Source organism: Lepidochelys kempii, chromosome 2, assembly GCF_965140285.1.
Source record: "Lepidochelys kempii isolate rLepKem1 chromosome 2, rLepKem1.hap1, whole genome shotgun sequence".
NCBI classification, from domain to species: Eukaryota; Metazoa; Chordata; order Testudines; family Cheloniidae; genus Lepidochelys; species Lepidochelys kempii.
The window spans coordinates 142343069-142404016 of record NC_136381.1 but is presented as its reverse complement, the minus strand read 5'-3'; the positions used below and the strand labels follow the sequence as shown (position 1 = coordinate 142404016).

Here is a 60948-nt window from a genome sequence, read left to right as displayed (position 1 = left end):
CAGAGCCAGATCCCTTGAGATACAATCCTCCATTAACTCAACCCCCTCAGGGGATTCCTTTTATGCCACTTAGCAATGGATCCATGTAACACACACAAACCCAGGATCCTCAGCCTCTTGCAGCTGAACACTGTCAGCTGGAAATAAGGAGTAGTCTCTGGCCCTGTATCCAGGACACAGCCACTGCAGGGGGAGACACAGCTCGGCACCTGAGCTGCTGCAATGCACCAGCTGAGAGTCCTTACCTCCCCCACCCTGGCCATATTCCTGTAGCCAAGGCGCTTGGTGATCTCGAGCCCCTCCCGGCACCACAGCTCCTTGGCATCTCTGATGTTCAGCCCTTGGGGAGAAAGACACGCAGGTTTGTGAGGTTTGCCATTCTGCTTTCAGTGCCTGTCTCCTGTTCCCACTGCTGGGTGCTCACTGGCTGGGGCCTTCGCAGTATCCGTGCCCCAATGGAATCGCAGGGTCCCCACCAGGTGGTTTAGTAGGGGGGTTTGTTCCATTCATCACAGTGACCCTTACTGTCTGTGTGTTCTGGGAACCCCCACTTCCACTGAAGTCAGGATCTGGCCCTAGGTACCCAACTGGTGACATCCTACAGGCTTTGTGTCCTTCCCCTGTGGTCCCTGCTCCTGCCCCTGACTTCACTTCTCTCCATGTGTCTCAGTAGCTCCATTCCTGTCCCCTCACCAGCTGGCAGCCCCATGGATGGGCTGATTTCCCTGGGGTGGGGGACAGAGCTGGGCTCGGAGATAAAACAGCCAATTTCCCTGGCACTTTCACGCTCATCCCCCTGATTCAGGGAGCAGGGAAGAGAAATAATCAGCATCTACGCTGGGGTCCATCTCAGAGGAGGGGGCTTCTTTCTCTAGGTTCCCATTACCCAGCAGAGAGAGTCTCAAAGGAGGGGCCTTGTTTCTATTGGGGTCCCTCTGCCCAGCTCCAGTTGGTCTAAAACAAGAAGCCTTAGTTCTATAGGAGTCCCAATGTCCAGCTGGAGTTAGTCTCCGAGGGGCTTGTTTCTGTAGGGTCCCATTGCCCAGCTGTGTTTCTTACCCCTCTTCTGCAGCAGTAGCTGGCAGAGTAAGTAAATTCCCCCCTGGCTTGCCGGCTGATGTCATCTGGTGGGTCAGTGATATACAGACCCAGCTGTGCCACAAGGTAGCCCACCTTGGGGAAGTCAGATGAGCTCTGATGGAAGGAGGAGGAGAGGGGAATCCATCACCATTCTACCTTCAGCTCTCCATCTGCCCTGGGCCAGGAGTCTCTCTCCTCCCACTCCATCTGTAGGAGGGGCTGGGGGAGAGGAGCTACAGCTAGAGATCTCATTCTCTTTGCCCCCAGGGGAGCTTGGAGCAAAGGGACCAGGGCAACCACCCTCTACGAGGACTTGCTCCCCAGCTGCTCCAGAATAACAAGAGGCCAGACACGAATCTGCCAGCCAGTGGGCTCTGGAGCACAGTCCCCTATGGACCCAGGGGGAACCACTTAGCCAGGAGAAGAGGAACTTGACTCAAGCCTAGTTGATTCCCAGTTTTGACTCTGACTCTGCCTCCCCACAGGGGCCCTCTCAATCTAGAACCCCTGCAGCTGCTCATCCAACAGCCTGTCAGGGCCAGCCCTGGCTGTGCGGGATGCTGGGGTCAAAGGTCACTTACATCAAATCCCAGGAGGCAGGTAGCGAATCGGAGCAGGGCAGTGCTGCTCTGTATGGCCCTGGCTTTCTTCTGCTTCTCTCTGGAGTGCATCCGGAAATTGACGTTCTGTGGGAGAAGGAGGCAGGTGAGGGTCAGGAGGCAGGTGCACACGCTCTACAAACGAGCCTCTCCCCCTCCCAATGGGGCTGAGACATTGTGCTCAGGGTGGAATAGCTGACTGGCTGATCACAGAACTTTGAAAGGGGTTCTTGCACCCAGGGCACTGCCCAGGTCCTGCTGGGCAAAAGCTGTCATTGTCTCTCCAGACTAGGACGATGTTCGGTTTTGGGGCTGGTCCATCCTTTCTGAACCCCTGCTCCATGAACAGCACATCAGGATCAAGGCACATGTCCTGGCCCCTCCCCAGATGCAAAGGCTTTGGTGGGATGGAGGGAGTGGCTGTGAGGACAATCCCTCTGGGCATTGCAGTGTCCGTAGGACAGAAGAGCGGATTCCCTGAGGATCCTCCTGTACTCGGGGTCCCCCTAGAAAGGAGCCAGTGACTTTTCTCAGAGGCCCATGTCCTGGATCTCACAGGACTTTCAGTCTCTCAGTCCCCAGCCAGGCCTGGTGCCCACTGTTAGTGCTTAACAGAACTATGCAGAGCTCTGGCTTTCAGTCCCAGCTCTTTCCCTCTTTCCCCCCAAAGGCAGAAGGGCCCCAACATTGCACTTCACTGACAGCTCTGGCAAAGTCTGGCCCGCTGGGTCCCAGCTGGGAGGATGCAATGGAAATGTGACTCTTCCAGTCTCTCCTTTGCAGCCCTCCTATGGGGTTAAGGAGAAACTCCCCCCGGACCCCGCCATTGTGCTCACCTCCAAGAGGTGCTCCAGCTTGTCCGTGGTGGGCATTTCCGTCAGCAGGCTCCTCAGCATGATGTCCAGGCTATCTGCATAGGCCTTGGGCAGAGCCTGCAAGAGGAGGGAGCACCCATCAGTCATGGGATCTGTGGTTACACCGGACAGGGGATGATTAGGAGGATTCTTTGGGGAGCCCTGACAAGACCCTAAAGACACATCCTGGCCTCTCCCATTCACATCTCCCCAGGGACACTTAGCAAGAGTTCAGGGCCAGATGTCAGCTGGCTCTTCAATCCTTGCCCTTAGCAGTTCTCTGTACAGGGCCTGGTACCCAGCAGGGAATTGAACATCCAAACTGCAATGGATGGGAGTGAGGCACCCGGACAGAGTCCAGGCAGCAAAGCACAGAATGAGGAGGGAAGGAGAGGATCTGCCAAAGACGGGTAACACTATCTCTTCTGGGGGGAAGGGGTCTTCCCTGCCATTTTGTTAACCTCTGGGCCTGTTCCCAGCTCTGCTCACTCCTCCCCTATTCTCAGCAGCTCCATCAAACCAAGGGAGCAGGGACCACAGGCTGCTCCTGCTGCTGGGACAGAGAAGGAGGATGGTGACCTACCCGGAAGTGAGCGGTGTCCTTCCCTGGACACATGGTAAAAACGCTGTACAGGGCAGCTTGCAGGAGGCCTGATTCCAGCTCCAGCTCCAGAGGCTGCTTCAGTTTGCTGGCAGGAGAGAGGAGCTTGTATGAGACTCTGAAGCACCAGAGTGACGCTGGTACCACCATGGACATGAAACATGAGGGAAATAGGCACAGGCCAGCAAATATGGAAACGAAGGTGCCAAGGAGCACAGTGACCTGGCTGAAGTCACAGAGCCAGTCAGTGGCAGTGCTGGAATAGGGCTCGTTCCCCTGATCTCACCACTGGACCCTGCTGCTCCTGTTATACGCCCCCAAATGATCCTCTCCCTAAGGCCACTGTAACATCACTGGAGTAAAATCAACCATCCAGCCAGGAAAGAGGGACCGTTCCGCCCCCTTGGCCGGAGGATGAGAACAGTCACTATTGGGGGTGACCTAAGAGGGGGAGGATCTGTGAGTCTGGGGTCTAGGCCTGAAGAGCACCTGGATTAGGGCAGCTGGACGGGAGGGTCCTGGTACCTGAGGTGGCAAATCGTGGCCATAGAGCTGGAGAGGATGGAGCTTGGCTCAGACTCCAGGGGAAGGTCTTCAATCAGCTCCTGGGAGACCCAAAGGAGACAAAACAGCGGGTGAGATTCAGGCCCCGCTGACCCACAGGGGCTTCCCAGGGAGGAGGCCAAAGTGCACTGCAGACACAGCCAGCGTAATCCCCCTCCCGCCGATCCAGCTGCCCCCCCCCCCCATTCCTCCCACCCATTGAACTTACTCCCCTCCCTCCCTCTCTCCAGCTGGGATGCCCCAATTCCTCCCTCCCCTCAGGCTCAGCTGCCCCTCCGGCCCTACAATTCCCCCACTGCCAGCTCTGGCTCAGTACCAGAATTTCCCACTTCTCTGCTCCCCAATCCTCAGCCCCAGGAATCCCTGTCCTCTGCTGCCCCCTCCAGCCCCACCATCTCCCCACCCCCTCCCAAGCCCAGGGGAGGTCTCTCTTCGTCCCATGTCTGCTCCCTCCCTGCAGGGGCTGGACACGGGGTCTCACTCACCGCAATGCTCCCCATGAGGGCCGCTTTGGAGCAGTGCGGCCGCAGGGTGTCCTGTCCCTGCTTTTGTGCGGAGAAGCACAGAGTGGGGATAGCGTGCAGGAAGCGGAGCTGCTTGGCCCTGTCCTGCACCCACTAGGAGTGTGATTGGGGGAAGAGAGAGCCTGTTAGATAGGGACCTGCCTGCCTCACCCAAACTGGTTCCAGGGCCCAGGTCCTCCATGGGGCTGGACAGGAAAAGCTCCCCCTTCCCGAATCCACAAGTGTCTTCCTGCAAAGGCAGTGTTTGTAACTGGGACAATGTCTGTGGGGGGGAGGAGGCCCTGGCCTGTGTGAGACAAACACCCCCTCTTGGGGGGTCCCAGATAACATGGGAGAAGTGCCCCCCTTTAGGGGGTTATGGCTTCTCTGGGACAAGACCCCCCCTGCTGGGGGTGGGGATGGAACAAGGGGCAGGACAGACTTGTCGCCAGCTCAGCTGGGGGATTTTTGTACCTCAGCTCTGCACTGGAGATGCTGCTGGATGACCCTGATGGCAGCTTCCTCTGGGGACACATCCTCCTCCTCGTCCTCCAGCTGGACACTGCGGGTCCCTGCACCAGGCAGAGAAGGAGAGAGGGTGACTCCCGCTGCTGCCAAGGGGAAGGACGGGGTGAAATGGAGAGAGAAGGGATAATGTGCCCCCCTCCTCTGTAAGGAACCCCAGGGCAGAGCAGGCCCCACCCTGCCGCTCCCAGAAACGCCCACAGCCCCATCAGCTCAGGGTCCCATGGGAGTCAGCCCCCTCCATCAACATTAGGGGTCCGGGAGGCTGGAGCTCCCCCGACTCCACCCAGAATGCCCTGCGCAGGGTGTGGCTGTGCCTCTCCCACTGGTGTCAGCGGGGCTCGCGTGGCTGAGACCAGACACCTTGGCGAACCAATGGGCACAAGGTGTTACTAGCCCCCCACCCCTACCCCCGGCCCCAGTCACTCTCCCTTTCCCTTGGGTCTCCCCTCACCAGTACTGTGGGAGCCTCCAGCCTCAAGGCTCTCACACTCCTCGGAGGTGCTGCTGGCCCCCTGGGAGTAGGTGGAGCTGCTGGTGCTAGAGCAGGGGTTGTCCATCTCCTGTCCTAGGCAGGGTGGGGACTCTTTAGGGGCCAGGCAGGGGCATGGCTCCTGCTGGGCCCTGGCACTGGGCTCCTGGCTCCTCTGCTTCCTGGAGAGGAAGCCCCAGAGCTGCCTTGCCCGGCTCCCACCCTGTCCTGGCTCCCTCCTGCAGAGCTGCACCCTGGGCCACCTCCATTTTGGCCCCGAAGGTGCCTCAGGGCCTGCTCTGGGAGCTGGTGTCTTCCTCCTCCAGAACGCCAGGCACGTCCACCACTTGGCCTGGCCACAAGCTGCTTCCCCACCAGCGGGGACAGAGGGGCCGCTCTCCTCTTGGGGAAGCCAGTAGCTGCTTCCCACTGGCTCTGGAGCCTTCTTCCCAGCATCTGCTTCATCCTGGAACCGAGTGGGGAGCAGCCGTGAGTTTGGGGTCAAGGCAGCCTCTCACTAACAGGCCTGTCTTCTCCGCCCCCACCTCTCCTCCCCCTCACTGCACGCCCCACCATGGGGCACAGGGATGGCAATCTACACACACTGGCAGCAGCTCACAGCACAGGCTGCTCCCAAAGCTCCCCCTCCTCACTGAGCACTGTGACACAGGGGGAGTCTCATCCTTTGAGAGCCGTGGGGTTTTCAGTCTGTTTGGACAAGCAGCTCCCTCCTCCACCCAAGGCCACACACACTCCCTGGCTAGAGAAAGACCAGAACCCGGGAAGGAGTCTGAGCTTGCCCTGGGAACTCGTCCCCAGCTAAACTTCACAAGGACCAAATCATATGAGGCATGAGCCCCCTCAGTTCCCACTGATTGGAGTTGTGGGTGTTCAGCAGCTGGCAGGGTCTGACCCCCAAGAGACTCAGCCTGGGGAACAGTCTCCTATAAGGGAAGGGCTGGGAGCCCTAGTGCTGGGCTATTTTCACCATGCTGGAGATGGCTCTGAAGAACACCCTGCAAGAAACATGCTGCCCAGGCCCAGAGTGAAGGGCTGCAGGGGGCTGTGTTAGTAAATCTAGTCTCACGGGGGGAGATTCCCCCCCATTACTGCTCCTCCCCAAGAAGAACAGGGAAGCCTCTGAGGAAATGCTACCTGCCACTCACTTGCTCTAGATGGCGTAGTGCTGGGTGGCAGATGCTCAGCGTTGGTCTGTTCCTGGCCCTATTCATTGCTCTCCCGCACCAAGGAGGGCTGGAAAAGGAGCTGCACAATTCCCTGCCAGTAGGGCAGGGTGTAGAAACCGGGAGACTGACAGTGGCTGTGAAAACAAGACTATGATTTATTGCCCAGGGATGGATAAACTCAGGCAAGCAGCTGAGGTCCAGAACACTGACATACAGCGGGCAAGTCACCTCCCGTCTCAGGGTCTCCTAGTACGTTGTGCACATTCCTGAAGCCTGACAAGCCAAGGGCTGTAGGGGAGGAACTCCAACCGCACTGATAGAAAACTGTGGTCTGGGCAGGGGTAGCCACTGCCTCAGGGTTGCACTGGGAGTCAGTGACAGAGCTAGGGATTGAGTCCAGGAGCCCTGTGTCCAGGCCCCTATACTAACCCCTAAAGGAAAGATCCTTTCCAGAGCTGGCAGTTGCAAGCAGGACCCTATTCCCAGCGTCCCTAGCTCTGAGAGTGAGTGTGACCTGCTGGAGTGACTGAGGCAGGGGATTGGGAGTCAGGACTCCTGGATTTCATTGGTGGTTTTCCTATTGACTTATGCAACCTTGGGGAAGCCAAGCTTCAGAGGGGTAGCCGTGTTAGTCTGGATCTGTAAAAGCGGCAAAGAGCCCTGTGGCACCTTAATAGACTAACAGACGTATTGGAGCATGAGCTTTCGTGGGTGAACAGCCACTTCGTCGGATGCATGTCGGAAGCCATTCCCCCTCTCTATGTTTCATTCCCCAGCAGTAAAATGGGGATCTAATACTTACCCACTATTGTAAAGCACAGTGAGATTTACCCAGGAAAAGCTGCTCTGTAAGTGCTATGGAGCAGTGCTCCATCAAAGGTCTGTAGCCGTGGAGAATGCAGCTTTGGGGGAAGGGGCAGTCGAAAGCAGTTCCTGTAGCCCTGGGGCTCAAGGCAAGTCCCTGCAGGAGGGGCTGGACAAAGCCAGCTCCTGTCCTGAAATCATCTCCTGGGGGAGGGAGATGTTCCACCTTGTAAGAGGGAAACCTTCCCAGCTGCTGACTGCCAGGAAGTTGCAGGTCAGCAGGGGACAGGTCCTTCCCTGGGGTACACAGAGACATGTATCCCAGAGATGGAAGTTGGGGTCCTGGTGACTGCTACGGTGGGAACAGCCCCAAAGACTCTGTAGCTGGAAGCAAGCCAACCTGAGGGAAAGGGCAAGGGGGATTTTGCTGGCCAGTGAAGGGTCTGTTATAGCTAGTAGCTGTGAGCCCACAGCGGGATCAGGGTCACCTTCCCTTTTGGGAGACCTAGAGGGGAGCCCAGAGACGGAAGTCCCGACAGAAGGTGAGGGGGGACAGTAGGGTCTGCTCACCTTTTGTAGGGAGGCTTTTCCCCAGGAGAAGGGTGAAAAATCTGCATCTGAAATGCCAGACCCCTCAACTGTGGATCAGGTTTTAAGGAAAGACTGGGGGGTCAGATCTCCTGGAGGGGTGAGTCCTCCTAGCTGACCTGTTGGGAACAGAGAGTGGGGTGACCAAGGGGATTTTACCAATCTAAAACACTCCATTAAAGAATGTTATTCCTGCTATCCTTGTGAAAGATAACACTGTCTCTTCAAGGCTGGGAGCAGAAAAAACTTTGCATTTGGGAAGCTTCACAAGGGGGTGGGGTCCAACCCAAAGAAATTCCAGAGGGAGGGGGCCGAGGGCAGGCATGGTTGCAGTGCACCCTTTCCTTGACAGGACCTGAATCACGTGCCTGATTTGAGAGCCTTCTCCAAAGAGACAGGAGACTCTGTGTCTAAACCCCTACCATGGTACACAAAGGAACTGGGAAATGCAATAGACACTGAACAAGCTACATTGTGTGAACAGAGACTGTCCGCCGTAGATTTGCAGTTAATCTTGTGTCTTTTGCTACTTCATCTAGGGGCCAAGACAAAGGAATTAATACTAATGGTAAACCCTTTAAAGATGCGTGACATACCTGATTTGTGGAAAAAACATATATACATGCTAGGATGGTGACAAAACATTCCCACAAGCATGTTGCTTTTCAGCTTATACCTGTAAACAAGCTGGAAGCTTGGCACAGTAGCAAAAGCATAACAGGCCTATGCTGCTGTGTGGAAGGGGAAACTGAGGCACACTGCCTCATGGCATTAGTGGCTAAATGCCAAGACACCTACAGTTTAACAGATATTGCTATCTGCATTCTGTTAGCAATACTACACCCTAACATGTTTCAGGCACCCAGGGACCAGGAACCCCAAACCTTGCTAGAACACCTGTGAATGACATCATAGGGTTTAAAAGGCACTGGGAGGATGTGTAACCAGAGACAAACAGGGATTTTACAAGTACTGCCTCTGCCATGGACAGTGTCCAAGTCTCTGGCAGTATGTTCAGGAGGAGGGTGTGACATTATTGACATGAACTGTGACATGACATGGGGGGACGGATAGCTCAGTGGTTTGAGCATTGACCTGCTAAACCCAGGGTTGTGAGTTCAATCGTTGAGGGGGGCCATTTAGGGATCTGGGGCAAAAATTGGGGATTGGTCCTGCTTTGAGCAGGGGGTTGGACTAGATGACCTCCTAAGGTCCCTTCCAACCTTGAGATTCTATGATTCTATGACCGAATAGATCATTGTTGCAACCAAGGTTTTATAGTTGCACCAAATCTTGTACAAAGGAGGTCAAGTAAGGTAAGGTTGTAATTTGCTGGTTATGATTATGCTATCCGTATGTGTGTATCATTTTTGTATTTGAAGTTATGAATATTTGTTATGTACTTGTATCTCAATGTATTTGATTCTAAGTAGCCTCAGTGAAGCATTTGGTCAGCTTCTTGAGAAAGGACTATTCTGAGTAAGTGCCCAATCAAGAAACACTTAACTGACAATGGACTTTGGGAGACATCAGTCCACATCTGAGCTTTCCTGGGAACGTTCAAACTAACATGTAAACAATGGCGTTAGCCTGCAAAAAGCTGAATCCTTCATGGACGTGATTTGCCCAGGTGGCTACAAACTCCATCTTGTTGCTGTGATTTTGCACAGAAGAACAAAGGGGTTTGCGCCCACAAGAGAGAGAATATAAAAGGCCCTGGGCAACCCCTCCATTTTGTCTTCAGCTGGCTCAAGAGATGGCCTCTCCACCCCAAAGAGATACAGATCTTTGTTCCAGTTTCTTTCAGGTAACTATGGGGGTGTGAGTGATTGCTGTACCCAAGCTATAAACCACAATGCTGGTCTGAAAAGGATTGGGCCCAGACTAGGAAGGAGTCTAGTCTGTGAAAGAAGCTTATTGGGACATCTCTGTGGGTGAGATTTACCTGTATTCAGTTTCATACTGTATTAGGCTTAGACTTGCGTGTTTTGTTTTATTTTGCTTGGTAACTTACTTTGTTCTGTCTGTTATTGGAACCACTTAAATCCTACTTTTTATACTTAATAAAATCACTTTTTGCTTATTAATTAACCCAGAGTAAGTAGGTAATACCTGGGGGAGCAAACAAACAGCTGTGCATATCTCTCTATCAGTGTTATAGAGGGTGGACAATTTATGAGTTTACCCAATATAAGCTTTCTATAGAGTAAAATAGATTTATGTGGAGTTTGGATCCCATTGAGAGCTGGGTGCTAGAGACAGGAGCACCTGCTAAGCCATTTTCAGTTAAGTCTGCAGCTTTGGGGGTGTGGATCAGACTCTTGGTCTGTGTTGCAGCAGATTAGCAGAGAAAACAGGCTCAGAGGTAGTCTAAGCACACTAGCTAACAGTCCCAAGGGGGTCTTTGTGACTGAACCCATCACAACTCTTAAAATAATTTAAAAAGAAGAGAAAAATAACATTAAATGGAATATGGTCACTGCCAAGTTTTTAAGACAGTCAAACCACTGAAATCAAGGCTAAGCCTGGCACCAAAGTTAGCTGAAATGCTAACACAGCTTTGGACAACAGTAGCTTCCTTGGAAGGTGCAGAGAATATTTTCTTTCTTTCAACTTATTCAAAAAGTTCAGTTCAATGAGTAGTCCATTGAAATTTATGAAAGCCATTGGGTGTTGACAAAGCAGCCAAACTGGTTTTCCTCCTTCAATCTATGGATAAAAACTAGGTGTGAGGGGATGAGATCTACTAGTTCATAAATCTAGAAGGACGTGGTGACCAGAATGCATCAAGTCAGTTCACTAACTACAGATAATATTTCCTTTTGTTGAAGAAATCAGTTAGTTTTAAATACAAAACATTTTTGATAACACTTTTTTCATATGCTTCTCTTTCTGGCTCTGCTACAACCTTGCTGTGTGACCATGGATAGGTCACTTGCTTTCTCTTTACCTCAGTTTCTCCATCTGTATAATGGGGTTGGAGACATTTCTCTAACTCCAAGCAGGAGAGAAATTTGAGCAGGTCGGGGCGTTAGAGCCCTTTGAGCTCAATAGGACAATGGGTGATTGTTGTTTGGAACAAGAATCCCTACTGATTTCCTACTTGTCCCCCATCCAATGCCAATAACACATCTCCGTGTTTGCAATCATGGGTTAGAAATTGTCAGAGCCCCTCTGTCTCCCACTGCCTTCAATTGTTCCTTGGAGTTAGAGGCATGGATGCTAACAGGACTGGAATTTGTTATGGGTCCCTGTCTGTTTCTAGCCTTGTAGGCCCAGACAATAGAGATCAGGGTGGATTGATTTCATCCAGAATGTTTTGCATTTGTACTTTTTAGTTATTTTCCTAACGAAAGATTGATTCTCATGAATAGGTACCCATTAAAACATGTTGATGTGTGGGATACATAAAAACAAAAAAGTTGATTGAAACATATTTTTCGTTTAAAACGAACTAAGGTAAGGAAGTATCTCTAGTAAGTGAATTGAACTGTTTGTTCCTGGTCATAATGTTCTTCAAGATTTTAGAATTAGTAAGTCATATCCCCTCTGGTCTAGTGTTTATTCATAGATTAGAAGAGGAAAAGAAACGTTCCTGCTTTTTCCAACTCCCAGTCAGTTTCTTAAATTTGAATGATCTAGTCATTGAACTGAATGAGCTGTATCAACTGAAATGAAGAAAATATTCTTTCCACACCCGCAGAAGAGGTTATTGCTGCCAAAATCTGTTTTAGCATTTCAATAAACTCTGGACCCAGGTGCTTAGCCAATGACTTCCAACAGTTCAGTGGCTTGACTTCCTCTGAAACTTGGCAACAAATATTTTTATTTTATTTGAATTAGTTTAAAGCAACTTTAGGCCTTAAAGTTAGGTTGTCATGCTTTCAAATTTAATCCCGAATAGGTTTGTTTTTCAAAAAATAAACCTGCTTTTAATCTACATTTAAAAAATCCCCTTTTGGGTTTTCAGTTTTGAAACATCCATTGATTTTTATTCACCTTGATTTTAGAAGAACTACTTTATTCACAAAAATCATAAACTGCTCATATTCCATTAAGGAGAAAAGGCAGCAAAATTCACCATATCAATCATTTGTTGTGTATTATTTGCTCAGTCTTAAAAGAGACTAACTAGCAGGTCGGACACTTGTTTGTTTATGCAGGCCCATTTAACAGGGAGCAGGAATGCTGTGGCTGTCCCTGAACCAGTAACAAATGCAGAGGATACTGCCACAAAACCTACATTTTATTGTCAAATCATCTAAGCCATTCCTTATCTGCTCTTCTTGTTTTACAAGTTTCAGATCAACAAAACCTTCCCCGACAGTCACTGCCCATGTGGCGCTGCAGGCAGAGGAGCCTGAGCAGTAACATTGTAACATCAGGGGTAACTCAGCCACCCATCACTCACTCCAATAACCCTGAGCATAAACCCTAAGCCTGCTGCCTGACTTGGTCATCTCTCCCATTGAAACCTGCAGTTTCATTTGCTGACTTCTTTTCACCAATGGGGTTGAATTATGCAAATCACCTGCAGAGAGTTAGCACTGACTGCCTGAGTTGACTCCAAAGTCACAATGCCCTTCCGCTTACAGCAGAGTGTGGAAACCAGGCTTTTGTGGTGGTTTTGTTTTCCAATTGTCACCAAAATCAACAAGATTCTTCCCATTGATGCCTAGAAATTCCCTGAAATTTTGGAATCAATTGAACGTAGTCTTCAAAAATTACCCCGTTACAGACAAAGAAATGCCATGTCTCACTGCACTCAGCGAACAATGACCTCAGTCTCCCACCCATTAACTCAGCGATAACTTCAAACTGGGCCAATCAGTGTGGAGACTCTCAGGGACTGGAGGCTGAGCATTCTCAACAGATGGCCAAAAGATAGCACTAGTCATGAGAGGAGATCACTCTGGTGGAGATCTCTGTCAGTGCACAATTCCAGCCCAACCTCTTGTGAGGGCCTCCTACAATGATAGCTGGAGAACAGCCCCACCCGCCTCAGGAAGAAGAGCAGCAGAGAGAAATGGAACAAGAAAAAAGAGAAGGAGAGACAAGAGGGAAGGAGGAAAAGGGAAGCAAAAAAGGACAAAGTCCAAATGCCCCCCGTGAGTCACAGATTCATAAATTCCAAGCCCAAATGGAACCACTCTGATCATCTAGTCTGGCCTTCTCTATGGGCCATAGAACTTCCCTCAAAATAATTCCTATAGGAATTAGAGCAGTTTTTTTAGAAAAACACCCAATCTTGATTTTAAAAATGCCAGTTGTAGAGGATCCATCACAACCCTAGGTAAATTGTTCCAAACCTGTTAAAAATGTTCACCTTATTTCCAGTCTGAATTTGTCTAGCTTCAACTTGTAGCCATTGGATCTTGTTATACCTTTGTCTGCTCAAGTGAAGAGCCCATTAGCAAATATTTGTTCCCTTATTCTAATCCCTTAACTTTCACTTTGTTAAACTAAAGAGATTGAGCTCCTGGAGTCTGTCATTATAAGCCTTGTTTTCTAAGCCTTTAATCATTCTTGTGGATCTTCTCTGAACCCTCTCAAATGTATCAGCTTCTGTCTCAAATTGTGGACACCAGAACTGGACACAATATTCCAGTAGTGATCACTCTAGTGCCCAGTACAGAGATATAGAACCTGTCTACTTCTACCTGAGATTCTGCTGTGTATGGGTCCAAGGATCGTATTTTCCCTTTTGGCCACAGTGTCCCAGTGGGAGCTCATGGTCAGCTGATTATCCACCATGACCCCAAGTCTTTTTCAGTGCTACTGCTTCCCAGGATAAAGTCCCCCATCTTGTCCATATAACCTATATTTTTTGTTCCTAAAGGTATAACTTTACTTTTGGACATACTAAATGCATATTATTTGTTTGTGCTCAGGTAACTAAGCAATCCAGATGGCTCTGTATCAGTGACATGTCCTCCTAGTTATTTACCACTCCCCCAATCTTTCTGTCATCTGCAGATTTTACTGTTATGATTGTATATTTGCTTCTAAGACAGTGATCAACATGTTAAATAGCATAGCACCAAGAACCAATCCCTGCAGGACCTTACTAGAAAGACACTCGCCCGATGATTCCTCCTTTACAATTACATTTTCAGACTGATTAGGTAGCCAGTTGCTAAGGGAGGAGTCCTAGGTGGGACATTTTTTTGCCAACTTACCTTGTGTTTTCCGAGCCTGGAGCTTGGCTGGCAACATATATCTTAGACTGAACAGGTTCCAACCCTCACTGAGAATCTTACCTTCTACACATGGGATGTCTGCTTTCTACAATATCAACACAGAAAGGCAAAAACTCCCAAAGAAGCTCCTTCTCAACACTCAGGTGCGTGAACACAAATCCTCTCTTGGTCCTCAAGGAGAGACCGCGAGAAGGAGGCTTGCTGCAGCAAGGCTACAGGGGTCTCCAATGTTCCCCCGGCCTTGCATCCCTGGCTGATGTCAACGGAGCTCTGTGAGGTCACAGCTTCCTCACCACCTTTGCCCAATAGGCTGAGCTCCTGCCAAAGGCCCTTGTGAAGTCACTGCCACACCCACCTCTCCCTTGCAGGGCTGATAGTCTGCCCCAGGCCAGCCGGTTGGATGTTTGAGCTGCTCCCCGGATCACCCCACTTGCTCATTACCGATTCTGGGAAGCAAGCAGGCTACCCATTAAAACAGCAGAGTCTGTTCCTCACCCCACACTGAGTTTTTCATAGATTATGAGGCCATTAAATCTGCTAATCTGGCCTCTGTTTCACAGGCCATGACATTTCATACAGATACACACCCATATTAAGCCCAATAGCTTGTGTTTCACCAAAAAACACCTTCCAGAAAGACAATCAGTTGTGATGTGAGGCCATCAGGAAATAGAGAATCCACCTCTTCCCTTAGTAACTTGTTCCATTGGTTAATCACCCTTGCTGTCAAAAATTTGTGCCTTACTTCTCATTTGAATTTCCCTGGCTTCAGCCGTTGGTTCTTGTTGTGCCTTTCTTGGCTAGATTAAAGAGCATTTTGGTACTCATTACTCTCTCCATGAAGATACTTCTACACAGTAATTAAGTCACTTCTCAATCTTCTTCTATAAGCATGGCCCTACCAATTTCATGGTAGTGAAAAACATGTCATGGACTGTGAAATTAGTCCTGCCCTGTGAAATCCCATGTCCCCGGGGCTCAGGGGGCTCCTAGCTGCTAGTCCGCCGAGCTCTCCCCAATCCTGGCCTCCCGTACCAATCTAACTTCCCAGGCTCCTCATCCAATCGCAATACCCATGAATCTCCAGCCCCAGCTCCTTCTTTCAATCTCTTTGCTCAGCCAGTCCCAGTTCGCCTGAACCCCAGCTCTTCATCAGATCTGTCTGCCATTCCCCCCCACCTCCTTCCACCCACCCCACTGGTTCTCACTCCCCGTCTCCTCTCTGGCTGCAGGGCTCCTTTCTCACTCAGACCTACTCTCCATCCTCACCTCAACTCCAAATGCCAGTTTCTTTCACCTCCTACCAGTTTCCAGGATCCCTTAGGCTCTTTTTCCATATCTACTCACCCTGTCCCCTAGTCTCTGCATTTAAATCTAGCGCTTCCTCCTGTGGGCCCAGAAGGATGGCGGGGAGGGGCATTGAAAGCACAGGAGAGACAGTTCAGGTACCTGGACTCAGCACAGACCACAGCAGCTCAGAGCTGCAATTGTAGGGAAAGTCCTGCTCAGCCCCAGGCTGGAGCTGCTAACATCAAATAAGTCTCTATTGGGTGTGTGTGAACTCTGACTTTTCAAAGACTTCTCATTTGGTCCATTTAGGTAGATTTTCTGAGACAGCAAAAGCCGCATCCCTGGCACAAAAGCCACCTCCTTGGGAAATTTCAAGTCCCTGTTCCAAAGCCTGTGGGCACTAGAGCTTTTAAAAGAAAACTACACCAGAAATGTTTAGCATGGGCTAAGCACTGTCTTAATGGAATCATAGACTTTAAGGCCAGAAAGTACCATTGTGATCATCTAGTCTCCTTCCTGTAACAGACCCACAACATCTCACCTAGCCTCGTTCTCACCAACAGCTGAATTATTTTGACTGAATGTTTCAGGAAATATTCAGCCACAGGGCAAACACCCAGTATGGCAAATTTCAGCCCAAACGCTTACAGTTTGACAATGTTATAAACAACTGAAAACAAAGGCTTATCATGGGAAGCCCTGGGCAACCTTAATAACAGGCAGTGCTGGCAGAGCTCCCTATAATGTGAGGCACTTACAGCTGGGCTGGAGCAATGGGACGTTAGTCAGGGCCAGCAAAGGTCAGGATGTCAGAAATCGTCCGGATTTGAATTCACACTCCAGAAATCTTCTTTGCAGCGCCCTACAACTCCTCCTCCACTTCAAAAACAACTTTTGACATCTAGCTCTAGGGTCCCCACCAGGCGCTTGGCTCACTGAACAAACCAATCCCCATGGGGTGCAATGGAAGTCGGAGCGCTGAACACCTGCCATGATTCGGCCTTTGGTATGTCATACAGCCAGGTGATGGAAACCATACCACACTCTGCCAGTTCATCCCAGCCACAAGCAGGGGTGGCCCCTGTTGACTACTAGTGGATTGGCCACTGCTAACACCTGGGTTGAAGTTGATCATTTATGTTAGCTCTGTTTTCTTTGTACCAACTTGTGCCATCAGATTTTTTGCTGCCTGTCCGACGTAAACAAACACTTTGTTATATCTTTGACACAGCTTGCCTGCAATACAGCACCATGGAGAGTATCACACGAAACAACATAAATTCAAAACAGGAATGTCTAAAAAAGCACCTGATCCTCCCTTGTCCCCTGGTCTCTGCCTCTTCCCCGCTCCAGTAAAAAAATTCATGTTCCCAGCTCAACAGTTAAAGCCACCAGGACATTTTTCCTCGTCTATGTCTAATCAGCACCACTAACGTGGATTTTGTGACCACAACTCTGACCTCACTTGCACCAGCATTCTACTGCAGTGACTTCAGAGGAGTTACTTTCCATTGTGAGAGTGCAGAATCGTGGCCAGAGTGCAAAAAACAGCAATTAATCCAGAAACACAAAATTAATCATAAAATGCTGTGAATACCCAGAGTGACCCCACCGAGAAGCCGGAGAGCCCTGAAGACAAAGCACAGAGCAGGTACTTGAAGAATGATTCTTTAGGGCTTGGCTACAGTTGTAAGTTAGAGTGCATTAAATCAGCCCCAGCGCCCTAACTCCTGAGGTGTCCACACTGGCAAGACACGTAGAGCACCTGGACTCTGCAGCTGGAACGCTCCTGGTAATCCACCTCCAAGTGAAGCATAGAGCTTGCTGCGCCCTGGCTGAAACGCCCGGGTGTCAGAGTGGATGACGTGTTACATTACTGTGCTGTGACTGGCCTCCGAAAATGTCCCATAATCCCCTGAAGTCAAGTGGCCACTCTGGTCATTGTTTTGAACTCGGCTGCAGGCATGCAGATATCCCCTTTCAAAGCTCTGTTTCTCACAGCCGGCATGCTCATCTGCTCCGGGACACAAAGCAAACCATTAATGTGGAATGCTGCTGCTGCCGAGGCAAGCATGTGAGAGAGGGGTGGCGGGGGGAGAGAAGAGGGGGTTGATGTTTGGGTTTCCCCCTTCCGCTGTCTGAACTTACAAGACAGCATGCTGACACACTCTCTGCCCCCACATACACACAACCCACTCCCTGTCACACTCCATCCCCCCCATTTGAAAAGCATGCTGCAGCCACTTGCTCACTGGGATAGCTACCACAATGCACTGCTCTGTGTGGCATTGCAAGAGCTGCTAATGTGGCTATGCCACTGTGCTTGCAGCTGACAGTGTAAACACACGGCAGCGCTTTCCCTGTTGCCGTCTCCAAAGACTGGTTTAATTCCCAGCGCTCTATGTCTGCAAGTGTAGCCAAGCCCTTAGTGTTAGTAGTTTAAAGGCTGGAGCCAGTGTCAGGAAGGGCGACTTCTCTCCCTGACCGGCCCAAACACCCATAACCCCTTTGGGGTTTAGAAAGCACGGCCCCTTTAAATCTTTTTCCTGAAGGTGGGGTGCTGATTGTTCCAGGAAGAGGAAGTCCTGTTTGGGGGGCAAGGGAGCAGAGAGAGACAAATTGGATGTTAACTAGTTAAGTGGGGAGATTGTCCCACATGGCTCTGTGTGGCTTTGCAGGGAGTGGCAAAAGGGGGCACTGGAGGGGTTTGTTGGGGAAACTTTACTGGTGCCAAAGACGACCAGGAGCACCCAAGACTCACCCCTGGACTGGAACTTTGCCCAGGACTCCTGAACTCTGTGTGAAGACACATTGCTCGGTGTCAGCCCTTTCAGACTGTGCTACCACTGGGCCTGTGGGCCGTGTTGAATGTAACCCTGTTTTACTGCTTCCCCCAGCTTTCCCCTGTTGTTTTTCTCCTTTCAGTCTCCTGGTAAATAAATATTTCCCTTTCCTGTATTCATTGTACTCTTTCAGCATGTGTGTGTTCACGCTGGAGGAGTTTGGAACAGGTGCCCCTGGGATGGAAGCAGTGGTGCTGGAACATTTTTAACAGTGCTGAAAGCCATCCCGCTTACCCCTGTCCACTCCCCAGCCCGAGCTGAGGCTGGGAGCCCTGGGCGTGCAGGGCTGACAGCTGGGAGCGCTGCAGCACCCTCTGCACTCCTAGTTCCCGCGCCTATGCGTGGAAGGGACTTTCCCTGCGTGTGCCTTCTCTTGGCCAGAGCTGCCTGCAGAGCAGACTCCATCTTGGCCACGAGGGCGCTAAAGTTACACAACAACAAAAACAGGAGAGAAATTTCTCTCTAAAGATCAAAAAATAACAAAAAAGGAAGAACCCAGAACCCCTGGAACTACAACCAAAAGCCTAGAAACCCCCTTGAAAAGGAACTAAAAGATAAGTTTTATATAAAACAGGACGGGCAGGGTAACTGAAGGCCAGAGGGCACTATCTGTTCCTTATTGCTACGATGCTCCCAGCTGGGAACTGTTCTGAAACATTTACAAATATTCTTTTTCTCTCTTTGTGCTCCTGAGTGAACGCCAGAGGCATTTCAACTCAGGCATCGGCATCTGGCTGAAACACCTTTTGAGTAGCTGCCATTAGATCATTAAATCAGGTCTTGTTCTTCAATGGGGGTGAAGGGATCTTCTTATTGAGCATGAGAGACTATTACTGGTATTGAAAAGGCTGCACATTTGTTTCATTTACTTCAAGGTGCAACATGCCCTGTATCTGGCCACTACACTATATTTAGCTATATGCAGGACTAAGCTCTAATGATGACAAGCATGGTGTGACTGACCCCTTTAAAAGGAAACTCTGCCCAGTGCCACTGTGACTGAACCTGCTGCCCAATTGGGCTTAAAGGAAGACACCTGAGGAAGTAGTAGCAGAGGGTTAGAGGCTCCTACAGATGAGTTTGATACACCAGGGGAACAAAACTCCAGCCACGTAGGAAGAACTACAGCTGCTAAAAAGAACAAGGGGCTAGAAAGAAGAGAAACTGAGGCAGGATGTCCACAGAATGATCTCAGGTCACAAAGGGATGCGTGGAAGATGAATGACCCTGTTACACACGGTATCAACCTTCATAAGCTCATGTATGACTCTGGAGAAACTTTGGCTTTCTTCCTTGATGGCTTTTATTCTATGTAGGTTTTTATAACATGTTAATCACCATAGTATCTGAGCACCTTACAGTAGTGCATTAAGCAATGTGACCACACATCTGTCGTGTTCTGGAAGTGTCTTTTTTAAAAATAAAAAATACTTGTTGCTATCAGTTCATAAGGTTAGTTTCTTCAGTGTTGATTGGACTACTGCAGTTTGAAGGGGGAAGGGAAGACTCGGCTCTCCAAGCTAGTAGGGTTGAACACTAAGCAGACAGCACAACCAACAATCCAGAATCTTTCTGAAGTTCTAAGTTCTGCGTTTTGATAATACACACGCACGCAGAGAAGCAACATTAAAAACATTCAGGTTGCCAAGTCAAGCACTCAACAGTTGGGAAATGCCAGACAAAGCGGTAGCAGGTGATTTTAACACTTCCCAGGGAGTGGCTGACCTTTCCCAGCAGCAGCCTGTGGAGTTCATAGGCTTACCTAGCCACCTTAACCCCTTCCAGTCCTGTGGGGGGTGGATACCCCATCACACTCCCCCACAACCCTCAAGCCTTCCCTCCCAACTCTGCAGCACTGGAATAGCAGAACCTAAGCAGGATCAGGGGATTAACCTCCCCTCAGGTCCTCAGCATGTCCTCTCAGAAATCCATGTGGGAATTAATGTTGCTCCAACCACAGAGCTGCCCAGGGCGGGGCAGTGCAGCGCAGCTTCTTGCAACACTATACAAATGTATCAGTTTGTAAATATTCATAAAACCCCACACTGATTGCTCTGCAAGGATTCTCCTGAGCAGTTGTGGGGCAGAACAGTTTGTCACCTGAACTAACCAGACCATATATTTGACTTTAGCAATGAGACCTGCAGATTACTCTTCTCGAGGCAGATTTCTATTAGCTGGATTATTTTGCTAGTGTATGCTGCAAGAAGAAAAGTTTTTAATAATATTTACCCTGTGATTAACTTCAGAGTGTTAACCCTTGTGCACTCTGAATTACTATCTTGTAAAATACTAACAGCATGTTTTATAAAAAGTCTCTGCAGTTTTTTCTTAGAAAATGGAATTTGTATTTATTTCAAATAATAGGACAAATCTGAAAACAGTGTCATCATATAACCTCCCTGATTTTGCACACAGTGCCTGTGTTTACTGTCTGCTGTATATTCTGCTGTTTGTGTACAATTTTAAAATAAAATTGTTACATGAAACAGCTGTTCATTAAGCAGGAATTAGCATTTACCAAAGTCAGTAATTCTGAGTTGAATGTCCCTCGTGAAGGTCTCCGCTGGGTTACACTGCACCCATCAGTTACTGAGCGGCAATTTCAGCCAACTTTTATTAGGGTGTTCAAATATCCCTTAGCTTCCTACTGATTATCTGGGAACCAAGCTGTAAAAGGCTCTGGTGCTAATTGAGACTGAAGGGATGTCTCCCCAGTGCCCGCTCCCAGCATCTAGGCAGCAAACCCTTGGGCGGGATTTGAAGGCTGTTCTCTGAGCAGGCGTAGGACACAAGCGGGGACAAGCTAGTCAGGGAAAGGGAATCAGGAGGCTACTCAGTCACTGACAATTTAGCTGTTGGGTCAGGTTCTCTGGGAAACCTCCACACACAAAAATCCCCATTGACCAGGGCTGCAGCTCTGCAGGCACCAAGGGACTGTGCTGGGAGGGTGAGCTGGGGCTGCAAAGTGGGGTCTAGACATACAGCTCTGGTTGTCCTGGGTAGGGAGTGGCAGCTGCACACTCACAACAACACTGTGTCTCTCAGGAGTTACAATACATACATTTTTACAGGCAAGTTCCCAGAAAGTTCCTACACCTGGGAGCTGGTCAATCCCACGATCCTCTCTGCCCCAGCATTCCCGAGTGAATCAACTGAAATTCAAGCCTGCTCCAAATCCCCAAGGCCTGCCTGTGGTCCTGGGAAGGGGAGCAGAGCGAGAGCGTGAGGAATTTAGGGCTGTCCACAGCACCCTCCTGGACAGCCGCAACATGAAATGGGCTGCGTTTTAACCAATGTTTTTTCAAACTCACTTTCACTGGTGTGCCAACGTCCCAAGCCGGTTTTCCCACAGGCCTCAACCTGGTCATCTAATGACTGCCGGGAAAGACATTGAAAAGACATGAGGAAAAGCAATCCCAGATTGCAATGGGATTAAAGCCCACACTGAGCAGCACTCACTGGGGAGTTTGTTCCATTGACAGATGAGTCAGACACAGATTTTCCAAACCTTTGGCAGCACATTTGGAGTGGGGAGGCAAAGACCTGTCCTCTGGCTCTGACCACCGGGAAGTATGGGAAGACACTATGGGAAGGATTACAGATAAGCAATTGCAGCATTTACACATAAACAGCCACATTATAAACTCAAGAAACTGATGGGGAATTAGCTCACACTAAAGAACTGATACAAAGCAACATGAAGGGGTCTTGTTCGGTGCAATGAAAACCAGGCCAAGACCCAATCCTTAACCTGAGCTGCTGTGCCTGCATGTTTCATGGCTCTCTCAACAGACAGATTATACACACTGGAGCAAAACATGATCTCCACTCATTAGGAAACAGGAGTCCTAAAATCACGCATGCACCAAGGCCCGTGGCCAACTGCACAATACGTTGCTAGTACAGTAGTATGTCAGCTACTATTGATCCCAGTGCACTATGGGAACTGATTTATTCGTTTCTGGGTGGAAGGGCTCTCATGATTGCTGATGGGACAAAACCTTTAACCGCAGCATCATCAGTTCAATTGCAGCCCATAGCGGTTGAGAGTGAAAATCATCCCCATGTGCCAACTGCTGTTCACCACCTGAATTACTGGATGGTCTCAGTCCAATGCCAAGTGTCCATATCAGCCCAACCACCCTCATAGTAGGCAGCCTTGTTAGATTTTTAGCAGAGGCAGAGAAGAAAAGCAGACTTGGTTCTTATACAATGCTCTTGACATGAATGCCTCAAAGTGCTTTACAAAGGGGGCCAAACATCATCATCCCCATTTTACAGTCAGAACCCGAGCCACAGACTATGGATGGCTCAGCTATTTAGGTTTTATTTTTAAATTTCTCCAGGGAAGCTCAGCTTACCTGCTTTTCAGTGAGGTCTCCCTCCTGTTTAACATTGCTTTGCATGAAATGTTCATAAGTTACAGTGAAAGAGCAGTGACTTGAGCCAGGCAGAGCATAGGTCGGCCCCGACCTAGCCTCCTCTGAACAACACTGTTAATGCACCTCACAGCCAGCCTGCTACTTCACTGAACATGACGGCTTTGCAGTATGCAAGAATGGAGACTAGGATGAGAGCAGTCAACACACTCTCTTGTGACTTAGGGCCCAGGTCTTCAGAGGCTAGTGCACTAACCACCTTGTTACATGCTCGCCTTCACACTACACTTTATCCAGGTTTCCAATGGGGTGACTGATCCATAAGACTATAGAGTATCCTCCCAAAGTCACTGCAAACCAGCACAAATTTGAATCCTCATCGCTTCCTCTTTTGCTTCAATCACCAGACCAAGTTAGGCTGAATGAAAAACGACAATGTAATAAATTATATTTATCAATCAGTCAAAGGCAATACAACAAATTACACGTCACCTTCTAATGCAGAGATAAAAACCTTCTGAGACATGAGATCATGCTAAGGCTATCAGGATGAGGGAAAGATGGCTTTGGTAGCCTCCCAGCTGTGGGTACAATGTTCGATTCATAATGCTATCACCATCAGCATGCTGCTAATATTCACAGCTCTGAATGATCCAGTTTAAGTCTATTTCCTTAACTCACAGCTGACAAACATCTTCTTTACAGTCCTTTTTCTATTTTCTTCTTTTGTGGTTGTGATACTTGTCTTCAGCCCTGAAATAGAAACAAGCCATTATAGTCAATGTCTTGTTAGGATCTCAGCACTTAACAGATTACGCCAAAACTGCTTGGCTGACTGAACTTTCACTGATGAGAGTCTGAACACTAGAGAAGCCTGAAGTCTTTCAAGACCGAAAAGATCTTTAAATCTAAGCACTTCCTTCCAAATCTTGTCACTGTCCTCCCTTTGAGGGTTCATTTCCAGTGCGCTTTATTCAAGTCTCATTGCACAATCCTGCACTCTGACAGAGCACAATGTATCTTGTAAAAACAACTGCGTAAAGCCCATTTTATGAGACAAGCAGCTACTCCAGTTTATGCACCAAAGTATATGATCAAAGCATTTGTGTTTTTGTGAGCTGATACACACTTGCTAGGATTGTGCTATATAATTTTTCCCATTTCTGTTGTAAACCAACAGAGGGTCACAAAGAGAGCCCGGGAGCCTGACAGGGAAGTTCCTAAAACCACACTTGGACCCAGATCCTCAGCTGGGATCTGCTGGCTCTAGCACTTGCACCAGTGCCAGATCCAAGTGAATTCTACGGGACTCCAGTGGTGTTAGTGTCATTCATTACGGGCAATTCTGTTCTGAAGCTTAGGAAAGCTTCCCGTTTAGAAAAAAAGGATCAGACACCTCTAAGTGTAGCAAATGGTAGAGCTGGCAACCAATCTAACTGGCAGATCCCCATGCAAACTCCTCGGAAGTATGTATTAAAATTCACTACATGTACAACAACTAAGTAGCTATCAGTAATACAAGGTGTGGTTAATTCATAATATACAGCCCATAACACACAAGTAGAGAGCCCTAGGTGACTCTTTGGGTCAGATCTGAGCCAATGCTCCTGTATTGTGAGGGGGAAGTCACTGCTGGAGGAGCCACCTTTTGGACCCCTGATTAAACCCTGAAATCTGGATGACTTGTAGTTTTTTAAAAATCCCACAGCAAATTCTGCATGGACAGGAGCTTAGCTTGGCTGATCTGGGTTATTACATTCTGCCTCCCTGAATTCTCCAGCATTTCCACTTGGATTGAGTATTACGTTCCTGCACTAAACTCTGATGCACCATTACATTTCACTGGTGACTATCATCACTGACTGGTACAGGCAAACAAATTGCTTAGAGTAACACTTGCCTCTCTCTTTTTCTTCTGGAATCCCTGTCTTTGCCTCTTTCTCGACTTCTTTTTTGTTTGTCTGGACTTCTGCTGGGATCTCTCCTGTGTCTAGATCGATCAACATCCTTAGAGCTTCCACAAGACTGTCGAGAGTCCACTGATGCTGACCGTCTCTCTTCGTTTCTGAAGAAAAGAGTCATTGGTTTTGTTTAATAACTAGTTTCATAAACACTGTAGTTATTAGAATACTTTTCTTCATCTCCATCTGTCTGCCTCTGGTAGGCAATGAAAAGGAACAGTATTCTGTTTGGTAGGGTCATTTTCTTCTTCTCTTGTTTGTGATAATAAGAGCTTGGAAACAAGACACTTTCAGCCACTGATTTTGGCTTCTCTCGTTAGACAGGCTGCAATTTCTTCCCCCAGTACTTTAGGTGCAAAGGCTGAAATAGATCTGATTTGTTTACTATTTCAACCACGCAAGTTAGGAAATAAAAATGGCAAGCACCACACAGTGACACGGACACACTTCCATGGCACACAGGTAATAAAGTCTAACCTGTTTGCTTTTTTTCAGTACCCAAGTGAAGGATTACTGTTAAGTATACTAGTAGTGCAACACAGCTAAGTTCATGTAACTACGAGAACCTTAAAGGGACATTGTCCACTTGACATCTAATCAATTTTTTTAAAAAGGAATTCAAACTAGTTTAAGGTACTATTCCAGTCCCGCATCTTCCCGCCAATTCTTGTGTTTTAAAAGTCACATTTTCACAGGTTTTTCTCTCCCCAGCTGCTTTGTGACTGGCTGAGACCTGTGGTTACAGTGCTGTACTAGGACTCAGGAGAGCTTATGTTCATGTCCTGGCTCTGCCACAAACTGCCTGTGTGGTATTAGAAAAAAGTCGCTTTGTTTCCCCATCTGCAAAATGGGAACAACACTTCTTTTCTCCTGTCCTTTGTCTTGTCTACGTAAGCCATACACTCCTCAGGGCAAGGACTATCTTAGTATGGATTTGTACTGTCCAGTAAAATGGGTCTATTTCTCAACTTGGGCTTCTGCATACTACTAGAAAATTCATCCGATGAAGTGAGCTGTAGCTCATGAAAGCTTATGCTCAGATAAATTGGTTAGTCTCTAAGGTGCCACAATACTCCTTTTCTTTTTACTAGAATACAATAATAGGTCACTATGGATCAACGGTTGCCAGTGTCCCTGCACAAAGAAAGCATTCTGGTGAGTGCTGTGAGGTTCTTGTTAATACCTTCCTGAAGATTTTGCTGAAATGGAAGATTTTCCTCCTTCACACATCTCTGCATTGTCTGGTTTACCTTCCTCCTGCCAGTGGCTGCTGAGTTCTTCCATGTGCACACCAATCACATCTCGGATTACCTGGGAAGAGATTGGTAAAAGGAAACTTGAAGCTAAAATAGACTAGATAATACAGTACCAGGAAAAAGATTAGGTCTGAGATGTTGTTAAATGCACTAGATATTTGTATGGAAAAAAACATTTGTTTGCTGAAATAAAAACTCCAAAGTAACTTTACTAAAAAGCACCTTAAAGGGACACTATCAACATGTAGGTTGTTGGAATTTGCATGTACAAAACTCAGTATTAAAAGCAGCTGTGATAAATATATTCAGTAACTTGCAGCGAAAAAAGTTCTCTGTTTGCATCTGAAAACATTTCTCTGAAGTCTTTGCAACCCCAAATAGCTAAGGCACAAGAAACTGATACTGAAATTGACTAGTCTATTCAAATGAAGAAAAAAGAATAAACACCATGATGAGCACAAGATTTTTAAAGTTATTTCATTTTTAACAGTTTCAGCTGTCGGTATCGTAATTGGGGTAAGGAAAAATGCATTTTAAATACATATGGTTTTTAACCCTGCAGTTCCCCTCTAAGTAGTTTATGCAACTTTCAAATTGACATAGCTCAAACTAAAGGAGAGCCACAAAATGATATCAGGAAACACTGACAATCAACCAGAGGAGAAAATATACTTTAAACCATTAACATTTCTTTTTGAGTTTTATAAAATTGCTAACACATTTACTAACCCACATCTTCAGACTTGGTCAAAAAGTTTCTTTAAGATTTTTTTGCCTAGGTATTGTAGTTAAAACTGTTTTTACTAATCTGAATAGAGCACATTAGAGAGTGTACACCATGAAAAGATTAAGCATTCTAATGCCTGCAAGGGCTTGCACTCTCTACAAAAGCATTTGATGCTCACCTCAGTGTAAGATTTCTTTGTTATATGCACATTCTTAGCTCTATACGACTGCCGCCGTCTTTTATAGTCCCGCATTTCTGCCAGGATTTCAAGATGAGACTTTGGACCTTTTTGACCATCATCTAATACAAATTGAAGGTGAAACAAGTGGTTAAGCAAACTAAAAACAAAATTTCAGAGGCAATACATCGGTACTTGAGAACACCTAATTGGGCTGTCTTAGAATGATGCTGCTTACAGGACTAAAGGTAAGTTTGTGCCAAGTTCTTTTAATAGATGTTTCTCTGGTATTTATTTATAGCATCCAACAGTGTCTAGGGAAGTTGGAGAGAAAACTGGAAGATATCTGCTTACCCAATGAAGACCAAAATCAACAACCAAAATAAAAGGCATTCAAGCAACCATACAAGATTATTACATGAACTCTGAGACACTGCAATAAGACCACTTATTTAGTGACTTGAAATAAGTGATTTAAAAAAAGAACACTCCTAAATACTATTTTACAAATCACATTTTCAAAACCCGTATTATTGAACTGCTGAAGTCTGGCAAACAGAGGGATCAATCCAGCAAATGTAAATGTCTATGGTCATGCAGATCCTTTTGCAGGATCGGGCTCCAGAAAGAAGGCATTTTTTCCTTGCATGCATATTGTACGTTTTACAGAATATAGTAATTGGAGGAGTCCTGATCTGTCTCACTAGTTTATATATTTAGCCAGAATTTTCTTTGTGCCAAAAGACTATCATGTGTCACTTATCACATTTCTATTGTTAGTATTCCATGCTGCTTTACTCTCTTATCAGCTTTCACAGCAGAAATCTTGCAAAATTTCACATTCACTTGTGAGCCAAAGAAGTGCAGGCCTGTTGCAGCAGAAATGAAGGATCCCTCCTCCTGCTGAGATGCAGGCAATAGATACAATGAGCGAAGAGCAGAAGAACTGTTTGGACAGGAAGCTGGCATAATTGAAGATGGAAAGGAGAAAGATACAATAGGCAACTACACATAGACCACCACATTACAGGACCTGAAGGTATCTTACCTGTGTCCTGAATTCTACTTTTTTTTTTTTAAAAAAGAACTATAATACAAAAAGAGTATTTGCCAGCTCTTTTCCAGGCTAGTTTGCATAATTTTTGTCCTTTTCCTAGAATCCACAATTTTGTTTACATTTTATTAATTCAAACCTGAATAAATGTTCAACCAAATCCCTCTAACTGTAGAAATGTGACAACATTTGAAGATGACAAACACTGCCATTTTAATTGTAAAACTCACGAACTGGAATATTTCTCAAACCTTGGGCGACTTTAGCTGCCAAATCTACAAAGAGATCACTGTCATTTTCGGTGGCTTGGGATCTGGACCTCTGTTTCTTCGTCTCTTCCAGGACATAATCATAGATTGCAAGACGATCAGCTTGAGTCAGGTCACAGATGAAGCGTTTGTGGTTTTGGGGAACTTCAACAGGCAGTGAAGAATAGGCACCTAAAGCTTGTAAACAAACTGACATTATTACTTCTATAAAATGGGAATATTGATACACAAAGAAACTTGTGGGGAGGAGCAAGTGTACTGGCACTAGGAACTTGGACACTATTTACATATTTTTCACTTGTGCAAGACAGATTTCTTTAGCTTTACTGGATTCTGATAGCTTAAAAAGTACTTTAGTTGGCTTAATTTTAGGAAACCACTGACGTCTGCTTCATGAAATGATGACTCTGTAACAGACTGTCACCAAATGGCCTCTACACTTCTATTTCATTAGCCTTCCTCAAATACACACCTGGGGAGCCAAGAGTTTTGGTGTCTCCTGCAGGGACTATGAGGGCTATTTGAGGGCAAAGGGAGAGAATGCCGACAAAAAACATCTAGTCCACAATACGATTTCCTATATTATGTTATTAGTGACAGCCCATTAGCCTGCAAAAGAATGTTTTTGTACTGGTCCAATAGTACATATTTATTTTAAAACTTGTTTCCAAATTTCAACTGCAAACTAGTTAACAGCCAACATTCTATTGGCAATAACTAGAATCAAAGCCTCTGTTTGACCAAACAGATAATGCTCAACTGTCTGTTCTGAATGCTTTCAAAGACAATTCAGAATAGGGTGCCTTCTACACGCTCACCTTGCTAGTCGGTTTAAAAACCCTGAAGAGAAGTAATGTGCAACAAAAGCATTTACAATTGGCAAAACAGAGTTGCCAGTCTCCTCCCAGTTATTAGTCTACACTTACTCCCTAGCTATACAGTTATCAAGATGTATTCATTACCTGCTAGCTAAAAAAAAACCCTGCTTCCACAATTTGTTAAAACTGTAGTCACGCTCCCTGTTTTATGGCAAAGATTTTATTTCTTTCAAACAGAATGGTCAAACCTCCAGTCACACTCTCTCCAACATACTGTAGCATTTCAAAGTGAATTTCTTGAAACAACAGAATATGGTACTTATGAAAGGCTATCACTTGCAGAAAGGACGTTGTATATCTTTTAGGTCTAGTCTACACTGTCAGGGGCATGTAGGTTACGTGTAACTACATGCTGCACTGAAAAACAGGCTGCGTTCAGACTGTGGTGGTTAGATACACGTGGCAATGAAAGGCTCTGGCAGGGAGAAGCAATGGAAAAAGGCTCCAGCAGCGATGCCAGAGCCTTTCCTTGCAGCAGGAAAAGGCTCCCGTAGTGGGGTAATGCTGGAGTCGTTCTCCGCTGCCTCCCCACCGCTACAGCCCTTCCTTGCAGTGGAGAAAGACTCTGGCAGTGGAACACTACACTGCTTAAAATAGCAGTGTATATGTGAGAGACACTGCTCGGGCATATTGAGAGTGAGTAGAGTACACACCCTAAAGTTCAGGTGTGTCTTTACTCTACTTGCCCAAGCAGTGCCTCACCATCTACACAGCTATTTATACCTGTGCTAGGTGGGCATGCAGTGTATGTACTCGACACATGCTGTAAATGGAGACAAAGCCTAAGTAAGGAGAACATTCATCTCCTTAATTCCCCTTCAGTCTCACCCCTGCTCTTGAAAGAAGAATCAAGGACATTTTTATTGAAAAATATTTCAAGAGCAGAAAGATCAGCTAGGTCCATTTCATTCAGGATGGGGTCATAGCACACAGCAAAGACTACCCTGTAAGAAGAGAAAAGCTAAAACTCTCTGTGTTCAGATGTGCTGATCCAGATGTGACAAAGATTAAGAACCCGTGAAATATGCCCTATTTTCTGTTACAATTATAACAACTTACTAGGAGTTCCACCTATTCAAATAAAAGTAGCTGTGTTTACCTGAAGGTCTGCTCAGCTATCACCCTCTTTTAAACAAGCCAAGGAAACTGAAGGCAAAATTTGTGTTAACAGATATTATGACTAAGGTTTTAAAATTCAGAAAATTAAATCTTCTGGTTCCTAAAGCAACCTTAATTTGACAATTATGCACCATAAAACTTCACATTTCTTGATGACTGTGTATTAAAAACCTGGACTACAACTTTGCGTTAGTGGAGAGTTTGAGAGAAAAGAGTAAGTGTTTACCAAGTAAAACCTGATAATAAATTAACAAGTTATTAGGTGAATGTGGACAGTTTGGACAACTTTGGTTCTTTCTTCAGATTGCTTCTAAAAAGTGCAAGAACACAATGTTAAAATAGGATGGTGAGATATAACTATGACACCTAGTGGCCCATAGATGTATTTTTGCAATACAGAACATGGTGCACATTTTGGTATTCATTTATTTTCTTTTAAAGTTGTCAAGTGCATCTAGGATCCACTGATCTAACCTGAACTTTAACAACCTGGGAACCCCATTCAGTAAAACGTCAAGGCTCGTGAACCCCCTCCTAAAAATGAGTATTTCCAGGGATTTTCTCCTTTACCCGAGTATAAATGATAAAAGCAGTGATCTTGGAAACATAAAATATGTTTTATGACATGCTTATTACACACTATTTATTATTATGAAAACGGCAACACTCTTCCAAGATCTCACTTTCATAGCTTGTATCACTTTGAATAAGCCTGTTATAAGACAAGGCTCCTATGTTTCATCAAGGAGTATCAGATGTGAAACAGCATGAAAGTATTTAAGAAGCCAACTCAAATCGTTGCTCCTACACAATCATTCAGGTCTTGAACAGTCCAGGCAAAAACAAACAAAGCTTAAACCTTTTCTTCATAATAATTTTAAAAACAATACTAGCTGCCTATTTAATTTTAAGAACAGCAGAAAATATCCATCTCCCTTTCCATTTCTTATAAGAAGTCTTGAAGTTTAAATCTCCTCAGTGTGATAGATACGCTTGCTTTGATCTGCTTAGCTCTTGGAAGTCCAGGGGCTCCGGGCTGCTGGCCCCATGCTGTCCAGGGTCCCTAGAGACAACTCTGTCTGCCATTAGGGAATTTTTCCCCGCAACCCCCCTGTAACATTTCACGAACCCCAGTTTGGGAACCACTGGGTTAGATTAAGATTTGAAATTAACATTACTACAGTTTTGTTAAACCATGGGGAACCCATCTTCCAAATATGCCATCAATCTTATGAACATTTCCAGGTGCCTCCTTTCCAAAGAGCCCATTCTACGGGTTTCCATTCTATACTAGAGAAAGAAAAACAGAGCAGAAAAGTCTTCCAGTCAGCGCTGCTGCATTCGGCTGCTGAGTTAGCAAGTCAGAAAGGGAGAATGAGCATACACCTTTTTCCCTTTGTACACTAGGACGGCCAATTTTGGTTGGATGTATTCCTGGACGTTTTATCACGTGACAGTCTTTAAAGACTAATCTTTAATTTCTGGAGACTCCAGGACAATCCTGGAGGGTTGGCAACCCTAATTTGTGCACATATCTGTATTTTAAAATAACTGAGTCAGTAGCTTAATGCAACTTTATACAGGTGCCACAATCCCTCCCACAGCGCACACTGTAGCTCTACTGCCATCTGTACAAGCAGGCACAGTTTGTCAAGGGTCTGTCTTGATTTCATCTTTCATTCTCTTGAGAAATCTATGTCTGTCCTTTCCTGGGCTCCAGCCTGTTTTGTGTGTTCTCTGCTGATCAGTGAAAAACAGGAAGTAGTGACTTAAATGTATGGGTGGACACAATGTCCATCCTATCTACAGGGGAGCAGGCCCCTCTGACTAAATCACTCTAACTCCTCTTTGGAAAGTTTGCAATAATCCACTGTAAAAATGGAAATTGAAGGTTCATGTATCGTGGGGCAACGAAAGACAACTACATATCACATGCCCAATAAAACAAATGTTAGTTTGGGAATTCAGAGGAGGAAGTAAAAGCAAAAGGGAAGGTTTCTTGTCCAGGAAAAGGATTCCCAGCAGTTGGAGTGGGGAGCAGTGCCAGGTTCAGCCTGAGGGGTTCTGGAAGGCAGAAGAGGGGACAGCTCAGAGAGCTGGGCCAGAGGAGGTCAGAAGGGGAAAGATTTTAAGTAGTGGGATTGTGGGACTGGCATTAAAGGAACATCATGAGCTTTGCAGGGCTAGATTTCCAGTCCTGAAGATAGCTCTTGAGTTGAACATGCAGGACTTGAACCCTCCCCAGATCCCAAGTGAGGAAGGAGAACACAGCTGTGGGGACCAGAATTAGTAAGGGAGCAGATGAATATTGTATGACAGTGAACACACAAATGAGATCAAGGGAGACTGAGAAAGAGGTGGCTTGAGTGATCATGAATGGGAGGAGAGATGGCCCACACTACCGAAAAACTGGAGAACCCCTGGCTTAATCTGTGTATTCCACTTACCTTCACTGTAACCTCCACCTTCTTTAGCACTTAAAGCTTTAGCTTGTTTAATAATGTGAAACTGTAGATCCTTGTCTGAAAAAAAGGAAAAAAATTTTACAAAATTCCTGTACCTGTGTACTAGTCCATCCTGAGGTATGTGCTAAATCTGTGCTCTTAGCTGGCGAGGTTTAACGGACAGGTAGGCAGTGGTTATTGTACAGAGAGAATAATAGTCCTCATCCTGAATTAATGATGTTCAGCAAAAGGCCATCAGACACTCAGGAATTCTTTGACTGTAATGGAAAAATTTTAACCAAATATATTCTGGCTTTTTAAAAGTTTGTTCTTACATCCATTCCACATTATTTAGTCCAGAAAACCAAACCACAACCAGTTAATAAGATTTATATTTATTCTACAATTACATGTAAATGATATCAAGTTACTCTTCTGGTCCTGCTACTGTGTCCTGCCTCCTGTGTGTGTGTTTTTCAGGTTCTAACCTCCTCCGAACATAGTCTCACTCTGTGTGTCTTGCTTTATTATTATTACTGTGCTGAACAGATTTTTCAAACACTTGATATAAATATCTGTTAATTGTAACTCTGCCATTTAAAGGGGGACAAGCAACTGAAGATCACATTTTTATCTACCTTAAAAGGGCCTTATAATCTTGGTGGGAATGACCTCTAAATTCCAGAGCAAGATTAATTTGGAAACAAGTACAGCAATGCACTGCAGACACATTAAAGATAATCTTCCCTTACCCAATCAAGAACCATCCCACACTAATGTTTCCACTAGTTAATGTAGAACTGCAATGAAAACACAGGTCTCCCCTCAGAAGCTCTACTTCAGCAGCTAAACGCTATTGTTAGAGCTGGGTCAAACTGCTGAGGTGGGAGATGACATACAGTATACATGTGATCTACTCACATTACAGGTGAGTCCGGTGCACAAACAAGAAAATAAAAAAGCAAAGGGAACTTGTAAGCTGTGTTAGAAATATGAAAACAAAAAAAAAAAACACAAAAAAACCCAATCTGCCACAAATATGCTGATAAATAACTAGGAATTAAATTATAATATCTTCTTCGAACTTTGAAAATGAGGAGGAAAAACACCCTCTGACTAGCACAGAGTAATAAAAAAGGTGTGCTGCTCAGCTTTGCAGAATGAAGGTAAAGTGCCACAAGCCAAATTTATTTTTAAAAGATCTAGATGATGAGAATAAGAAAGTTTCTCTCACATTGGAGCAACTGAGGTAACATTCGCAAAAAGAAAAGGAGTACTAGTGGCTCCTTAGAGACTAACCAATTTATTTGAGCATAAGCTTTCATGAGCTACAGCTCAGTTCATCGGGCCTTTTCTTTTTGCGAATACAGACTAACACGGCTGCTACTCTGAAACCTGAGGTAACATTGTCACCTGAAGTGTCTGCATTCCACTGTACAACCATTACCAAATTCATACTTACCTATAGTAATGGTGGGTATCTTTGCTTTCTCGTAGTAAAATGCAGAGTCATACATTTCAGCCTACAAACCAAAAGACATTAATTATACCATTCCCAAGTTTATAGCTAAGGTCTAGTCTACACTGGCAATGCTAAAGCGCTGCCGTGGCAGCGCTTTAATGTGGCTTGTGTGATCACAGCAGAGAGCTCTCCCAGGGCTCTAAAAAAACCACCTCAACGAAAGGCATAGCTACCAGCCCTGTTTACACTGTCGCTTTACAGCACTGAAACTTGCTGCGCTCAGGGGGGTGTTTTTTCAAACCCCTGAGCGAGAAAGTTGCAGTGTTGTAAATTGCCAGTGTACACGAGCCCTAAGATTCAAGCATCTCTGCCCAGAACCGCCAGGGCTCCCCAATTCTGTAGTCTGATAAACCATGGCCTTCACATCCAGACAGAGTCTCACTGGACTTATGCAGGTGCACGGGCCACCTGCACGGATCCACCTGCAGCATCAGGGCCTTCCTTTATATGATTTCTCTGGGCCTAGAGTATAAACAATAGATTTATCTGAACCAATCCAGACCTCTTAAAACTGCCAAACTATTTCCTCTCAGCAAAACCTGACCAAGGGATTCCTGCCCTAAGAAAAAACCAACCAGTCCGCCCAGAGCTGAAGGTGGCTACCTGCTCTTCTCTGGAGTACTCCAGCCTCCTCAGCCGACAGGCCACCATGTGCTTAGCCAGAGAGGCTCTGGGCATCTGGTGATTGGCGTCGTAGGGGCAAACGGCTCTCTCCTCCTGCCAGAGGCAACACACGGTCAGCACCGACCAGGGACAAAGGGGGTGGGTACCCCCTCAGTTTGGAGCTGGGGGGAAGGAGGTATTGGAGGTGGGGCGCTCCATCCGTGCGGGCAGGGGTGGAGCTGGGGGTAAGGGGGTATCGGGGCGGGGGGCGCAGCGCTCGGAGATGAGGGCATGTAGGGGGCAGGGGGTGCAGTGCAGGTGGGGGCAGACCTGGGAGGTAAGCGGGTGTAGGAGGCGGGGGGGGTAAGGAAGTGTTGGGAGGTGCAGCGTGGGTGGGGGCAGACCGGGGGGTGGTGGGGAAGCGGGCACAGTGCGGGCAGGGCTGTAGCTGCGGCTGCTGGGACGCAGTGGGGGCGGGGAGCTGCCCCGGGCGCGGACGGGGCCAGCCGGGCCGACACACGCCGAGGCGAGCGAGCCCGGCCCGCGGCGCTGGGAGAGATTCTTGCCTGATCTCCAAACCACACCGCGCAGGGAGCGGCCATCTCCGCTCCGAGCAGCCAGGCCTCAAACCCTGCTCTCGAAACAAAGGGACCCGGCGGCGGCCGCCATGTTTACTGGGGGCAACCAAGCGGTCGCTGGGGCGGCGGGGGAATGGCTTCCATTTACCTCAGGGCAATCGGGCTTCACGGGTATTGTAAATAATGGGAGTGGCGGCCATCTTTAGTGAGGGCAACCCGATTGCCCGGGATCCCCGCTGTTGCTTTCGGTAGCTGAAAGAGACGAGGCGCCCCGTGTGGAGCCCGGCGCAGGCTTCAGCCCTTGGTGGTTTGAATGACATTTCACTGGCACGGAAGGCCCCGCTGCAGAAAGTGCAAATGTCAACAAATGAAACGAGATGCAGGGTGTTAACGGAGCCAGGCCTCGCGCAATACACTGGTCATTTGCGAACAGGCAGCTCCATGGCCAGCCCCACACGGGGCCTCCCCTGTCGCAGCGCGGCCCTCCAGCCCCATAGAGCGGACACGTGTGTAGAGAGCAGCCGCCGGCAGGGCCCTGCCGCAGAAAAGAGCCATAGAGAGGGCGGCTCAGCGAGGGCAGCCCCTACTGGCGTGGCGGGTTACGGCGGCTCGGCCGGACACCGGGGTTCGCGTCAGCTGCCCGGCTCGGTGCGGTGACCGCGCTTCGCGCCGCGCGCGTGACCGACTCGGTGTCCCCGCAGGGCCCGCGCAATGGGGGCCGGGCGCCCCGTGAGGCGCAGACCGCCTGGCACCGAGACAAGGGGGGCGAGGCAACGGCTCTTAGTGGCCCAACGGCGGGAGAGACTTTCCAGCCCCACCCAGCTCTTCTGCAGCATGTCTGGCTCCTGGGCCAATAGGAGACGTTGTCTCGTCCTCGCGCCCCCCGTCTCTGTTGTGACGCGCTCGGAGCGGTGCGGGTCTGGCGGCAGCCGCGGCAATATGCAGATGAGGCACGGCCTCATTTGCATAACACCCGGTTACGGAGAGCTCCTGAGGACCGAAAGGCGCGTTGCCGCCTGAGTCAGCCCCGCCCCCGGCGCTCGCGGAGAGCGAATGAGCCCAACGCCCCTGCCGTGTGCGGCGCCTGCCTGCCTGGGGGGCGGGGCGTGAGCAGCCCCCGAGAAGGAAAGCGGGGGAGGAACCGGTGCCCGGACTGTCGCCCCGCCCCCACTCGGCCTCCTCCCCCCCGAAGCTCCCACTCGCCTCCCGCCCGCCGCTCACGCCCCTCCCCCGCGGGACCCGCACCCGTCGCTCACACATCGCCCCCTCAGCACCGGGGCGTTGCGGGAGGGAGCGAAGAGGCGCGTGTGGCGGGCAGAGGAGCGGCGCGGGGAGCGCGGGGGAAGAGGGGGCGCGGGGGGGGGCGCTCGGGCGGCTGCGTCGCATCCGGGCCTCTTGTGGCCGCCGGCCGGGGCCCCTGTCCCTCGGGGGCAGCTGTGGGCTGACCTCGGGCACTCCGCCGAGCGGGAGGGAGACCACCCGGAGAGCGGCGTCATCTCCCGCCGAGCTAGTGCCGGGGCAGGCGGATCAGCAGCCCCCAAGCGGGGAGGGGAGGCTGCCGGAGGCGCAGCAGGGAAAGAAGCAGCGGGGCCGGGGCCGGGGCCGGGGCGGGGGAACGCGGGCAGGAGCAGGTCCCCAGTCCCCCCGCAGGGGCAGGGGCAGTAAAAGAGCAGGACCTGGGAAAAGCCCCTTAGCCTTTGAGAAGACAAGTCCTCTGCTTAAGGGCTATGTCCAGAGTTTCCAAACCTGAGCACCCAACGTTGGACTCCTAAATCCGTAACTGGGCACCTAAACAGCAGTGCCCTGACCTTCAAAGCTACTGAGTACTTGCAGGTCCCCTTCGCTTTAAGGGGACTGGGATTACTCAGCATTTAATAAGGGCATGTCTACACTACGAAATTAGGTCAAATTTAGAGAAGTCGGTTTTGTAGAAAGCGGTTTTATACAGTTGATGGTGTGTGTCCCCACACACGTGCTCTAAGTGCATGTAGTCGGCGGAGTGTGTCCACAGTACCGAGGCAACCGTCGACTTCTGGAGCGTTGCACTGTGTGGCTATCCCACAGTTCCCGCAGTCTCCGCCGCCTATCTGAATTCTGGGTAAAAATCCCAGTGCCTGATGGGGCTAAAACATTGTCGTGGGTGGTTCTGAGTACATATTGTCAGGCCCCCGTTCCCTCCCTCTCTCCCTCCCTCCGTGAAAGCAAGGGCAGACAATCGTGTTGCGCCTTTTTTCTTGAGTTACCTGTGCAGACGCGATACCACGGCAAGCATGGAGCCCGCTCAGCTAACCGTCACCGTATGTCTCCTGGGTGCTGGCAGACGTGGGACTGCATTGCTACACAGCAGCAGTTAATTGCCTTTTGGCAGCAGACAGTGCAGTATAACTGGTAGCCCTCATCGATGTAGTCCTGGCTGCTCTTTTAATCGGGCGCCTGGGCAAACATGGGAGTGACTCAGCCAGGTCATTTCCCTTTTAAGTTTCGTCTCGTGGAAATTCAGTCCTACTGGCAGTGCACTGTCTTTTAATCTCCAGCCAGCAGAAGATGATGGCTAGTCGTCATACCGCACCGTCTTCTGCTGAGCACCCAGGAGATGATAACAGCTAGTGGTCGTATTGCACAGTCTGCTGCCAGAAAGATTTATAAAGCTAGATGAAGTGGCTCAAAACAAGAAATAGACCAGATTTGTTTTGTATTCATTTTCTCCTCCTTCCCTCTGTGAAATCAATGGCCTGCCAAACCCAGTTTTGAGTTCTATCCTTGAGGGGGCCATTCAGTTTCTCGCAAAGCCATCCCCTTTGTTGATTTTAATTCCCTGTAAGCCAACCCTGTAAGCCATGTCGTCAGTCGCCCCTCCCTCCGTCAGGGCAACGGCAGACAATCGTTCCGCGCCTTTTTTCTGTGTGGACGCCATACCATGGCAAGCATGGAGCCCATTCAGATCACTTTGGCAATTAGGAGCACATTAAACACCATGCGCATTATCCAGCAGTATATGCAGCACCAGAACCTGGCAAAGCGATACTGAGCGAGTAGGCGACGTCAGCGCAGTAACGTGAGTGATGAGGACATGGACACAGACTTCTCTCAAAGCAGGGGCCCTGGCAATGTGGGCATCATGGTGCTAATGGGCCAGGTTCATGCAGTGGAACGCCGATTCTGGGTTTGGGAAACAAGCACAGACTGGTGGGACCGCATAGTGTTGCAGGTCTAGGATGATTCCCAGTGGTTGCGAAACTTTTGCATGCGTAAGGGCACTTTCATGGAACTTTGTGACTTGCTTTCCCCTTTTCTGAGGCGCAAGAATACCAAGATGAGAGCAGCCCTCACAGTTGAGATATGAGTGGCGATAGCCCTGTGGAAGCTTGCAACGCCAGACAGCTACCGGTCAGTCGGGAATCAATTTGGAGTGGGCAAATCTACTGTGGGGGCTGCTGTGATGCAAGTAGCCAACGCAATCAAAGATCTGCTGATATCAAGGGTAGTGACCCTGGGAAATGTGCAGGTCATAGTGGATGGATTTGCTGCGATGGGATTCCCTAACTGGTGGGGCCATAGATGGAACCCATATCCCTATCTTGGCACCGGAGCACCAAGCTGGCGAGTACATAAACCGCAAGGGGTATTTTTCAATAGTGCTGCAAGCACTGGTGGATCACAAGGGACGTTTCACCAACATCAACGTGGGATGGCCGGGAAAAGGACATGACGCTCGCATCTTCAGGAACTCTGGTCTGTTTCAAAAGCTGCAAGAAGGGACTTTATTCCCAGACCAGAAAATAACCGTTACGGACGTTGAAATGCCTATAGTTATCCTTGGGGACCCAGCCTACCCCTTAATGCCATGGCTCATGAAGCCGTACACAGGCAGCCTGGACAGTAGTCAGGAGCTGTTCAACTACAGGCTGAGCAAGTGCAGAATGGTGGTAGAATGTGCCTTTGGATGTTTAAAAGCACGCTGGTGCAGTTTACTGACTCAGTTAGACCTCAGCGAAACCAATATTCCCAGTGTTATTACTGCTTGTTGTGCGCTCCATAATATCTGTGAGAGTAAGGGGGAGATGTTTATGGCGGGGTGGGAGGTTGAGGCAAATCGCCTGGCTGCTGGTTTCGCACAGCCAGACACCAGGGCAGATAGAAGAGCACAGGAGGGCGCGGTGCGCATCAGAGAAGCTTTGAAAACCAGTTTCATGACTGGACAGGCTACGGTGTGAAAGTTCTGTTTGTTTCTCCATGATGAAACCTCCCCGCCCCTTGGTTCACTCTACTTCCCTGTAAGCTAACCACCCTCCCCTCCTCCCTTTGATCACCGCTGTCAGAGGCAATAAAGTCGTTGTTGCTTCACATTCATGCATTCTTTATTCATTCATCACACAAATAGGGGGATAACTACCGAGGTAGCCCAGGTGGGGTGGTGGAGGAGGGAAGGACAAGGCCACACAGCACTTTAAAAGTTTTAAACTTTAAAACTTATTGAATGAAAACCTTCTGTTGCTTGGGCAATGCTCTGGGGTGGAGTGGCTGGGTGGCCGGAGGCCCCCCCATCACGTTCTTGGGCATCTGGGTGAAGGGCTATGGAACTTGGGGAGGAGGGCGGTTGGTTACACAGGGGATGTAGCAGCGGTTTGTGCTCCAGCTGCCTTTCCTGCAGCTCAACCATACGCTGGAGCATATTGGTTTGATCCTCCAGCAGCCTCAGCATTGAATCCTGCCTCCTCTCATCACGGTGCCGCCACATTTGAGCTTCAGCCCTCTCTTCAGCCCGCCACCTCTCCTCCCGGTCATATTGTGCTTTCCTGCACTCTGACATTGTCTGCCTCCATGCAGTCGTCTGTGCTATCTCAGTGTGGGAGGACACCATGAGCTCAGAGAACATTTCATCATGGGTGCGTTTTTTTCGCCTTCTAATCTTCACTAGCCTCTGGGAAGGAGAAGATCCTGTGATCATTGAAGCACATGCAGCTGGTGGAGAAAAAAAAAAGAGGTAGTGGTATTTAAAAAGACACATTTTCTAGAACAATGGCTACACTCTTTCATGGTAAACCTTGCTGTTAACATTACATACACAGCACATGTGCTTTCGTTCCAAGGTCGCATTTTGCCTCCCCCCACCACGTGGCTATCCCCTCTCCCTCCCCCCTCCCCATGTCTAACAGCGGGGAACATTTCTGTTCAGCCACAGGCAAACAGCCCAGCAGGAACGGGCACCTCTGAATGTCCCCTTAAGAAAAGTACCCTTTTTCAACCAGGTGACCATGAATGATATCACTCTCCTGAGGATAACACAGAGAGATAAAGAATGGATGTTGTTTGAATACCAGCAAACAGACACTGCAATGCTTTGTCCTACAATGATTCCCGAGCATGTGCTACTGGCCTGGTGTGGTAAAGTGTCCTACCATGGTGGGTGGAATAAGGCTGCCCTCCCCAGAAACCTTTTGCAAAGGCTTTGGGAGTACTTCCAGGAGAGCCGCAAATGCCAGGGCAAATTAATCATTAAACATGCTTGCTTTTAAACCATGTATAGTATTTTAAAAGGTACACTCACCAGAGGTCCCTTCTCCATCTGGTGGATCTGGGAGGCAGCCTTGGGTGGGTTTGGAGGGGACTGCCTCCAGGTCCAGGGTGAGAAACAGTACCTGGCTGTCGGGAAAACCGGTTTCTCGGCTTGCTTGCTGTGAGCTATCTACAACTTCATCATCATCATCTTCCTCATCCCCAAAACCTGCTTCTGTGTTGCCTCCATCTCCATTGAAGGAGTCAAACAACACGGCTGGGGTAGTGGTGGCTGAACCCCCTAAAATGGCATGCGGCTCATCATAAAAGCAGCATGTTTGGGGCTCTGACCCGGAGCGGCCGTTTGCCTCTCTGGTTTTCTGGTAGGCTTGCTTCAGCTCCTTAAGTTTCACGCAGCATTGCTTCAGGTCCCTGTTATGGCCTCTGTCCTTCATTCCCTGGGAGGTTTTGACAAATGTTTTGGCATTTCGAAAACTGGAACGGAGTTCTGATAGCACGGATTCCTCTCCCGATACAGCGATCAGATCCCGTACCTCCTGTTTGGTCCATGCTGGAGCTCTTTTGCGATTCTGGGACTCCATCATGGTCACCTCTGCTGATGAGCTCTGGCCAGCGTGACAAGCTGTAGGTGATCATGGAAACAGGAAATTAAAATTCAAAAGTTCGCAGGCCTTTTCCTGTCTACCTGGCCAGTGCATCTGAGTTGAGAGTGCTGTCCAGAGCGGTCACAATAGAGCACTCTGGGAGAGCTCCCAGAGGCCAATACCATCTAATTGCGTCCACAGTACCCCAAATTCGACCCGGCAAGGCCGATTTAAGCGCTAATCCACTTGTCAGAGGTGGATTAAGGAAATCGATTTTAAGAGCCCTTTAAGTAAAAAAAAAAGGGTTTCATCGTGTGGACGGGTGCAGGTTTACATCGATTTAACGCTGCTAAATTCGACCTAAACTCCTAGTGTAGACCAGGGCTAAGAAAAATCAGGTTACTTCTGTTTTGGTGCCTAATTTAGGAGCTTAACCTAGGCACCAGGGATTGGAAATTTTGACCTGTAGATCTACTCCTGCACCACTGAATTCAGTAGGCCTTTTACACTGATTTACATACACGTTGGAGTGGGTCCAATTATACCTAGGGAGCCGGTCCCCAGCACAGGGAGCCTGAAGAGAACTATACACCAGGGATGAGGGCCACAGTGAACATGTTCATGGGAGGAGTTTCACATATGGACATTGGCCAGAATACCTACCTGTGTACCAGCAGTCAGGGACATCCTGTAGTCCGCTCATACAGGTGCAAAAGCAGTAAAGCAAAAGAAATGAACAGCTAATGCAGTTATACTCCCACCAGGCAACTCCCAGGACACAGAGACAGAGCCAAACCCAAGTCCATTTACGAATATCTCCCAGAGAGGTATGGATTTGAAGACATAGGGGACAGGAATAGCTCTGTTGCCTTCTACTGGACAGTCCCAAAGGGCCTAGCAAGGAATTACTGTGTACTTTCTATAACCTTAGCAGTTGATCCCTAACTGCCAGTCCTAGCAAATAATTTACTGCTAGATGTGTCTTTGTGTGTTGGGAACCCACCAAGGCCTAGAGTTAGTACAGCCTTGTGTTGGGAGGAGCCAAGTCCTATTCATATCTCACTCACTGGCACTGTGGAATCTTGAGCAAATCAATTAACATCTCTGGGTCTCAGTTTCCCCATCTGTAAAATTAGCTTACTATGACCCTTACCCAGCTGTGAAAAGCAATTTAATACCTTGAGATGAAATTAGCTATAAAAGTATGAAGTATTATTATTATTTATTACACATTGAGTCTAAAAGGAAGGACACCTTGGAGGCATCAGGCCTGCCATTCCTGTGTCTTCTGGATGCACATTCATAAAACAACATCCCTGCTGCTGCCACAGGGAAATATGCAGTGTCACCTCATTTGCACGAAGATATTCTGACACACACAATAAAGTATATTAGTAGAGAAGAGAAATCAGTGTTGGGGAAAGGGCATGAAGCCAGCTCTGGGGTGTACATTTGCAAGTGCAAAGAACAGCAGGAGGGATGATACAGAGGAAATATCACTCTTAAGAGAGAAGGATGGGAGTCGTTTTAGAAACAAAACTAAGCCACGGGTTGTGTGGCTACTCCATGCAGTTAGAAGACTAGGGCCTGGCCTACACTACACAACTAAGTTGACCTATGTTAGGTCAACATACAGCCACCTCAGTAACTACTGCATTTTTTCATGTCCACACTACTGTCCTGTCCTCACCAGGAGCACTTCCACCAACTTATGTGGGGTGGTGCGGGGGGCTGACAGCCCAGCCTGTCAGCTCCATGCAGAGCTCCCAGCTGAGAGCTCAGCTACCTAGAGCTAACAGCTCAGGCTCTCAGTGTTTGGCAATCCGGCGCCCAGCCGGTGCTGACAGGCAATGTAAGTAATGCAATGTCTACACAGAAACTGTGCCAATCGAACTATATGGACCTAAGCGCTATGCCTCTTGTGGAGGTTGAATTATTACATTAGTATAGTAGGGGACTTACATCGGTGGGAGCAATCCTGTAGTGTAGACACTTACAGAGTTAGGTTGACTGCTGCCTTTTAAGCTGTAGTGTACATCTGGCCAAGGAGTTAGTGTTTCTTTGGTATTTTGATTAATTGATTAGATGGGGCTTGTAGGACTCCTGGTCTGGAGTATCATGAGGAGTAGGAAGGCACGATGGATGTAAGTAGGAATTAGTTATTGGAAAAACTGCTGTAAAATCAAGTAAAACAAGACATTACAGACATGCTCAGTCAGCTCACACCCAGTTCCAGAGCACTCTGTGCTCTGACCTGCTGTTCTGGATGGGGCCCGAGGTGCCTAGAGTAGCCCTCACTGAAAATGCCAAGATCAGGGCAGGCTCCGAAAAGGAGAGCAGAGTCTCCGAAAACTGGAGGTTAATACTGTAGTTAGATTTCCCAACCAGTCACAAAATGTGCTCCTGGTCCCCCACGCTGGTTGTCAAGAAGCTGAAAAAAGAAACCACACAGTCCCCTTTATTGTATTCCAGTTCTCTGGCTCCCAATCAGCACCCAGGTCCAGTACAGTGCAAAGTTATTTATAACTCTGCTCACTATATAAAATGTTCTTCTGATCCGCAAAGGGCCAGCCATGTTACCAGATCAATATTAGTTTGGATCTGACCCAAAATATCATGCTGCCAGCCAATCTTTTAGTATTTAAAAACTAAAGGTTTTATTAGAAAAGAAAAGAACAAGATGAGAGTTGTTAAATGGTTAAAACAGTCACATACATATGACTTCAGAGTCCATATGTCAGGTTCTTAGCAGCATTAGTGAGTTTGTTGGCTTGCATGGGCGGTGGGTGGAGCCTCCTTCTGGGGAGACTAGCCCCCGGCTCTGCCCCTTCTGCCCACGCCCTCCCCACAGCTGGAGCCCCGAGACCCCCTGCCCCCCATCCCTCCCCGCAGCTGGACCCACAAACCCCTCCCGCCCTGCCCGGAGAGGTGCCCCCATCCCCAGCTGCAGGAGTCCCAGGCTGGCCGAAGCCCCGAGCCTCCCCGCTCCACCCAGAGAAGCCCCGGCCAGGCTGGCTGAAGCCACAAGCCAAACCTCCTCCCGCCTGGAGGAACCCAGGGCTGGCCACAGCCACGCCATGCCTCCCTTGCCCAGACCCAACTCACCCACCGCCCAGGGGAAAAGCGACTGTTAGAAGATGCTTTTGATATGCCCCATGCATACCGCCTCCTCAGTTGCCCCGGAACCTGCATGGGGCATAATAAAGCAAAAACTTTGCCACCAAACCCCGCAACCAGGGGTCTGGTGGCCATGGCAGTGCCAGGGGAAGCAGAGCTTTCCCGGCCTATTATATCGGCTGCCCATACTGCCTTGTAGAGTCCCCCTGGAACACATCCACAGCTTGGATGGGTCTGTCAGTCCTTTGTTCCATGCTTCAGTTTGTAGAGAAGTTGCTCCAGAGATAAGAAGCAGGACTGAAGACAAAATGGAGAAGATGCAGCTGCCTTTTTCTATCCTTTGCCATGTGGCGTGTACTTCCTTTGTCCTAAACACAAACCTACAACACATGGCATGGAAAAGCCTTAGAGTCCCCTGTCCACAGGCATGTCCCTACATGTCCTGCTGACTCATAGGTGTAACCCCTACCTTCTCTCAGTGGATTCATTGTACAGCTGATTGCCTTTGACAGGCCATCTAGCAGGCTGGCTGGTGCTGATGACAAACTTTCTGGGGGTGTCAGAAACACAGCATAGGTTTCATATACAAATATACCTCTCATATTTACAACTCACAATTCAAAGATGATACATACATATAAACATGATTATCATATTTAGCCAATCATAACTTTTCCACTGACATCTTACATGGTATATCTTAAATAAGATTCCATGCAAATGTATTATACCGGTATCAGTAATATTATAAATGGTCAGTCATATTCCATACAGCATCACACTGGATCCTTAAGGTCTGGGCTCACTTGAGGATTGGCAGGGCCCCAAGCAACTGCAGACCTCAATAAATGAGAGGCCTGACTGTGGAGCTCCCCAAAGCCTCTCTTTCCAGTTTTGCTGGGGAGAGGGAGGTTGGTAGCAGTTTTCTTCCACGGGGGACAATGAGTGCCCCTGCAGACCCATTGCCAGGAAGGAGTTTAGAAGGGAATTTCTCCCACTCTGTGGGGTGGGACAAACTGATACCGGTGGCAGGGATTTTCCTCCCAAAGCAGCAGATGGGGACAACCTACATTTGTTTTGTGGAGCATCTGCTGTAGCTCTTGGGCCTCAAATGGGCACTTGCTTTGCCTAAGTCCAGCTCTAATTGAATTTGATTTCTGATTGCAGACCCTCACTCCTTGGCCCACTGCAGAATGGCAGTGCTGTGCAGGGAGTGGGAAGCTGAAGCCCCAGGATGACAATAAATACTTTGCTTTGAAGAGAATCCTGTCCAGTTCTCTCTGGGCAGATGGCTGGGAACTGTGAAATTCTCCCTGCAGCGAAGAGGATATCAAGTGATCAGTTGTGGAGGGCCCATGAGGACTCTGGCAAGGCCAAAGGATTCTGGAACTGGGAGCTAGGGAAGACCAACTGCCCTAGAGAACGAATTGACCACGACCGACATCCGTGCTTGCTGGCTGTTGCCCTCTCTGATAAAGGCTCAGATGACTAACAGAAAAAGTCAATTTAACATGGAAAAAAGAGTGACAGATGCAGCTGGCAGAGTGATTCTTGTACATCTGCTTTGGTTAATAGACTAGAACCTCTACTCCTTGCGCAGCGAACCTGAGTCCCAGCTAGGATTTCAGACCTCTGAGCGGAGATTTCCTGGCTCTAGCTAAGGTTGCCAGGGGATCTTTGTCTCAGCCTGTAACATGATATGTACTGTGGAAAACACTTTACTTTGCAGAAGAAAATGTAGCATGTCTGTGTAGCCATCCTGTGGAGTGATGGCAGGGGGTGACACATACACATTTTCAGAAGGGTAAAGAGTAGCGCTGATTAGACATTTTCTGATGGAAGAAGGAAAGGAGAGGCTTTAAGAGTGTGTGTGTGTTGTATTTGGGTGAGTGGGCAGGCCGGCACATGGAAGTGAAGGGAATTCGTTTTATTGCGCCATTCTCTCAAACAGAGCTCTTCTGCCAAGATCAGCTTCTGTGCAAGCCTGGGGGTGGGAGGGGGTGGGGTGGGGGAATCTGTGAAGGCCTCCTTGAGTAACCTAGTTTTATTTAAAGGTGTATTTGTTTTGTTTGTTCCATGTAGCAACTTAATGCCCACTATCTTGGAGGAGATTGTCTGCTTGCTGTGGCTTCCCTGGCCCCGGTTGGCTCAGGGCCTTTTCCATGGGAGGTTTTTCTTACCCTTTTATGGGACTAATGTCTTTACAGTCTGTGCAGTGTAGAGTGAAAATAGGCAAAGCCCCCACTAATGTGTGCCACTGCAGCAATTGCTTAGTTGCAACTCGTTGTCCTGCCATGAAGTCAATTGGGTCTGTGCTTGGAACACAGCATTTTTACAGCACTTGGAAGTATTCTGGAAAATCAGGGCCTACGTATTTCAATTTGGGCACCCCAAATTAGTGAACACTTGTGACGATTTTGAACTGGATCTCTTAGTGGCTCAAGCTCTAGGTTCAGGAGGGGCATGTGCTCCAGGGGCTATTAACCCGCCTGCTCCCGTTTCCTCAGCCTGGCTCTTCCCCTCTGTTCTTATCCCACCTCCCAGCCTCCTATTGCTTCCAGCCTAGCCCTTTGTCCAGGGCCACTGCTAGGGGCAGATTCCTAATTGGCCACTGCCTTTTGGGAGGGGAGTCAGGGCGGGGTCACCAAAAACATTTTCTGCCCTGGTCGGCAAAAAGGCTAGGGGTGCTCCTGCCTGCGTCCCTCCCTTTCCCTCTCTGCTCCTCAGTTCTCTGCAACTGCGTTAGGCTGCCTCTTCCCAGCGCACGTCTGCTGCTGATCCCTGCTGGGGAAGGGAGGAGAGGAAGGGTGACGGTCCAAAGGGGATCTGTCATAAATATAAAGGGAAGGGTAAACCCCTTTAAAATCCCTCCTGGCCAGAGGAAAAATCCTCTCACTTGTAAAGGGTTAAGAAGCTAAAGGAACCTCGCTGGCACCTGACCAAAATGACCAATGAGGAGACAAGATAGTTTCAAAAGCTGGGAGGAGGGAGAGAAACAAAGGGTCTGTGTCTCTCTGTCGGTATGCTGCTTTGCCAGGGATAGAACAGGAATGGAGTCTTAGAACTTTTAGTAAGTAATCTAGCTAGGTATGCGTTAGATTATGATTTCTTTAAATAGCTGAGAAAAGAATTGTGCTGAATAGAATGACTATTTCTGTCTGTGTGTCTTTTTTGTAACTTAAGGTTTTGCCTAAAAGGATTCTCTATGTTTTGAATCTAATTACCCTGTAAGGTACCTACCATCCTGATTTTACAGGGGTGATTCCTTTACTCCTATTTACTTCTATTTCTATTAAAAGTCTTCTTGTAAGAAAACTGAATGCTTTTTCATTGTTCTCAGATCCAAGGGTTTGGGTCTGTGGTCACCTATGCAAATTGGTGAGGATTTTTACCAAACCTTTCCCAGGAAGTGGGGTGCAAGGGTCGGGAGGATTTTGGGGGGAAAACCTGTCCAAACTACGTTTCCCAGTAAACCCAGTTAGAGGTTGGTGGTGGCAGTGGTTATTCCAAGGACAAAAGATACAATTAATTTGTACCTTGGGGAAGTTTTAACCTAAGCTGGTAAAAGTAAGCTTTGGAGGTTTTCATGCAGGTCCCCATATCTGTACCCTAGAGTTCAGAATGGGGGAGGAACCTTGACAGGATCCTTGGAGGAGTGAAAAGGAGACTAGGAAAGAGATTGCAGGGAGTTGCTGGCGGGCAGGACACGTGGGCCGAAGAGGGGAGAGGTGCAGGTACAATGTGGGACTGCTCAGAACAGATAATCTACCCTGGGGCCACCAGCCTGCTCCCGAGGAGGCCCTAGTGCGTTTTTGCTCACTCACTGAGCCAGACAAAGAACCCCCACACACACTCTTTTTCCTTCCCAGTCCGACTCCCCCCAGCAATCCCCAGCCTGGTTCCTCCTCCACTCTCCCACTCCCCGAAGTCCTGTGCCCGGCTCTACCCCCTGAGCTCGGCTCCCTCTCTTCCCAGCCTCCGGGTATCCTCCCCCCACCCCGCTCTGTTTCCTGCCTAGTCCGGCTCCCTTTGCTCACTCACATGCAAACTTTTGCTCCTGGCCCCGTGAGGCCCTGCCTGAGCCGGAGCTCTCAGGCGGCTGGCTGAGGAGTGAGTGGGCAGAGGGGAGGGATCAGGGGGTCGGGTCGGGGAGAAGCCTGCCGGCCCAGTGCAGGGGAGGAGCTGGAGAGCACTGCAGCAGAGAGAGTGGTGCCCCAAATTTTCGGGTGCCCTATGCAGCCGCATATGCTGCGTATGCCTAAGAATGGCCCTGCTCATTCCTCCTCCTTTCTGCCAGTGTGGGAGCACAGAGAGCACAGAAGAGACAGTTCTCTGCTTTCTGGCACCTCTACACCCCTAGCAGTATAAGGACACAATCTGTCAGGAAGCAGGGTCTTCAGCAGAGCCTTCTCCAGGCAACCTAACCAGCACATCTGGACTGCAGTAGGCTGCCTGATTGGCTACACCACCTGATTCATGGGAAGAGTCAGTCGGCCAGCTGTGAAGCCCAACAGCAGCCGTTCAGTGCTTGCTCAAAGCATTTGCCCTCTGCTGCAGTATCTCCTGGTCCTGCCTTGCTTCACTCCAGGTAACCCAGTCCTGAGTTTTGGCTCCAATTCCTAGTTTCTGACTTTGGCTCTGACCCTTGGCTTAGGCACATGGCCTGCTCCACCCACTGAGAATAACTGCTCACGTCCCAGTCACTGACACAGTTGTAGGGAATGTCCTACTCATCCCTTGTGACCCGAGGATGGATCATGCTTGATTTGCTTGGTATGTATGAGCTGCATGGAGACTGGGCATGCTCAGTGGAAATGAACTCTAGAGAGAATAATGTAGCCAGCCTCTCACAAACTTCTACTGACCATGTAAGAACTATGATTTTCAAAAGCTTATATTTGGGCCAAATTCAGGCTTATTTTTGTACAGACAGCAAAAATGCACATTTCTGAGAGAAGGGTGATCCCCTGCCAAATTTCAAGTCCCTGCTCCAAGGCATGGAGGTACTAGAGATTCTCAGTGAAATAATGGTAAGAATTTTTTTTTAAAACATATGGACAAACAATGTGTTTCCTAACCTCACTCTCAAATGGACCATGACTATAAGTTGTAAGGGGTGTGACTACAGGCGTGCACGGAAGGTATATCTGGGTCTGCTCAGGAAGAGGAGGTGGAAATTGGGAATGGGGACACAGGAAAGGCTCTGCGGCATTGGAGCTGGGAACGAAACACTGGGAAACAGACTCTGCCAGTGTGTAGAGCTATGGATATGCTTGCTTGGAACTAACCCCAATAAACATCGCATTGTTTACACTTCGGAATTCTGGTCTTCTGCTTTCTGTCTGCGTGACAAGAACCAGGGGAGCGGGTGAAGGGAAAACCCTCTGACAGTAATCATATGCTCATCTCCATTACCCTCCTATCTCTTCCCCCACTTCAGACTTGTTTTACACTTCCTTTTGGTGCCTTGTCTTAAACTGGGTAGTAAGCTCTTTGAGGTACACAATGTATGTTTGTTTGCACAGCCCCCTGGCACAATTGGGTCCCATTGTGCAGAGGCCTGTGCTTTAAATTGTCCAAGGTAACAATCATCCAACTCAGCCTATTAAATAAAATGGTGTATAAAAGTTAGCAAAAAATTATGGCAGAGAAAAAAAAGTCTGCTGATATCACCCAAGGACTGTGTTACTATTGTGACTGGTAAAGGATAAGGGAATTGGAAAATTATGAACCAAAATTAGTGTGTTGAATTTTAGGCCTAACTGATGGACAAAATAGTAAGGAGATGGGCTATTCTGCCCATAACTCTCTTTGGGGGTCCTTAAAAAAGAGACTTTGGGGGGATCAAAATGGTGAAGATGGATGAACTGGAAGGAGCAAGATTTACCATCATGGCTACCGCCCCCACCATCGCCTGGGACCCCAGAATCCACCATGTCACCATTGGACCTTCACTGTCTTGGTCCCCAGAGATGTCTTGAGGGGACCCACATGACATTGTTCTCTCAAGTGACTCCAGCTAAATCCTGAACACCTGGAACATGAACCTTGGGTTTCTGCTGTCATCCACCTCCTCCATGTATCATTTTCATTCCCCACCTTAGTTCTTCTTTCCTCTCTCGCTCTCTTTTAACGAGTCTGGCTTAGCTGGCCAAGCTTTTCTGTTTCACAACATTGCTGTGAGCCCATGAACAGAGCAACAAATTTGCCATAGCACCAACTGCTACAAGTTTGCCAGATCCCAGAGGGCACGTTTACACAGCAAAGAAAGATCAGCGGCAGTGAGTCTTAGAGCTCAAGTCAACTGACTATAGGGTGACCAGACAGCAAGTGTGAAAAATCAGGATGGGGTTGGGGGGGCAATAGGAGCCTATATAAGAAAAAGACCCAAAAATCGGGACTGTCCCTATAAAATCGGCACAGCTGGTCATCCTAACTGACTAGGGTTTGCAGGGCTCATGCTGCGGAGCTAAAAATAGCAGTGGATGTTTGGGTTGGGGCTGGAGCCCGGGCTCTGAAACCTGGCAATGGTGCAGGGTTTTGAAGCCCAGGCTCCAGTCTGAGCCTGAACATCTACACTGCTATTTTTAGCTTGCAGCATGAGCCCAAGTCAGTTAATCCAGGCTCTGAGACTTGCTGCTGTGGTTTTTTTTTTGTTGGTGTGTGCGTGTACCCACAGTGGCTGATACGACTATGTGCTCTGCCTGTGGATATGCAGTGTGAACCCAGGGTTCGCAGAACTCAAGTCCACAGACCACAGTTTGAACATCCACATTACATATTGACCCTATGTTTAAGACAGGAGCCAAGGAAGCTTTCTCTGTCAGCCAAGGGTGTGAGAGCTGACAATGAGCATGAGGCACAAAAATATGGGATGGCTGTATAGACTCTGGGCCAAAAAACTGGGCTAGAATTTGAGCTAGTGTCTTCTCCCTCCGGAGGTGCCCTGTGAAGGGAATGGTGTGGGCCAACCATATAGCCTCCTTCTGATAAGGTTGGGGTACCAGAAGCTGATTTTGGATTTCCTCAGTCTGACAGTCCTTCTCAAGGTGATATATATGGTCGCCCTGAATTTCAAAGTGTGGGAACAAGTTCCGCTTAATGAAGTTCTATGATCTTCCCATTTACCAGTGCTACTTGGGGGTGTGCTCAGCTCAGCCTTCAACCGCCCATTGGAGAACTGGGTAAGGATCTCTGATTCAGGTAATGGAGGGGCCTCCCCATTGGGTTGGTCCCCCTGCCCTGTTGGATTGACCCTGGCTGGTTGGATGTGCCCTTGCCACAATTGGTGAGCTCCTCCACACCTGCAAGGTTCACCGATTTAGACAGAACTGAGACTGGAGGTAGGGCGGCTGCAGTGTTCAGCAAGGGTCCTGAAAATTCCTTTAATAACTCCCACAGTAGTCTCAGTCTCAGCCAATGATAACGGGATAGGTGAGGATTGGGGCCAGTTCAACCATCAGGAACTTCGTAAGCCTACCCACGGTTAGAGTCACTTGAACAAGGGGATCAGATTTTATGTTCCCGTGCATACATTGTAATAGGATGGTGCCTCTGGTAGACCCAGGGTTTGGGACCACAGAGCTCAGCACTAGGGTCTGAGCACAGCCTGAGTCCATGAGCCCCACAACTTCTATCTCATTCACCCTTATAGGGGTGTCAACTTGGCAAGGTTTCCTTGTTGAGCTCGGAGTCCAGATCTTCCCAAAGCTGCAATCTTGGGACCAGTGCTAAGGATGGCCACATGCAAAACACAAGTCTTGGTCTTCACTGTGGTGACTTAGCCCTCCTCTGGGTGTTTGTGATGGCCTCTCTGTGTGGAATCCCTGTACTTTGGTTGCTGGTGATATTCCTTTCCTAAACTCTGGCGGGTTGGGGGTCTCTTGGACTGGGCTGTGGGTTGACAGTTCTGGACGTTTGGTCCAGGCTATCCATGGACATCGAAATGGACATAGTCAGCACCCTGGAAAAGAGTGCTGCAGGCTACCGGTTTGTTTTACTAGTGGTGGACTATGCAACCCAGTACCCTGAGGCTATACCGCTATGCTCTATGAATGCCAAAGCAGTTGGTGCCAAGCTTATGAACATCTTTCCCTGGGCTGAGGTACCATGGCAGATCATAATGGATCAGGGAACAAACGTTATGTCCCAGACGATGAAGCAACTCTGTCAGCTGAAAATCAAGACCCTCAGAACATCCTTCAATCATCCCCAAATACACAGTTTGGTGAAACGATTCATCAGAATACTAAAAACTATGCTCAGGAGTTTGTCGTTACAGATGTCCAACACTGGGACCAGTTGCTCCCTCCTCTCCTGTTTGCCTTACAAGAGGTACCACAGTCCTCCACCAGCTTCTCACCATTCAAACTGTTGTAGGGGAGGGAACCATGAGAGATTTTGGACCTCATTTGAGAAATGTGGGAAGAAAAACCACCTTGAGCCAATAACGTGATACAATATGTTCTTACCCTGCAAGAGAAGCTTGAAGCTTTAGGCTTGTTTGCCAGAGAGAACCTCTTACACACCCAGAAAACAGCCTATAATGAAAAGGCCCGCATCTGGGTGTTTCAACTTGATGATTGGGTTCTCTTACTATTGCCCATTGCAGAATCAAAGCTGCTAGTCCACTGGCTTGTTTTACATCATCTTTGCATATATTTAAGAACTGGGTCAAACATTTGTTCAAATCTTTCAGCAGTTTCCCCCCCACACCCATTAGATCTTTCCCCCTGTATACATATTCACCATTACTCATATCAGCACTGCTCTTAAGATTTCTAAATTTCATCCTATATGTATTGGGGTAATATGAAACCTTTGCAGAACAGTATTTTAAAATTTACAGTATTCTACTGCATCCTCAATTCGCATTTCATTGAATATATTTAGGGTTTTACCAGTTAACTTTGCAATCAGGGTAGGGATTTTCTTGTCAGCAGGAATTTCATGAATGGCACACAACCTCTCAAAACTGATTAAAATATTCTGTGATATCATCTGTCTCCCATTGCTCCAAGAATCCACAACTGAGACCAGCTATGTCCTATATGTATGCAGGACATAGCTGGTCTCAGTTGTGGATTCTTGGAGCGATGGGAATCATTGGGATTGGAAGTTTCTGGTTCTGCTTTTCTGCCAGATCCAATTTGTGTTTTTGCTCTCTCTCCCTTTCCTCAGTTTCTTGTTGTTTCAGTTCCTAGCCCTCTAGTTTGCTTCCTCTTTCTCTTTCCTCTCCAGTTGGTTTAGCTCCAAGATCCATCTCTGTTTTTCTGTTGCCTGTAACCTAAACAGATCTAATTTATAGCATAATCTCATAATTTCACACACACTAATTATATATGTACTTTGACAAAACAATGAGTTTCAGCAGATCATGACCTTTCATATGGTATCTTACATGGCATTCATTGTATGAAATATCACCACCATATGAGGGGTTGCAGGTGGGGTGACCAGATGTCCTGATTTTATAGGGACAGTCCCAATTTTTGGGTCTTTTTCTTATATAGGCTCCTATTACTCCCCACCCCCATCCTGATTTTTCACATTTGCTGACTGGTCACCCCAGTTATAGGGTGCTACTTTGAGGTACAGTGTGTCACACCTGCCTCCCCACCCCCATTCTCCTTTCCCTTCCTTTCCTTGGTTCTGCTGCAAGGAGGTGGAACCGTTCATGAGGGCAGAGGTCTGCATGGGAGTGGAAGCCTGCAGTGGGGAGGAAGTCAGCATGGGGCTGGAGGCCTGCATGTGGTTGGATTTGCCTGATCCAGCTGCTGTCAAGTCCTGATTTCACCCAACCATGGAACTGTCTAAAGTATTTCTGATCTGCAGCGCACGGAACTGTGGCAGGGACTCCAGATGTTGTCACAGCCAGGTTGTAGGTAGCCAGACCTAGCAGTCAGAGCCTGAGTCTGCAGTCACAAGACAGGATCCAGAGGCAGACTGGGACAGGATACCAGGTCAGAGTCAGGAGACAAACTGGAGGTCAGAATCACAAATCAAATGCCAGGAATCAACACCTATACAGGATGTCAGGAAATCCAAGCCACGGAAGCAGGAAGCACAAGGCAGAAAGTCCAGAGCAGGGTAGAGCCCAGTTGTTCAGACATCTTCCTGTTCCTGTTGCTGGCTTAAGTAGGACCAGCAGGCCAATCAGCTGCTCCAGGACTCCACCAATAGGATTGCAGAGGTGGAGCCTCAAACTGGGGCTGAGCTTCATGGGTCCCAGGTATGCAAGCCTCAGCAGGCTTCCAGATGGAGAGTTGGTACCAGCTGTGCCTATAAACGCTGCAGACCCAGGTTTCAGACCTGTGGGTCATGACAATGTGGCATGAGTGCAGCAGCAGTCTGCATTCTGGTGCCCTCAAGCACAAACAGGTCTTTGTGTTGGGCTCTATCTTCAACCCTTAGCTGATGCTCTTGTTCTAGAAACTATGCTGCAAGCCTCTCCTTGCATGTTGCAACTTTGTCCTCTTGCACTGTAGCCTGTCTGTGCCATGCCACTAGCCATGAATCCTTCTCTTTCTGATACTACACCTGCTCGTTGGCCCTGTCCAGAAGGTTGTGTGTAAGTTCAACCTGGAAGGGCTTCCGAGTGGACTGGTCTGTAACAGTTCTGCATCCTAGGGACCTGCTGCAGTGGGCCCAAGTTGCCAAGGTTGAATAGCCAACAGAGTTCTTAGGGTCTTACAGCAGACAGCAAGCAGTGTATTATTGCTTCAGTGCTTCACAACAGGCTCAGTTCATTCACAGGCAAAAGTGCCTTGTGGAATCTCCAGGCCAAAAACTGATACTGTGTAAAACTGAGCTGCAGTATATTCTGAGAGGAACACCTCAGCTCCAAGAAGCTCCTTGGACAAAACTCAGTTTATCACGGTGAAAAGACTGTGCAGACCATGGTAAATTATAGTTTACAGATTTTTTTTTCCCCTTGTTTTTTTAAAAATTGCAGAGCTCCTTGGCCTTTTCTGGTGGGGTATTCCCGAGGAGGAGCCATGGCTTACTACATAAGCCTGCTGGATACTTGCAGGCATTCCACATTCCTGAGGACATTACAATCCTACAAGCTCCAGAATGGCAAAGGAAGATTTTATTCCAAGCTGCCTGTGGTGAACCAGCCGTGTATACCATAGAGGTTTTCAAATGTATGGTGACAGAGCAGCACGTGTACAAGTGGAGTGGACTGGTGACCTTCAGAGGAGTGGCTGAGAAATATGCACTTCCCCGAAATTTGACAACTGATCTTGAATTCCTACTATCGGAAAAGTTTGTGTCTATCAGTGGCCAGGATTGGGTCAAAATTCATGGGGGAATCAACAGGATGCTGTGTTAGCGTCCCCATGGATGTCTGTGTCCCTATGGTTCTGAAAGGCTCTGGATGTAGACTGCTCTGAATGCTTCTACCCAGGGACTATATTGAAACACACATGGTAATATGAACTCTCAAAGAACTACATAGCCATTCCGCTTCCCCTGACATATTTCAGGACTGCATACAAACCTCTGGTAGTATTCTGGTATTGATTTTGTCACCCATGGAGTCTCAGGACACGAGTCTGGGGGTCCCAGGCCCAAGCTGTGTCCACACTATAAAATGGGGGTTTGGGCCAGGACCTCCATGGGACCCTGGCTCAAATCCTTCACCCCTGTGCGGTCCTGGGGCCTGGGCCTGAGTTAGACGAATTGTGTGTAGACAGAAGGGGTGTGTGGACTTGAACCTCCCCAAGTAAGAGTCAACATAAAAGACAGAAGTTGCATTTTCTATTTTTGCTGTTCTTTTCTCTCCCCGTTTGTGGGTGTTTGTCCTTTAAAGGAAACAGGATTGGACTTTAACAACAATGGCACCAGACCATCTCAACTAACTACTCTCCCCCCCACCCCCCCAAAAAAGGATAGTTATTACCCTCTCTAATACTATCTAAGAGACTGTCACCTAGGGATTTCCTTATGAAAATCTCTTTATAGCTAAAGGGAAAGGGAATAAGGGATACTATTAAAATGCAAGCCTTATATAATACTAGACATTTCAGTTGCTTTAATTGTTTTCCTGCTTTTTCTGTATCTTTAATAAAAAGTTTAAAAGATTTTCAATGGTGTATTTGCCATGGGACTAAGCAGGCTGAGGTCTCTGTACACAAAACCCCAAGCCATGCTTAACTGCTTAGTGTTTTGCGGTGGGATAGTCATGTGCCTTTGACTTTCTGGGCTCCTTGACTGCATCAAAATAAACAATTGGGACCTCTGGGTGCCGTCACAGTACAACTGGTGAATCATCATGCCTGGATGCCATTTGGTAGGTCAATGTGCTCTTGTCAGGCAGTAAACAATTGCATGTACAAGTAGAGAGGCCACCCCTTATGTCTAGCGCTATTATTATGATTAAAGCTAGCTGTTCCTCTGTGTTACCATTTCTTTTTATAAGGAGCGTGATAGAAGGAGCAATTATTTTTAGATCAGTGTACTCTTTCAAAGGAAACCTAGGGAAAGGAGAAAGTTACTCATCCACAACAATTACTCCAGTAACAGTCAGCAGAACAATGACAGGCCAGGTTTTATAACAAGATTAATATTAGGTGAGTGTGGATTCACATATGCTGCCTGAACTGCTTTCCTCCTTGAAGGAGGATTAACACAGTGGATTACAGCTTCCCTTCAAGGAGGCTGGCATGTGCTCAGCTGCTCACAACACCTCACTAAACAAGCATCCACTATGGGGGAGGGAATGGCAATCCTTCTTCACATTGGACACAGTATGGTTTTAACTCATATGTTAACTCATCTCATTTGAGATCACTGTATTAGATGATTCAATAGGTTTGTGATTTGTGACCTGGAGAAGAGCTCTGGGTAGCTTGAAAGCATGTCTCTCTCACCAATGGAAGTTGGTCCAATAAAAGATACTGCCTCACCCACCTTATGTTGGATCATATTAAAGAAGTTCTGTATTAAAATCACAAATGAGTTTGATTCCCCAGAGTTTAAATTCCAGGGTATTACTAATTAAGAGGTCTCTTGGTTTTTGGTGCTGTTTCTCTCCCTCTATGTGTGAAACTTGCAAGCTGCTAATTGTGTTAGTACATTCTAAGACAGAGTCTGTTCTCAAAGCAATTCACAGAGAGAGAGACTCAAAGCAATACTCTAACAACAGAAACAGCACCCAGAGACTCCCCACCCTTTTGTTGTATTAACAATTGTGATTAAAATAGAGATAGAGGATGTATGTGGATGGATGCTTGGTGTGGATAATAACTGAATGATCAGGGAGGTGCCAGCCTAAGAATCCAGTGTCCCTCGGCTGAAGAAGGCGTCAAGTGGAAATAATCAGAGGATCCCCCCCGGTGGGCAGACTGGAATCCACCCAACAGCCTCAAGGATGGGAGAACCAAAGAACAAGATAACATCTTGGAGCCGTCAGGAATGTGCTATCTGCTGATTGATTCAGCAACAGCATGATGAAGCAATTCCCATAGACTGGCATAGGAAGAAATTCCTATAAAAATAGACTCTAAAAAGTGAGAACTTTGGGGTCTGATTCTGCAAACCAACTTCCAGGAGCATCAGATGAGCATCTGACAAGGCCCTGCTCCCTCCTCATGTCCAGGCCACCTGGCCAGTGGCTTGGCATGAGCAACTCTAAGGCTGGTAACTATGATAACAACCTTGCAGAACCTGTGTGTGTGTGTGTGTGTGTATGAATGAATGAATGAATGAATGTGAGAATAAATTTGAGATTGAATGGAATGTTATAACTATAACTAACTGCTTACTATGATTCTTTCTGTATTCACAATAAATGTGGTATTTTGCCTTTTTCCCTTTAATAAGATCCTGCTGGTTTTTATTTTATTGGTACAACATTTTGGTGGAGAATTGCGAAAGGGGGAATATTGGTAAAAAACCTCAGTTATTGTAAATATTGGTGTGCACACCGCCAGCTCTAGTGAGCTAGGCATTTCTATTAGGTTAACCAGACCTGCTGGCCTCTGAGAAGGTAGCAGGGGACCTGCTGGCCTCCGAGAAGGTAGCAGGAAAAGCAGATTAAACCAGACCTGCTGGCCTCCGAGAAGGTAGCAGGGGACCTGCTGGCCTCCGAGAAGGTAGCAGGAAAAACAGATTAAACCAGACCTGCTGGCCTCCGAGAAGGTAGCAGGGGACCTGCTGGCCTCCGAGAAGGTAGTAGGGAAAACAGATTAAACTAGACCTGCTGGCCTCCGAGAAGGTAGCAGGGGACCTGCTGGCCTCCGAGAAGGTAGCAGGGAAAACAGATTAAACTAGACCTGCTGGCCTCCGAGAAGGTAGCAGGGAGAAACAGGTTAACCAGACCTGCTGGCCTCCGAGAAGGTAGCAGGGAGAAATAGGTTAACTGGACCTGCTGGCCTCTGGGAAGGTAGCAGGGGACCTGCTGGCCTCCGGGAAGGTAGCAGGGGAAAAACGCATAGATTAAGCTATGATTTCAGAATCTAGGCTGTGTCACTTGCTAAGTAATACCAGCAGTGACAAAGAGATTGAAATATCCATGTTAAGATGTTTAAAAGAAAACAGGGTAAGCCAGTACTAGAGGGAGGAATGGAGTCAGAAGGAACTCCAACCTCACCTTTTGTTAAAGAAATTACACCTTTTAAACAAATCCTTCAAAAATTTGGGCACAGTCCTTGGACTAAACAAGCCCTAGCTGATGTCTGCACTATTTCGGACCTAGAGGATAGATTGGCTCAGTATATCCTCATATACAAACCTTCTAGTGCTGCCAAAAGAGATGCAGCAGCAATTTGGTTGTTGTGGGAGGCATGTAAGGATTCTTCCCTCCGCTTGTCTTCATGTAAAGAGGAAAAGGCACAAATGGAAAAGGGAGCAGACAATTGGAAGGTGCTGGCTACAAATATCCAAAGCCAGCTGAAAATAGTGAAAGAGGCACTCCAGGAATACAAAAAGAGTGAAAAAGTTAACTCTGCAGAGGCTGGAGGGAGGCAGGTAAAGGGGGAGAAGGTCCTATGTACGGCACCCCCAGGCATAATTACAAAGAGAAAAGAGAGTAAAAAAAAAAAAAAAAGTTAACTCTGCAGAGGCTGGAGGGAATTAAGCAGTTAAACTTTGTATTTCACCCAAACAACTTTTAACCAAAAATGTTAAAAAGGAAAAGTGTTAGAGCATTCTTGGTTTCTTTGCAGCCATTCTGAAAGAAAAATGGGCCCTTTTCCAAAGGAATGTCTGTAAATTAGCCAGGCAAAAATAAACTATCTGATTAAAATCATTTGACTGGACAATTTAGTCAAATTTGCTAAAAGAACATAAGAGGGTTCTATTGGAACTTAACTGCCTCAAATGTATAAAGGGAATGTAAAGATGTAAAAAACAGAGCAGTGTGGAAGGGATGTTAAGGAAAAGAAAATGTGTATGTATCTGTCTGTGTGTGTGTAAATATGTAAAGTTCTAAGGACCAGTTAGTTTTGTTTTTGTTTTAAATAATGCCACTAAAAATCCATTTGACTCTTTAATTCAAAGTTGCAAAACTGACAGACCTTTTTGCTAGACACAGGTAATTAGTGTTGTTTGGCTTTGGGATTTGGCATTTAACCCTTAAAAGGTAACTCAATGCTTTACAAAATTTAAAATGTTTTTAAGTTGTGGCTGCAGCAGGGCAGTCAAAATCAGGAGAATATAAAAAAAAAAAAAAAATTTGGGATTCTTTTTGTTTGTTTGTTTTTTGTTTGTTTGTTTTTGTAACAAAACAGCAGATGAGAGTTGTAGTAAAAAAAAAAAATTAAAAAAAGACAGTGCCTCTCTGAAGCAACAGCAGGGGTGAGGTGCACAAAACAAAAAGAAGCAATGTTAGAAACACTGAGTCTTAAAATGGCTCTGAGTAATCAGACTGTCACTTTGATAAAGGTACATGAAAACTCTGTAAGCAAAAAAAGAAATAGTGACACCTTATGTAAAAATGGATCTGGATAATGTTATAGAAGTTAAACTATGGAAGGAATGACAGGTTTCAGAGGAACAGCCGTGTTAGTCTGTATTCGCAAAAAGAAAAGGAGTACTTGTGGCACCTTAGAGACTAACCAATTTATTTGAGCATGAGCTTTCGTGAGCTACAGCTCACTTCATCAGATGTTTACCGTGGAAACTGCAGCAGACTTTATATACACACAGAAATCATGAAACAATACCTCCTCCCACCCCACTGTCCTGCTGGTAATAGCTTATCTAAAGTGATCAACAGGTGGGCCATTTCCAGCACAAATCCAGGTTTTCTCACCCTCCACCCCCCCACACAAATTCACTCTCCTGCTGGTGCTAGCCCATCCAAAGTGACAACTCTTTACATAATCAAGTCGGGCTATTTCCTGCATAGATCAAGGTTTTCTCACATCCCCCCCACCCCCATACACACACAAACTCACTCTCCTGCTGGTAATAGCTCATCTAAACTGACCATTCTCCAGGTTTAAATCCAAGTTAAACCAGAACATTCGGGGGGGGGGGGGGTAGGAAAAAGCAAGAGGAAACAGGCTACCTTGCATAATGACTTAGCCACTCCCAGTCTCTATTTAAGCCTAAATTAATAGTATCCAATTTGCAAATGAATTCCAATTCAGCAGTTTCTCGCTGGAGTCTGGATTTGAAGTTTTTTTGTTTTAAGATAGCGA

General features: G+C 47.6%; 2 protein-coding genes across 4 annotated transcripts; both read right to left on the bottom strand.

Annotated features, from left to right (window-relative positions):
• Window positions 1-251: 251 nt before the first annotated feature.
• LOC140906137 (maestro heat-like repeat-containing protein family member 7) lies at window positions 252-3284 on the bottom strand. The gene is made up of 5 exons (XM_073329641.2): window positions 3117-3284; window positions 2516-2611; window positions 1662-1766; window positions 1060-1194; window positions 252-340 (listed from the first exon to the last, which is right to left on the bottom strand). Exons 1-5 carry the CDS (start codon window positions 3282-3284, stop codon window positions 335-337), a joined length of 510 nt encoding a protein of 169 aa, XP_073185742.2. The 3' UTR covers window positions 252-334.
• Window positions 3285-22930: 19646 nt separating this feature from the next.
• Window positions 22931-35628, bottom strand: SNRNP48 (small nuclear ribonucleoprotein U11/U12 subunit 48). 3 transcript variants are annotated; one of them, XM_073332343.2, is made up of 9 exons: window positions 35230-35628; window positions 34504-34617; window positions 33841-33901; window positions 32382-32456; window positions 27920-28126; window positions 26615-26736; window positions 25637-25764; window positions 24393-24557; window positions 22931-23245 (listed from the first exon to the last, which is right to left on the bottom strand). In XM_073332343.2, exons 2-9 carry the CDS (start codon window positions 34576-34578, stop codon window positions 23206-23208), a joined length of 873 nt encoding a protein of 290 aa, XP_073188444.1. In that variant the 5' UTR covers window positions 34579-34617; window positions 35230-35628; the 3' UTR covers window positions 22931-23205. The 3 variants fall into 3 exon arrangements, with proteins under 3 accessions (XP_073188444.1, XP_073188442.1, XP_073188443.1); XM_073332341.1 differs by lacking the exon at window positions 35230-35628 and adding an exon at window positions 35070-35218; XM_073332342.1 differs by lacking the exon at window positions 35230-35628 and adding an exon at window positions 35070-35218 and having other exon boundaries at window positions 27920-28114.
• Window positions 35629-60948: the final 25320 nt, after the last annotated feature.

Excerpts from the sequence above, each read along its gene's own strand:
- LOC140906137 (XM_073329641.2), bottom strand. The coding sequence starts at position 3,284 with ATGGTGGTACCAGCGTCACTCTGGTGCTTCAGAGTCTCATACAAGCTC. Across the intron at positions 2,612-3,116 it reads AGGACACCGCTCACTTCCGG|GCTCTGCCCAAGGCCTATGC; the intron begins GTAGGTCACCAT and ends CTCCTCTTGCAG. Across the intron at positions 1,767-2,515 it reads AGCTGGAGCACCTCTTGGAG|AACGTCAATTTCCGGATGCA; the intron begins GTGAGCACAATG and ends CTTCTCCCACAG.
- SNRNP48 (XM_073332341.1), bottom strand. The coding sequence starts at position 35,105 with ATGGCCGCTCCCTGCGCGGTGTGGTTTGGAGATCAG. Across the intron at positions 26,737-27,919 it reads GGCAGCTAAAGTCGCCCAAG|ATGATGGTCAAAAAGGTCCA; the intron begins GTTTGAGAAATA and ends AATTTGTATTAG. Across the intron at positions 24,558-25,636 it reads TCAGCAAAATCTTCAGGAAG|AAACGAAGAGAGACGGTCAG; the intron begins GTATTAACAAGA and ends TCTTTTCTTCAG.